Consider the following 72,089-nt stretch of genomic DNA (forward strand, 5'->3'; position numbering starts at 1 on the left):
CCGGGGTCTCCTGCATTACAGGCAGATTCTTTACCAGCTGAGCTACCAGGTAAGATTTTTAATACATATGAACAAACAACCCTAAATGATATAATATTAATTGCATCAAGCTTTTAGGACCAAATGAGGGATTAGAAGACATTCCATGATCAATTGCTAGCTTCACTGGAGCAGAATGGTTACCAGCTTAAGCAATGAATTCAGCTGCAACTGGCTTTGTCATTTATTAACTCAGTGACTTTGGACAAGTTAGTGAACCCCTATAAACTTCACTTTTCTCCTCTATAGAATGAAAATAAGTGTATCTTCCTTAAATGCTTGTCACAATTAAAGAAAATGATGTGCATAAAGCATTACTGTGGGTAGCTCTTACTTACTATTAAGTAAGTAAGTAAGTAAGTGTTAGTCGCTCAGTCGTGCCCAGCTCTTTGTGACCCCATGGACTGCAGCCCACCAAGCTCCTCTGTCCATGAGATTTTCCAGGCAAAGATACTGGAGTGGGTTGCCATTTCCTTCTGCAGGGGATCTTCCCAACTCAGGGATCAAACCCGGGTCTTCTGCTAGGTACCATTAGTTTTACTCACAGATATATTTGGCGGTACAAAGTTTTATCTCTAAGCTCCATTTCCCTGAGGCTAACTATACAGATTCATTGAGATTTTCTTGGACTTTGAGGCTAGGAACCTTCAATTTACATACTACTTTGCTTACAATGACCTCAGCTAAATTGGGAAATTATAACATATCAGTGAGGCTCACCCTTAGTAACCGCAATAAAATAACAGTAATGAATATATCACACACTGCTGAAGCCTGGCTTGGAGAATTTTGAGCCTTACTTTACTAACTTGTGAGATGAGTGCAATTGTGCGGTAGTTTGAGCATTCTTTGGCATTGCCTTTCTTTGGGATTGGAATGAAAATTGATCGTTTCCAGTCCTGTGCCCACTGCTGAGTTTTCCAAATTTGCTGGCATATTGAGTGCAGCACTTTCACAGCATCATCTTCCAGGATTTGAAATAGCTCAACTGGAATTCCATCACTTCCACTAGCTTTGTTTGTAGTGATGCTTTCTAAGGCCCACTTGACTTCACATTCCAGGATGTCTGGCTCTAGGTCAGTGATCACACCATCATGATTTTCTGGGTTGTGAAGATCTTTTTTGTACAGTTCTTCTGTGTATTCTTGCCACCTCTTCTTTATATCTACTGCTTCTGTTAGGTCCATACCATTTCTGTCCTTTATTGAGCCCATCTTTGCATGAAATGTTCCCTTGGGATCTCTAATTTTCTTGAAGAGATCTCTAGTCTTTCCCATTCTGTTGTTTTCCTCTATTTCTTTGCATTGATCATTGAGGAAGTCTTTCTTATCTCTCCTCGCTATTCTTTGGAACTCTGCATTCAGATGCTTATATCTTTCCTTTTCTCCTTTGCTTTTTGCTTCTCTTCTTTTCACAGCTATTTGTAAGGCCTCCCCAGACAGCCATTTTGCCTTTTTGCATTTCTTTTCCATGGGGATGGTCTTGATCCCTGTCTCCTGTACAATGTCACGGGCCTCCGTCCATAGTTCATCAGGCTATGAACTACTCTATCTATCAGATCTAGTCCCTTAAATCTATTTCTCACTTCCACTGTATAATCATAAGGGATTTGATTTAGGTCATATCTGAATGGTCTAGTGGTTTTCCCTACTTTCTTCAATTTAAGTCTGAATTTAGCAATAAGGGGTTCATGATTTGAGCCACAGTCAGCTCCCGGTATTGTTTTTGCTGCCGCATAGAGCTTCTTCATCTTTGGCTGCAAAGAATATAATCAATCTGATTTCAGTGATGACCATCTGGTGATGTCCATGTGTAGAGTCTTCTCTTGTGTTGTTGGAAGAGAGTGTTTGCTATGACTAGTGCGTTCTCTTGGCAAAACTCTATTAGTCTTTGCCCTGCTTCATTCCGTACTCCAAGGCCAAACTTGCCTGTTACACCAGGTGTTTCTTGACTTCCTACTTTTGCATTCCAGTCCCCTATATCCGTGAACGTTCAGATGTTCAAGCTAGTTTTAGAAAAGGCAGAGGAACCAGATATCGAATTGCCAACATCTGCTGGATCATGGAAAAAGCAAGAGAGTTCCAGAAAAACATCTCTTTCTGCTTTATTGACTATGCCAAAGCCTTTGACTGTGTGGATCACAATAAACTGTGGACAATTCTGAAAGAGATGGGAATACTAGACCACCTGACCTGCCTCTTGAGAAACCTATATGCAGGGCAGGAAGCAACAGTTAGAACTGAACATGAAACAACAGACTGGTTCCAAATAGGAAAAGGAGTACGTCAAGGCTGTATATTGTCACCCTGCTTATTTAACTTATATGCAGAGTACATCACTAGAAACGCTGGGCTGGAAGAAGCACAAGCTGGAATCAAGATTGCCAGGAGAAAAAAAAAAAGATTGCCAGGAGAAATATCAATCACCTCAGATATGCAGATGACACCACCCTTATGGCAGAAAGTGAAGAGGAACTAAAAAGCCTCTTGATGAAAGTGAAAGAGGAGAGTGAAAAAGTTGGCTTAAAGCTCAACATTCAGAAAATGAAGATCATGGCATCTGGTCCCACCACTTCGTGGGAAATAGATGAGGAAGCAATGGAAACAGTGTCAGACTTTATATTTTTTGGGCTCCAAAATCACTGCAGATGGTGATTGCAGCCATGAAATTAAAAGACGCTTACTCCTTGGAAGGAAAGTTAAGACCAACCTAGATAGCATATTCAAAAGCAGAGACATTACTTTGCCAACAAAGGTCCGTCTAGTCAAGGCTATGGTTTTTCCAGTGGTCACGTATGGATGTGAGAGTTGGATTATAAAGAAAGCTGAGCACAGAATTGATGCTTTTGAACTGTGGTGTTGGAGAAGACTCCTGAGAGTCCCTTGGACTGCAAGGAGATCCAACCAGTCCATTCTAAAGGAGATCAGTACTGGATGTTCATTGGAAGGACTGATGCTGAAGCTGAAACTCCAATACTTTGGCCACCTCATGTGAAGAGTTGACTCACTGGAAAAGACCCTGATGCTGGGAGGGATTGGGGGCAGGAGGAGAAGGGGACAACAGAGGATGAGATGGCTGGATGGCATCACTGCCTTGATGGACATGAGTCTGAGTGAACTCCGGGAGTTGGCGATGGACAAGGAGGCCTGGCGTGTGCTGTGATTCATGGGGTTGCAAAGAGTCAGACATGACTGAGCGACTGAACTGAGCTGAACTGAACTGAATGAGTACATCTATCATTCAAAGAATAGTTTTTTTTTTTTTAATGATTTTACTTGTATCAAAGTAATACATGTAAAGGTATTATTGCTTTAACATTTTATATATTCTTGAAAAGCTTCATGTTCTCAAAATCTCAAACTAAAAATAACAGGACCCATGGGGACAGTTAGATTTGGGACCATCCATTTGACCGCTATTGAACTTTGTAATCAGAGTATCAACAAGTAAAACAACAAAACAATAAAAATTCTAATCAAACTACAAGCATTGTTAAATCTTTAGGGAAGTTTCCCTCTACCATCACAGTGAACCAATTCATTGCAGCCTTACAACTTGGCCTGCAGCTTCCTCCTTTGAGATGCAGTACATTTGCCTTTGATAGAGAATGTTTGCATCCCAATTAGAAATGCTATCTGGGATGCAGCCATTTTTCTTAACCCACTGTTTTTTAACTGGAGGGAAAATCCTTTCAGCTTCTTCATCTGTACTTGCTGCTTCCCAGATAGTGAAAGGTACAGCACTATGTGCATTAAAGTAAAACACTTCTGTAACCTTTGACTTTTTATCTAAGGTCTTCATGTATTGCTAAGGCTTTCTTTCAGTGGTGACAAAACTTGTACTGAATTGCCTTGATTGTGCTTGATTAACATGCTGGGAGAAATCCAGTATGAACCAAAATGAATTCTGAATTATATCAACATCATTTTCCTATTTGTCATTTGGGTATGAGGCAATCATGTAAAAAGAAAACAAATGTTACGGTAGAACAAACTACAGAAAAAGCAATCAATACTGTGCAGTAATGGATTAACCTTGTCTGGAGAGAGATGTAGGAGATGCAGGAGATGGAGTCACTATCCCTGGGGTCCGGAAGATCCTTTGGAGTAGGAAACAGCAACCCGCTCCAGTATTCTTGCCTGAAAAAAAAATTCCATGGACAGAGAAGCCTGGTGGGCTACAATCCACGGGGTGGCAAAGAGTCAGATACCACTGAATGATTGAGCAGGCACGCAGAGGGATGTGGTCTTTGCTGTCAGCAGCAGGGAGGTACCACTGAAGCCTTTGGACTGTTCTGTCTGATAAGAGTATCATTGTTTATGGGGACCTTGCGGCATGTCAGATTGTTGCTACTACCAGTGTGCCTTGGGCTTTCCTAGTGGCTCAGACAGTAAAGAATCTGCCTGTAATGCAGGAGACCTGGATTGGATCCCTGGGTCATAAAGATCCCCTGGAGAAGGAAATGGCTACCCACTCCGGTATTCTTGCTTGGAGAATTCCATGGACAGGGGAGCCTCAGGGGCTATAGTCCATGGGGTCACAAAGACTCAGACACAACTCAGCGGCTAACGTTTCACTTTACACTTTGGGGGTATAGGTATCAGTTTGACCTCTGGAAGGGCTGAAGACTAAGGTCAGTCATGTGATTAGTCAAGCATGTCTATATGACCAAGCCCTAATAAAAACTGCTTCCCTTGTAGCTTACTTGGTAAAGAATTTACCTGCAATGCAGGAGACCTGGGTTCTATTCCTGACTTTGGAAGATCCCCTGGAGAAGGAAATGGCAACCCACTCCAGTATTCTTGCATGGAGAATCCCATAGATAGAGGAGCCTGGCAGGCTACAGTCTATGGGGTTGCAAGAGTTGGACACCACCCAGGTTGACAATACTCCATGCTTATTGTCACACATCATTACCGACAGAAGTTTGTACTGTTTATGACCCCACTGGGGGAGGGAAAATGAATGCTCTGCATATGGAACACTCCTGGATCCTGTGCTCATTTGCTGATTTTAATTTGTATTCTTTTGCTGTAATAAACCATAATCGTGGATATAATGGCTTTTCTGAGTTCTGTGATGGCTTTCAGCAAATTATTGAACCTGGAGATGGTCTTGGTAACTTCTGAACTTGAATTTGGTGTCAGAAATGAGGGTAGTCTTGGAAACTATAAAACTTCACAAATACAATAAAGCTTATGACACAAAGTCAGTAGCTCTCTCTGATCTGTGCATTTCTATTTCTGAAACACACGTCCAAGATAATCACTTTCAATTCACTTAGCTTTCATTTTTAGCTCAATTTCTATTTAGCTTTAAAGCACTAAAAATTTCTTACCCACTTTAGATAGCATCTATACACTTCCTACTATAGTAAATTATGACTGACTTACTTTTACCCTATATACATATACTCGACTACCCACTCTCCTATCTTCCCATGATAGCTATATTTACCTTTTGTTAGAGTTTATATGATTATGACTAGGTAAATATTGTTCACAATATTTGTTGTACATTTTTACTTTTTTTTCTTGCACAACATTTGTTTTTCCAAAAATTAATATTATAATTGGTGTTTGGTTGGTTTCCTTAGTTTTACACATATCCAGCGCCAAGTCACCATCTCTTCACCCTAAACTCTGATAAAGCTGACATTTTTTTTAATAGTACAGTCAAACACATTTAGTTACTTTTTTTTTTTTTTCTTGGAGACATCCCTCTAGGACTCTTTAGTTCTTCAGTTCCAACAAGCTGCTGGTTGTCCTGTAGGCCTGCTGCACATCTATCTCTAAGAGCACAATCTTTGCAACACACTTGGAAATCTCTTAGCTTCCTCCCTGTGTTGGATCCTCCGTTTCCTTGATCCCAGATCTTCTTCCGTGATTTAGTTTTTTATTTTGGTTAAATACTTTCTCAGCTTTCTCAAGTTCCTTTATGAGAAATTGTACATGGGAAATAAAGCTATGAGATCTTGCATGATGAAAAATGTCCTCATCTTAACAGTTGATTGATAGTGTGGCTGAGCATAAATTTCAAGTCTGGGCATGATTTTATTCAGATTTATTCAGACATTTGAATATATTTGTTGTAGGAAGGGGGGACACCTACAGGGCCCCAAGAGCGGGCTCTTGTCTAACACTCAGAAAATAATTGTCCGAGGAGACACATGCTGACCAACCAAGATATTTTACTGGGAAAAGGCACCCGGGTGGAGAGCCGTAGGGTAAGGGAACCCAGGAGAACTGCTCTGCATGATGTTCTTCCTCTTTCTAATCATGTCTCCCTGTACGGCTATTAATCTCTCCCTAAATGAGGCATATACGCTTGCAAACCATACTGCTTCTCGACTCAACCTAACCAGCCCCTTCTGGATCTGCAGTAATGGCAGAAGTTGGGGGTATGTCCAACCTATCCCAGGGTATCAATGGCCCACCCTTCCAGCTGAGCTACATGCTGTTACCCAGCGCACCCCATCTGGTCGTGGTATGCCCTTTTGGGAAAAAGGGGAAAAAAACTTCATGCCTTGGTATCAGCAACAACTGTCTATAACTACCCCCTCAATAATATCTGCAATCCCACCTGAGCCCTTATTTTCTCTTTTGACTAACATTCCCCAAGTGACCTTCCCTATCTGTCTAAAAAGCGACTCCTTGCCAGGGGTGTCAGTGGGAAATCTAGGCAACTCACAATGTGCGGTGACCTTCACTGTTGAAACTGATGGGAAAAACCGGGACCTAGAAATTTCACTAGGGCATTACGATTTAGCCCAAAGTCTGGGAACTAGAGGTTCTGGCAGAACTGACACACTATACCTATCCCCAAACATGAGGCTCTCCTCGGATGCTATTAACCAGTCTTGAAAATACATGTTCTGTTCTGGACGACCAAAGAACCACATCCGTTCATCCTGGTTTCTAAATCGGGCAGGCAACTCTGACCACTGTTATTCCCTTGTAGGGGTACCCACCCCTGAAAACCTAACCCTATGGTGGGAGCCTAAACGAAATACTCTTTTCCTTGAGTACAAAACCCAGGATGCCTCACAGCACTTGAATCCCTTCCTAAATGCCCTCACTGCTGCCGGTTTTGCGGCAAGTGGAGTGACAGTCTCCTCCCAGCTGCTAAAGGACTGCCCCTGTTCCATTATGCCACGTTCCAGTTGCAAGGCAGATGGAAATCCTGTTCCTCTTTGGCAAACCTGTTTTGGTGCCCAGCTTAAACCCAGTCATGGTGTCTATTTCACATGTAGGGATAAAGCTTATTTATCCCTACCACCTTTTTGGTCAGGAACTTGCTCCCTAGGGTATGTTACACCCCATTTGGATCTGGCCTGGAGTAATATCTCTTTGCCTTTACTAGTATATACCAACCAGAGGATATGTCGTGCGGTAATACTTACCCCTCTTTTCCTGGCATTAGGACTGACCGCTGGTTTGACAGGAGCTGCCATGGGGAGAACTTCTTTACATAAATTTCAGCAGCTTTCTACCGACACTGCTGTATCCATAGAAAAGACGGTGAGGACCCTCCAATGCCTACAATCCCAGTTAGACTCCCTAGCTGCAATGGTCCTACAAAATCGTCGGGCCCTAGATTTACTGACTGCAGGACAGGGGGGCACTTGTCTCTATCTAAAGGAAGAATGCTGTTTTTATTACAACCAGACTGGGCAGGTCCAAGAAGATATCAAGGGGCTTTTGGAACAGGCCACAAAGATCCGGGATTTGAGTTCAACAAGTGTATGGAGTTCTCTTTCTTTCCCTTCTTGGCTCCTACCATTCATGGGTCCAGTGGTAACTATCTTATTAGGCCTCCTATTTGGCCCCTGTATACTCCAACTCCTTACAAAGTTTATTTCCAGCAGACTCCAGCAGTTCCAAGCCAAATTGATGTTACTACAAGGGTGGAAGCTGGTTTCAGATGTGGAACACCCCAACTTAGATGGGGTAGAGAGAGACTTCTGCTCTGCTAGGCAGGCCTACGCCCACGCACAGCAGGAAGAAGTTGCAGAAGAAAGAGACCTCTGCCCCAATTCCCAAGAAGTATCTTGAGTATGAAGTCTCTCAGTGGGGGAGTTGTTAGGGGAAGCACACTGATTGAAACCGCCCACCCTGGCCAGGCACCATAGTAACCATTTGCATGAGTTGTTTTATGACAGGAGATCCTGATAAGGAATATGGAACTAATAAGCCACCACCAACCGGAAGAGTTCAGGAAAGGTCTAAAGGAGACACCGCATGTCCGTCCACTTCCCAGAATCCCTCTCGATAGCCTCCATCTTGGCTGAGCAATGCGTGCACCACCAGGAAAGACTCTGAATTAGAATGATTGGCCAAAGACTACCCAGAAACTAATCTCATCACCATAAAACCCGACATTGTGAGCCACACGGCAGAGCAGTTCTCCTGGGTTTCCTTACCCTACTGCTCTCCACCTGGGTGCCCTTTCCCAATAAAATCTCTTGCTTGTCAGTACGTGTCTCCTCAGACAATTCTTTTCCAAGTGTTAGACAAGAGCCCGCTCTTGGGGCCCTATAGGGGTCCCCCCTTCTTACAACATATTGATCTCTAGCTTCAAGAATTGCTATTGAGAAATTTGATAGCATTCTCTTTCCTTATCATTTGAATTTGACCTGTTTTTCTCTCTTGAATTTTGAGAATCTTCTTTGTTTACAAAAGTCTCTGAAATTTAAAAATATACCTTGGGGTCCATATTTTTAAATTCATTTTGCTAGAAATTCATTGGGTTTTTCATTTTGGAAACTCACATGTTGCAGTTATGAGAAATTTTCTTAAAGTTCCTTGATAATTTTCTTCCTTTGTTCCTTTGCTTTTTCGGAGCTCTCATGATTTAGGTGTTGGAGTTTCTGAACTGTTTATTTCTTTAGAAGTTTTTGTAATTTTCTTTACATTTCCAAGCTCTTGGTAAATTTGTTTATTCTTGAAGACTTCCGCAACTTTATCTTTCAACCCTTCTACTGATTTTTAAATGTCTGTTGCTATGGTTTTAAGTTCTAAGAGATTCTTTTTCTATTTTCTTGGTTCATGAATCTTCTCTTAAAAATATTTTTTTTTCTTTTGCTTTGTCTTTGTTTCCTCCAAACTTTGTCCTTTCTTTGAATTTTATCTTTTATCCCAAAGTATTTTCTAAAGCATTTTGTGTTCATTCATATTTTCTTGCATAATAATGTACTGCGAATTATTGGAATGGGGCTTCCCAGGTGGTTCCCAGTGGTAAAGAATTCACCTGGCAATGCAGGAAATGCTGGAGATGTGAGTTTGATCCCTGGGTTGGGAAGATCCTCTGGAGGAGAATATGATAACCCACTCCAGTATTCTTGCCTAGAAAATCTCTTGGACAGAGGAGTCTGGTGAGCTACAGTCCATGGGGGTTGAAAAAGAGTCAGACATGACTGAACGACTGAGCTGCTGCTGCTGCTAAGTCGCTTCAGTCATGTCCGACTCTGTGCGATCCCATAGACAGCAGCCCACCAGGCTCCCCCGTCCCTGGGATTCTCCAGGCAAGAACACTGGAGTGGGTTGCCATTTCCTTCTCCAGTGCATGAAAGTGAAAAGTGAAAGTGAATTCGCTCAGTCGACTGAGCACCTCTATATTATTCATGGAAGTTGATTGGATGCACTGATGTGAAACCTGCAGGTATGGAGAGCCCACTGAACTATACAATTTTATAAAGTGGACATGAGCATCTGTGGGTTTTGGTATTCACTAAGGTCCTGGAACTAATCACTTGTGATGCTGAGGGATGGCTGTATTTTTGTTTGAATTCCTAAGTCTATTGGAATCTCTATCTCATATAATATTAGTTCTCAGTAATATATTCCTCATAAATCATAGTTGTAGAAACACAGACTGTTAGAAATGGAAAGAAACATAGTTCATTGAACCCAACTCTTCAAATGTTAAGATGTAAAGCATGGGTAAAGGCTTTGCTCAAATTCCCACATCATACCAGTAGTAGATTCTAGGACCAAAAATTGAGACTCCTTCTCAGGCCAAAGGTCTTTCCCCTATATTACTTTATGAATTTTAATTTTTCTCTATTACTAATGTTCTTGGAGGAACAGTTTTTATATTTTGCTTCTTTGTAAGAACTCATCTCAATCAGAGGCATAGCAACAAGTAAACCTTTGCCCTAAGAGGATAAAGAGATAATGAAACACTAATGAATTGGTAGATTTCAGTGCTGAAAAAGATTTGGAGTCTACATCTTAACTTAATAGGAAAGAACGCCAAAGCTAACTAGTGACATCTGCCAAGGCTATAGAGGGAGGGAATGCTAGGCATGTCAGATATGTGTTTTTCTCTCTATGCAATAATCAGTCTTCTTTACTTATATGAACCCCCTGGGAAAGATGTACATATATGGAGAATAATAGGAGAATATAGATACCTACCCAGTAACCAGAACAATGGAATCAACCCTAGCTCCCAATATGGTGACATAGGCTCCTGCCAGCTAGCCTCACTGTTAACTTCTTAGGTTATAGACATGGAGCTTTTGTTTTAGTAGCGAAGTTGTGTCCAATTCTTTTGAGACCCTATCTATGCTTGGAGTTGTGTGTGTTAAGTTGCTTCCATTGTGTCTCAACAAAACTGTCCCATTCCTGTGTCAGTCATAGTACTTAGCACTCAGTAGATGCTTTAAAATTCCTTGTGGAATAAAAATATGACCTTCAACACATGACCGTGAATCCCTAGATGAACAGCGTACAATTTCCTTTGACATAAAATTGAACATATTGTAAGCTGATGACTGTACTACATAAGTGTACATTATACATAGAATATACAAGTATACAGCATACAGTATGCAGAAGCATAATGTTTCTTACATTGTTCGAATCAACTCTCAAAGTTGCCCAGAGGACATGAAAGAAAAAGGGAGATTCAGAAAACTCTGCTCTAACATGGGATTTTTGAGTCAAATTGCGGGGAAAATCTGACTCCGCGTGGACTTCCATTCTGTAAATCACTTTCTTCCGTAGGCTCAGCTTGCATGATGTCAGGAGTTCCGGGAGTCAAGACAGCGTGGGGGCATGGATCCAATATTGACTCATACTTGGTGGAAGAAATCTACCCCAAAGTCTGGAAGAGATAATTCGATTGTGAGCACTAGGGATATGACTCTGACCGCAGAGGAAAAAGGGCAACCGAGGTGTAAGTTTTGTCTTACGACTACCTACTCAGTGAGGCCTGAGGATAGTATGACATACGATCGAAAATCTTGCTGACGCTTAATGCATAGCCATGGCCAGTTTTTAGAAAGAAGACTGCCTGAAGAGAAAAAAGAAAGTTTTCAGTCCCTTCATGTTAGTAATTTGGTCACACTTTGGCTCCTGGTGGGTTTGTAAAACTTGTAAAGGATCTCTTGTGTGGTGAATGATCCTTCAGTCACAGTATTGGCTGAAGCATCAAAGTGTGAAACCTCTAGTTTGCATGTGCAACAGAAGGTGTTTCACAGGCAGAAAAGAGAGAGAACCACCTTCTTTGGTAAAGTTGACAAGACAGGAAAAGATCAAAAAATATACCATTGTAGTGACAACATACTAACTAAACGAATCATATGCTGAAAAAAAAAAAAAAAAAAAAACCCCAAACCATGAAACTCTCACAGGATGAGATTCACTTCCATCCTGTGAGATGGGGGACCAGTCCTGGGATGCTGAACCAGTTACAGAATTTGTGGGAACCAGTGCAAAAGGAAAATGGGAGCCCCTTATTTAAAACTTATTAAGAATTTCAACAAGGTAACCACAGAGCAGTAAACCAAATGGGCTTCTCTAAGTGTGGGGTCTTGATAGACTGTGCAGGTTTTATGTACATGAAGTTGGGTCTGCTGGGATGTCTAACCAATAATTTCAAAACTTTTATTTGCAGTCTTACTATTTTTTAAGAATTTGAAGAGTGATTATTTTTGTAAAAATTTTTTATTGGGATATAGTTGATTTATGAAGAGTGACTATAATCTCACAAATTCTGCAGAAAATAATCCCAGAAATTAAAGCCTGATAGAATGTAATTATCTGAATTCACATGTCTAACACGATTATTGGCACATATAGTTGTTTTAATGGCTACTGACTGGGGACAGGTAGATTAAGGAAAAGGTTTTGGTTCTAAACTTAGCTCTGCATTGTCCAGTTGAAGGAATTTAAGCACAGCACTTCAGTTTTTTCCCCTTGGTCTTACTTTATAAATCTAAAAAATGATGGGCTAGGCAATAGATAATCTCTATAATTTCCTAATTCTGTGCTGTGCTTGGTCATGACATCAAGAGGTAATTAGAGCTTGAATTTTAGTTTTGTATTTACTAATCCTAAACATCCTAAAAATTAAACAAATTTTTAAATATGTCCCTAATGTATGTATACATTTGTCATTGTTTACTTGCTAAGTTGTGTCTGACTATGACTCCATGGACTGTAGCCCATCAGGCTTCTCTGCCCATAGGATTCTCCTGGTAAGAATACTGGACTGGGTTGCCATTCCCTCTTCCAGGGGATCTTCCTGACCCAGGGATCAAACCTGCGTCTGTTTTGTCTAACCTGCATTGGCAGGTGGATTCTTTACCACTAGTGCCACTTGGAAAGCTCCATATATGTATATGTACATATGTAATTTTGAATAGGAATTCACAATTTACAAACCCCAGATGATGAGTAACTCCCCAAAATGGACCTCACTATTATTAACTGCCTGTGCGTAACACCATAAATCAAGAGATGAGTAGAAGAAATTTTTACTTCTTTCCAGACCATTAGTAATTTTCCTTCCAATAACTTGGAGTTTGGTCACAGGTTTCCTGAATAGTATTGAGTGCATGCACTTGTCTCAAGTCTCCGAAAAGGGTTTCTTGTCACTGAGACACCCTGTAAACATATTATGTGGGCTGTTTTTTTTTTTTTTTTGCTTGAGAGGGGCTACAATAAAGCAACAGGGCAGCAATGTAATTTCCACTCTCCTCATTTACTTTACATGAGGCTTTGGTCCCACAAATACTCTTTGACTTTGTTTTTGGGAAGATAGTTCCTCAAAGGATTTTCTGGCCTTTGTCACAAAAAATAATACATGGAATTTTTCCAGTAAGCCGGAGTTGGCTAAAGAGACATAGCATCATGTTTCCAACATTAATCATGAACCCTCTTTAATTAAACACAAGCTTCCTACAGGTTAGTGCTGATAGCATTGGGGTTAGAACTTAAGGAAAATTGTGCATGTGTGTGCGTGGGAATGGAGAAGGCAATGGCACCCCACTCCAGTACTCTTGCCTGGAAAATCCCATGGATGGAGGAGCCTGGTCGGCTGCAGACCATGGGGTCGCGAAGAGTCGGACAGGACTGAGCAACTTCACTTTCACTTTTCCCTTTCATGCATTGGAGAAGGAAATGGCAACCCACTCCAGTGTTCTTGCCTGGAGAATCCCAGAGACGGGGGAGCCTAGTGGGCTGCTGTCTATGGGGTCGCACAGAGTCGGACACGACTGAAGCGACTTAGCAGCAGCAGCAGCAGTGTGTGGGAAGCCCTGAGGAAGATTATCTTGAGAGAAAAGTAGGCCCTGAATTAAGCATTCAAGCTCACTTTTATTCAGTGCTGTCTGTGGACAAATCTTCAAGCTACATGGCCTTTAGGAAAGAAAACGGGGCTGTAGAAGTGATGAAACAATATCTGATTTTAGGGAACTCGGTGCAGTATGGGAGAAGATACATAACTAACTCTAATATGAGATTGAAGGATCAAGACTCTAATAAAAATGTGAACCACTCTCCTAGGCCTATGTAGAGAATATGCAAGATTACTTTTAAGAAGGATAGTTTTGAGAGAACTCATGGAGATAATGATTTTTTAGGCTGGACTTGAATGGCTGGGTACCACTCTGAGAGGCACACATGTGGGAAATCAAGGAACAGCATGAGCAAAGGTTCAGGGTGTGCTTTTTTAGGAATGACTAGTCACCCCACATTCCTCAATTAGGAACAGTTCACTTCTACTGAGTGCTTACTATATGACAGGCAGAAGTCTTAGCACTTCATATCACCTGACAATTTTCAACTAAAGGCTGGAGGAGATATTAATATTAGGCTCATTTTAATGATAAGGAAATCTAGCTATAGAAGAGTTAAAAAGCTTACTCAAGATTAAATAGCTAGGTAGCCATGAAGCCAGAATTCAAGCCTGCATTCATAAATGCAATACTGCTGTGTATACACTGCAGGTTGAGACACAAGGTGGGCTGGAACCAAATAGCAGAGGGTCTTCTGTGGCATCCCTAAGTACTGTATTTCATAAATAAATTACTAAGGGAGGAGAAAATATTCTTTTTTTTGTGTATTTGAAATGAAAAGAAATAAAAAAGTTAAAAAAGAATCCATTATTAGTGATAATTTGGAACAATTGATCATCTAGTGCTTTGCTGTTCAATATGGTAGCCTCCGTCTGCATGTGGCTACTGAGCATTTGAATACGGCCAGTCTAAATTGAGATGTGCCATATGTATAAAATGAACTCCAGATTTCTAGAATTTAGTATGACAAAAAAGGATGTATAATATTTTATTAATATTTTTCTGAATTGATACATATTGATACATTTTGGATATATTGTCTCAAGTAAAATGTATTTTAAAATTATTTTTCTCTGTTTCTTTTTACCTTTAGTAATGGAGCTATTAGAGAATTGGCTTGCATTATATTTCTGTTGGGCATTGCTGGTCAAAGCAACATAGAGTTACGGTGGATATTATACTAACTGTCTTTGATAGAAGGACTTCCTACCACATTGGTTTTCTAACCACATTCTTTCCTTGCTTTCTGGCCATTTGCAAGAAAAATTTTAAGAGGCACCCCCTCTGTAAAGGTTTGAGAGCCCCTAGAATTTCCTTTTTAACTTGGTTCAAACCACAAAAGAATGATCAATGTAATCTCTGGATGAGGAGTCAACATTTTACGAGGGCAAAGGGAGGAGGTGTACAAAAATTTCCAATCCCTGGATGGTGTGAAGTGAAAGTGTTTTCAAAGGATCCCACAAGAATGGCATGGGTGGGCATAATGGGTCTGTCTCCTCGTCAAAAGACCCAAGGAGTTGAAAGGAAACTCTAACTACAACACCAAAATGCCACAAAACCATAGTTATTAATACCAACTAACTAGCATCTCTGTCTATCTGTCACCATCTCATCTTAAAAAACTTGTGAAAATACGTAATCTTGATGAGACTTCAATTAGGTATAAATACCAGCACCAAAAGGAGACACAGTACATTCTTCTGATCATCTGCAGATCAGCAATTAGAAAAGAAAGATCAGCTACCTCCTTGGGACCTGATCATAACACAGGAGCTACCGATTTCAACTACTCCGGCCTAACTCTCTCCTAAACAATGAAATATACAAGCTATTTCTTAGCTTTACTGCTCTGTGTGCTTTTGGGTTTTTCTGGTTCTTATGGCCAGGGCCAATTTTTTAGAGAAATAGAAAACTTAAAGGAGTATTTTGTAAGTATGATCTTTTAATGAGACTTTCTTGTGATTGAAATGACTTGATGTTTGATGTTGACTTGGAATTCTATCTATGATGGGCTCTCATCTCTAGTCTTCAGTCATTTTGAGAAGACTTGCTGTTATTGTGACTGTTAGCTAGATGTGTTTGTTTGTTTGTTTTGTTTTTTTTCTGACTAAACAATCTCTGCTCAGTTTGCTATAGAGATTTAGAAGGGATTCATGAATCTTCCAAAAGATGGGCATAATATGTGTATACATCATAGTGTTGATATTTTGTGATAAGAATCCATTCAACTATGATGTTAAGTAGCAAGCATACTGAAAAGACAGCTGAGTCTTAATTTTTGATTTCTCATGTTACTATAATGATGACAGTCAGAAGTCAAGATCAGCATTAAAAATGGTCATTTGACATAATTGATCAATTAAAGAAGATGAGGTCCTTAAATATTTGGCTTAAAAACAAAAACACTTATAGGTGTTTTTCTCTAAAAAGTCATTTTAAAATTTTACTATCCCATCTAGATTGTCTGTGAATTACTCTTGGACTCAGTCACTTGCTGAGATTTTTTTTGTAGGAGTTATAATCTAGTTTATATTTTAAAAAATTTTTTGTCTTGTTTTAGGAATTTCTTAAAAATTTATTTATGGTTAATTAAAATAGCTTGGGCATTTTAAATATTTTATCATATATCCAAATTTAGCTGTTATAATTATAGCTGGAGCTATCTTTTAAAGGCGATATAATACCTTATAGGAGGACAAAGGTAGAGGTTATGAACCGTATACCATAGGGGGGCAGTATTTTATAGTGAGATGATGTTGTTGTTGTTTTTTTTTTTTTTTAACTATACCTTTTTCTTACCATAGTAATTTGGGACAGTTGAAGTATCATCAGTCTTGAATGAGTTCATTGTGATGTTATATTAGTAAATAAGAAAGCAAAAATCACATGATAGTCTTTGGCTGTTATCCAACCGGGTAGCTTTTGTGAATATTTTTTGTTAAAACTAAACAGTGTTGAAAAGAAAATCAGTAAATAGTGCCAGCATCCAAGTTCAATAAAACTTGAGGTACATTTTTACAGCAATTTATGGACTAATTTTAAGCCAATTTTTTATTGTGTTGTTTTATTTTCCAGAATGCAAGTAACCCAGATGTAGCTAAGGGTGGGCCTCTCTTCTCAGAAATTTTGAAGAATTGGAAAGATGTAAGCTGAACATTTCCATTTGGCTGATTTTCCTGTTGCTTTTTTTCTGATGGATAAATTCACATCAACCTCTCTTTGTGCTCTTTTCTCCCAAGGAAAGTGACAAAAAAATTATTCAGAGCCAAATTGTCTCCTTCTACTTCAAACTCTTTGAAAACCTCAAAGATAACCAGGTCATTCAAAGGAGCATGGATATCATCAAGCAAGACATGTTTCAGAAGTTCTTGAATGGCAGCTCTGAGAAACTGGAGGACTTCAAAAAGCTGATTCAAATTCCGGTGAGATGATCTTAATGCTTTCTTTGGTATCATTGCAGAGGCTCTTACAAAGCACTTCATTCCCAGAAAATAGAAATTAGATACCAGGTGTAAAGCTCTGAAGTGAACTTGTGGTCAAAATGCCTCTTTGCTAGTTCTCTTTTGACTTGGGTGACTTTGCAGAGTCAGTTATTGGAGGCACTTAAGTCTGTGATTTTGGGAAAATACTGGCATTATGCCTATCGCACAAAGATGGGTGAATGGACAAATCAGTGAGGAGGAAGCAGAGAAGGAGTTGGGGTGATGGGGACAGAGTACTGAAAACCAGTTCTCCCATTGCCCCTTGTCTGTGTGTTGGAAATTCTCTTGCTTTGAATAGGTTGCATGTCTTAATGGAAAGAGCAGTGGGAGGGAGAGGGAAGAAGATGTGTGCTCCGCCCAGCTTAGCCACCAAAGAAATGTGTGACTTCAGATGAATCACAGGCCTGGCTGGGGCTGTTTCCTCATCTTAAAAGGAGCCTGTTGAGTTCACTGTAATTTCTACGGTCTCCTTTGCTCTAAAATTCTACAATGCCATGGAAAGAAAATGAGAATGAGATAGGAGAAAGGAATAGCCTTTGAGGAGACAAAGGCCCTCCCACTGTCGAACTCTGGTCAATCACCCAGATTGTATAGCCCAAGGAGAGGTGACTGCGTTTGTTTTTAGAAAGAAAATAGGTAGAATTGTCCTATCAATGAATTTTTAAAGTTTTTAGAAGCTGAAAGATCACTTTGAAGCATAAGGACAAGTCACATTTTCCAAAATTTCATCTAAGGGACAACGGTCTCCAGATTTTTTTGCGGGGGAGAGTTGGCTTTTGTATAAATAGGCTTGGGTGAGAAGAGGAGGGGTCCCATTATGACTTGTGCTTTCAGGATTTGTACCAGCTCTTGCTCTAACCTGGTCTGCCTCTCAACAATCTCATATAAGCTCCCAGGAACTGAAATAAGTGGTTGCTCTTCAAGATTTCTCTAGTCTCCCATATATTAGATGGTATGAGAGTGGCTTGGAAAAATTATATGTAATGTTTTCCATGTTCAGCAGATCTCCATTGGTTGCAGGCTAGAGAATGAAAAGGCACTGTTCCTGACCCAGTGCTGCCTCTGGTTGCTGTTCAGTCCTAGAGAAGTCCCTTAGTTTCTTGGTGATGCTTAGAAAACTGGAAAGTTATCACTTGTAAACACACAGCTGGTAGAAATTTTTCTACTCATTTGTAACTGGGCCTTGAAAACAATAGGTTGGTCCCATCCTTCTGGAAGCTCCAAGCCTCCTTCTTCACAATGTGCAATCTTGAGTGAGTGCTCAACCATTGTCGTCTTTTGCTCAAATGTGAACATATTTAAGGCATGTTTTGCCTTTTTGTCTTGTAACTTAGAATCTCCTAGTCATTCTCAGAAATGTGGCAAGGTGGCTGCAGTGTTTCAGCTTTAGAAAGAAATGTAGTGGCAGAGCAAAGATGAAAGCAAATGGTCCTCATTTTATGAAGCATGAATTCACCTATATTGTCCTACTGGGAAGAGTGAGAAAATAGTTCAATTTGCTGGAGTGGAAGGCAGGGTACCGGGAGATTGCTTTCATTTCTAACTTTATTATATAATACCAGTAATTGATTATTACCTTTAAATAAGATCTGTGTTTATTTTTAATCCCATCATGGAAACAATGAGACTGACCTAATTTGGAGGAAATTAAAAATAATGGTTTTCCTCCTTCTAGAACTTGGTGTTTATAAAGTACTGAACCTATACCAATGGTTTTCAAACTTGGGTGGTGCCTAAATCACCTGGTGATGTTGGTAACCACACAATGGCCCAGGCCTAGTCCGATTTCACCCATCTGGGTGTCAGAGTTCTTCATTAGGTCCTCAGGTTACTCTTTTACGCACCAAACATGAGAGCCATTGGCTATAGTAACTCATTTGATGCTTACAGTGAAGACTAAGTACTAAGTGATAGAAGTGACGGAGACCCTAGGGATCATCTAAACACTCTCCTCATACTTAGTGGAGAAAACAGAGATCTGGAGAGCCTCAGTGACTGGTTTAAAGTCAGATGTATTGCACACACAGAATTCACACCCACATTTTTCTGTCACTCTACTTCTGGGGTTTTTTCACTATATAATTTTCAGATGTCTGAAGTGGTAAATTTATGAATATGTGATGTGCTCCATCCTGTTACAGTACAACTATCAGTTGAATTGTTATAATTTTAGTTTTTATCACTGAAGAAACCAACATTACATATTAAGGTTCATTACTGCTAGTGAAAATAATTTGTTTTAAAGAATACTTTGATTTTCTTGGGCCTAGACAGCAGAATATCCTAATGACTCATAGGCCTGAAATTAATTTTGCTGTTTTCTTTCCCAATAGGTGGATGATCTGCAGATCCAGCGCAAAGCCATAAATGAACTCATCAAAGTGATGAATGACCTGTCGCCAAAATCTAACCTCAGAAAGCGGAAGAGAAGTCAGAATCTCTTTCGAGGCCGGAGAGCATCAATGTAATGGTCTTCCTGCCTGCAATATTTGAATTTTTAAATCTAAATCTATTTATTAATATTTAATATTTTACATTATTTATATGGGGGATATATATTTAGACATCAAAGTATTTATAATAGTAACTTTTATGTCATGAAAATGAGTATCTATTAATATATGTGTTATTTATAATTCCTGTATCCTGTGATTATTTCACTTGACCCTTTTTTTTCTGAGTAACTAGGCAAGTCTATGGGATTTCAAGGTTTTATCTCAGGGGCCAACTAGGCAGCTAACCTAAGCAAGAATCTGTGGGTTGTGCACTTATTTCACTTGATGATGTAATGAAGGCTGATAAATGAAATGATGCCATCTAGTCACTACTTATCTGAGACTAGATCTGGATTCTGAGCCACTACTTTGATGGCATGTCAGACAGCACTTGAATGTGTCAGGCTATATGACTTGTGCCCTGACAAAAACATAGCATCTCATCTCACCTTATACCTGGCGCTTCAGGATATCACTGACAATTGTGATTACACCCAAATGGAAAGTAATATGTTTGTTTAGTTTATCAATATTTAATATATATGAATAAAGTATAATTTCATAACTATGTATGTTGTGTCAGACTTTTTCTAAAATGGGGGCTGGGTTAAATGAAACACAGACTAATAAATTAATAGGAGGAGAGTCAATTTAACTGTGGAGATACAAGAGTTGGATTAAAATCTGCTCAAAGTGGTGTCTTTCTTCACTGACAATTTGCTGGTTTCCACTGTTCCCTTTGGTAGTTGTTTGAATGATATTTTCACAGCTGTGGAAAGTAGTCCAAACTGTTTAGCTTGGCACACAAATATTTACTTCTACTTTATCCCTCCTCAACTCCTCAGGGTATCCCTCATCTTGGTATCCCCTATTTCCTCCGGCCACTTTGGGTAAACACTGTTAGGTATGGAATAGTGAGTGGAAACTCCAGGGTGGGAAGCTTGGATTAGAATCTTAGTCCTGCCATTACAAGTGGTGTGACTTTTATACTCTCTAAGCTTCACTTTCCTCTCTGATAAAGAAGAATAATCATGCCTTTCTTATAACATGGTAGGCTTCCCAGATGGCTTAGTGGTAAAGAATCCGCCTGCCAATGCAGGAGACACAAGAGATGTGGGTTCAATCCCTGGATCGGGAAGATGCTTTGAAGGAGGATATGGCAACCTACTCCAGTGTTCTTCTCTGGCATATCCCATGGACAGAGAAGCCTGGTGGGCTACATAATATTGTAGTGAGACTTTACCCTTTCACTCAAGATATATTTACTAGAGCGCCTACTATGTGCCTGGTGCTGTTCTAAGTACTTGAGATTCATTTGTGAGCAAAACAAACAAGAATACCTGCCCTTTGGGAATTTCGAATTTAACAAAGGGGAGATAGATAGTAAACAAAATACGTAATATGTTAGTAAATTGCATGCTATGTTAGAAGATGATTGGTGCTACAGAAAAAACGTAAGAAAGAATAGGGGAACTGGGAAAACTATTGGACAGAGCAAATGGGCTAGGGATTAAACTGAGCAATTATACTTGGCTTCATTAAAGAGATAACATTTGAGGAAACACTTGTGAGAGCTAAGAGAGGATTTTTGGCAAAGGAAACATTCTTGCAAAGGCTCTAAAGTGGAAATTTGCCTTGACTGGTAAAAGAAGTACCAGTAGTCCAGTGTGGTTGGAGCAAAATGGGTCAAGAATAACTCTTAAGTTTTTAGTTGAGCAACTAAAAAAGTGAAGTTGTCATCAACTGAAATGGGGAAACTAGAGTGAGCAGGTTTGGGGTGGAAAATCAGAAATTCAATTTCGAACGTTAAGTTTAAGGAATCCATTAGATTTTAAAGTGGAAATGACGAGTAAACTATTGAATAGATCAGTCTGGAGTTGGGAGAGAACTCTGAACAGTTGATATAAATTTAGAAATTGAGGGTATTCAGTTCAGTTCAGTCGCTCAGTCGGGTCTGACTCTTTGTGACCCCATGGACTGCAGCATGCCAGGCCTCCCTGTCCATCACCAACTCCTGGAGTCCACCCAAACCCATGTCCATTGAGTCGGTGATGCCATCCAACCATCTCATCCTCTGTCGTTCCCTTCTCCTCCTGCCTGCAATCTTTCCCAGCATCAGGGTCTTTTCAAAAGAGTCAGCTCTTTGCATCAGGTGGCCAAAGTACTGGAGTTTCAGCTTCAACATCAGTCTTTCTAATGAACACCCAGGACTGATCTCCTTTAGGATGAACTGGTTGGATCTCCTTGCAGTCCAAGGGACTCTCAAGAGTCTTCTCCAACACCACGGTTCAAAAGCATCAATTCTTCAGTGCTCAGCTTTCTTTACAGTCCAACTCTCACATCCATACATCCACTGGAATAACCATAGTCTTGACTAGACGGACCTTTGTTGACAAAGTAATGTCTCTGCTTTTTAATATGCTGTCTAGATTGGTGATAACTTTCCTTCCAAGGAGTAAGCGTCTTTTAATTTCATGGCTGCAGTCACCATCTGCAGTGATTTTGGAGCCCAGAAAAATAAAGTCAGCCACTGTTTCCATTGTTTCCTCATCTATTTGCCATGAAGTGATGGGACTGGATGCCATGATCTTAGTTTTCTGAATGTTGAGCTAGCAGGTATTTAAAGACCTAATACCTGTTGAACTCATGAAGATCATGAGTTTACATAGTGAAGAGAAGGAAAGAAAAGTATTGAATCTCAAGGTACACAATTGGCTTTGGGGTGTATAGTGAGGGCAAGATTGTGAGTGTCAAGGGGAGAAAAGGTTAAGTATCTGGGGCTTCCTTCTGAACTATTCTATTTAATGCTCCATTTAATTCCAATTAATAATAATAAAGTTAAATGAAATAATTCATGTAAAAGTATCAGTTTAGTCCTTGACAATAATCAGAGATTATTATTTTGATTATTGGATAGTAGTTGAGTAACAGTGGTTGAGACTCAATCCCCATTCCCTGGGGTTCCTCTTCCAGTCTAAGGTTTATCAATAATTTCTAACAGTCAGTATTACCCATAAAACAATCGAATCATTGTACCAGCTACTAAAAAAGAATGTCTTTTCTTTTTGGTTTATGACCTTTTTATTTTTCACTATAATTTTATGTGTTAGACATTCTTAAACAGTTACACTGAATGGATAGTTGATTGAAATAATTGGGCAAGATTGAGGTTATTTTGGCCTGTCTAGAATTCAAGTGGCATCTGAATGCTTGTAGGGGAGGAAAATTATTTTTTTTTTTTCTCTACTCTTCTAAAGTCTTGATTGGGATCCCATAACAAAAGACAGATTAACAAAAGGAAAGCATACATGTTTATTTAAATTATATGTGACACAGGGATCTTCATAAGGAAATAAGGACCTGAAAAAAAAAAAACAAAACACAACAGTTAAACCAGAATGTTTTTGTGCTAGATTTGGTGAAGAATGGAAAATCATGGAAAGATATGGTAGGACAAAGGTGAGCTAAGTGTGGTAAGTGGTGCAACACTTAGCAAGATCTGCCGCTGTTCACATTCCCCTCTGATTTCCTTGTCTTTAAAGACGAGAATGCTCCCTTCCTCTGGTTATATGACCTACTTCAGGAGAAGGTCAGAAAGCCTTTTCTGCATATGCCCTTTCTCAGATTCCTTCAGCTTGAAATATTCAATATATCAAGGTGACATATTATGGGATATCATGTCCTGTACCGTGTCAGGCTCACAGAAGAAAATACAAAGGCAAGAGTTTCTTATCTTGCTCTCTTCACCTAAACTGAGAACCTGGCAACCCCACGACAGTGCTTCTTTCGGGCAGATGGTGATGAAGGATCAAAGGTGAAAGTGCCATCGTGATCAGAGCTGCAGATGCAAAGCCACATCAGAGAACCATTGACATCCTGGGCACAGCCACCCCCCAGGGATGTGTAATAGGCTGGTGTAAAATAATACTAATGAGTAACCAGTGAACATGTGCTAGGGTTAAGAACTCTTTTTCAGTAGAGCCCAAAGGGTAATAATGGTCTACTTCCTTCTTGAGTCAACTTGCTTATTTGGGGATTTTTGTTTATGGTCTCAAGCCTGTACACAAATAAACCTTCAAAAAAGTATCACAAAAAAGAACTCTTCTTTAGGATTCAATTAGACCTAGATTTTTATTAACTGTAAAACTTTAGGAATGTTATTGACTATTTTCAAGCCTCTTTGCTTTCATCTGTAAGATGGGAACTATAAAGTCATTGTGAGGATTACATTTTTTTTAATGTAAAATGTTGGAAGATAGAAAATGCTTTGTCAAGAGTAGCTATTATTATTAATGCTATTTTATTGAATAAATCAATGAATTACTGTTATTAACCCTTCCACCACAATGAGTTCTGTTTAGTTTTTCTTGATCTGAAAATTATTTTCCTTCTAGAAGAATAGAAAGAGCAAGCACAATTATGGATAGAAATTTGATCATTCTTATACCTAGAAAAATCAATGGCCATGTTGGGATTAAAAACTCTATTTTATTAAGATTATGTTTCTTCTTGGGCTTCCCTGGTGGCATAGTAGTAAAGAATCTGCCTGCCAATGCAGGAGATGTGGATTCAATCCCTGATCCAGGAAGATCCCTTGAAGAAGGAGATGGCAACTTACTCCAGTATTCTTGTCTGGGAAATCCCATGGATAGAGCAGCCTGGTGGGCTACAGTCCATGGGGTCTCAAAGAGTGGAACACGACTTAGCAAGTATTTTGGAAGACCTGACACTGTCACTCATCAGTTATGTGACCTTGACTAACTCAAAAGGTATTGTAAGGATCAAATGACACATTGTTTGTGATTTTCAATTGGAAATTTCTGTGTAAATGTGAGACGTGCTTATTATCACAGTGGCAGTTGAAAAATAGTACAAAAAATGCAAGCATGCAAGAATAGGAATAAAGCACTTGTTCTTTAACCATGATAAAAATAATATTAATGCTGAATGAAGAATAAAAAATAATCTCTGTATGTTCATGTAACTTTCACATACTGCTATGGGTACATCAAAACTTTTATTAGTACAGATAGAAAAAAAAGGATAGTCACAGTAGCAAAATTATGGGTAGAAATTTGACCATTCTTATGTCTAGAAGAAGCTTCTGTGCGCTGGAGTACATTTTTGATAGAATCCAACAGCAATTTATAAGTGTTTCTTGGCATCCATACTGCTTGGGGACACCCACCAGCAGATGCTCAAGCACACCATTATTATTTGCATGTCCTTAGCTTTATGAGGGTGAGTTTGCTGCTCTCTAGGAAGTACTGGTTATTAGCATATTCACTAGGTTGGGCTACCTCAGCATCCAAGCATATCACTTTATTTAGTCTTTCCAAATATGCTAATCCTCTTTGCTGCTCAGGTGTTCTGAGGACTTCACCTAGACAACTGGAAATCTTTCTGAAAATTAAGGCATCCATTGGTGAGCTAATAAGAGACCTAGTGCATATATGATCTATAATGTAGGCCTTCAGGTTCAGGGAAAATGAGTCAATATTGTGTATTACGGAAACTTAAAAAAATGCTAAACAAATATAAGAGAGCAGGTCGTGCTGCGTGGTTGTGTGGGTGGTCCTACCTTATTCAGATTGGTGAAGTAAAATTTATGCTTAGCTTTGAAGAGCAAGCAGCATAAAATATACAAAGACGTTTCAGCAGGCTAGACTTCAAACGTGGGGAAGTGAAGTAAGCTGATTCAAGGGAAAAGCAGTTTGTCTCTAAGGTAAAGGTGACTAGTCCAATTCACACCTCATGGGAAGGCAAGAAGAGGACCAATCAATTCAATGGAAAATTTCTAATTGTTGATAATTCATTGCCCAGTTCAGTTACAATGTTCAATCATTTAGACCCATAGGGGTGAACAGATTCATTTTGATCTCTCTTTTTCAAGCTTATGTAGTTTTGCAACACTTGCACTTGGCCATGGGGGTTAATTAATACATCTTGACACCGTGCTACTTTCAAAAACCTGGGAAATGGAAATATTTTTCCATTATAAGCCATTCAAAGACCACGGTTATTTCCTGGTTAAAGTAAATAGAACTCAGTATTTGTCCTAATAATATGCTCTCATGAAAACAACTTACCTTCAGGCCTATTGCTTAATTGAATGCTCAAATCCTACCATTCTTAAAGAAAAGAGATCCTACTAAGGCATAGCCTATTTACTCACATATAATTGCAGTAGAGAAAACAGAAATGTTTTAAATTGATGGGGAAAGATAAATGAATCTTCTGTGTCTCACAAGATTTTACTCTGTGATTTAAAAACAAGTGAGAAGTACAAAGAATGCTCCTGAAGCCTCACAAAGTATACTCAGTGGATCCCAATAGGGTAATGGCTCAAAATCACGTTAACACAATTGTGAGGGTCATATGAACTTTCAAGGAATTTTATCAGATTTTACCAAGACTATTTCTCTCCATTTAAAAATAATATGTCAGATACATCTCAATTTTTAAAATATTTTAAAAATAATTTGAGTAATTAATCTTTGAGCCTTTCTAGGAGCTTTCTGGTATTCCAAATGATTTCTCACTACCTTAGGTGGTGAATCATTTTTTTAAAAAAAAGCTTTTAATTTTATATTGGAGTTAGCTGATTTAACTATGCTATGATAGTTTAAAGTTGACAGCAAAGGGACTCCGCCATACATATACATGTATCCATTCTCCCCAAACTCCCTTCCCATCCAGGCTGCCACCTAAAACTGAGCAGAGTTCCCTGTGCTATACAAGAGGACCTTGTAGGTCATCCATTTTATTTATTTATTTTTTAAGACTTATTTATTTGGCTGTGGTGGGTCTTTGTTGCTGCACATGCTCTCCGCTCTCTAATTGCAGAGAGCAGTGTGGGCTTCTCCTTGTGGTTACTTCTCTTGTCGTGGAGCACAGGCTCTAGGTGGGCGAGTTTCAATAGTTGTTGTATGTGGGTTCAGTAACTGGCTTGTGGGCTCTAGAGCACTGGCTTTTGTGGCCCAAGGGCTTAGTTGCTCTGAGGCATGAGCGATCTTCCAGGACCAGGGATCAAATTGCTGGCCCTTACACTGCAAGGTGGATTCTTAACCACTGGACTACCAGGGAAGCCCGTCCATTTTAAATATAGTAGTGTGTACATGTTAATCCCAAACTCTCTAACTATCCCTTCCCCCTACTCTCCCTCCCATCCCCTGTAACTGTAAGTTCATTCTCTAAGTCTGTGGGTCTGTTTCTGCTTTGTAGATAGGTGCATCTGTATCACTTCTTTGTGGATTCCACACATAAGGGATGTTATACAACATTTCCCCTTCTCTGTCTGACTTACTTCACTTAGTATTGGCAATCTCTAGGTCCATCCATGTTGCTGCAAATGGCATTATTTCATTCTTTTTAATGGCTGAGTAATATTCCACTGTATATATTTACCACATCTTATCCATTCCTCTGTTGCTGGACATTTGGGTTGCTTCCATGTCTTAGCCATTGAAAACAGTGCTGCAGTGAACACTGAGGTGCATGTATCCTTTCGGACCATGATTTTCTCTGGGTATGTGCCCAGAAGTGAGATTGCTGGAGCACACGGCAGTTTTATTTTTAGCTTTCTAAAGAACCTCCACACTGTTCTCCATAATGGCTGTAGTTGGTGAATCATCTTTGATGTTTTAATGCAGGTCTCTGGGAGGGTCTTCATCCATCCCTCAGGGATTTGAGCAAACCAAAAGAACTGAAAGAAGAGTATTGTTTGGATGAGTCAAACAGAATGGTGAAGTTTCAGGATAAAGAGCTTCAAGCAATTAGGAGGGAAGGGAAAGGCTACCCACTCCAGTATTCTGGCCTAGAGAATTCCATGGACTATATAAGCCATGGGGTTGCAAAGAGTCAGACATGACTGACCGACTTTCACACACACACACACACACACACGCCTTTCAATTAGCTTCCAGAAGAGCTTGTCTGATGGCAATAAAAGAGTTATCTGTAAAGTCACTATATAAACTAAGAAAAGTACTGTATGTGAGTTACATGGGACACAGGGAAATTCTTCATTGCACAGAATTGTCTCATGCATTACAAGACTTCTAACGCCCTAGGTTACTCTACCTGTGAAATTCCAGAGGAATCTTTGGAATCATTGTGATAATCAGAGTTTCCCTTTACATTTCCAAAGTTACTTTAGTGGAGGGAGGTAGGTATCACTCATTTAGATCTAGGACCATTGACCTAATTGAATTCTAAAGAGTTTTTCAGATCTCTGCATGTATGAAGCCATACTTTGCATCCTTGCCTTTTCTCTTGTTTTGAATCAATAATATATGATTAATCCTCCAATGTGTTTGGCAAGATAATTACAGATATTTTCCATTTAGTTTTTTGTTGTTGTTGTTTATTGACAGTAGTATGCACCAATATACACTGAGGTACAGGGCACTGAAAACATCAGGGGAATAAGAATCATGAACATGAATAACAGATACTGTGTTAGCTGGGGGATGCCAGATATCTTGGGTGGTTAGCTCTTAGCTATTCTTGTTTTTATCACTAAGTTGAAGAACCATGACCAGAGTAGAAAATGCTGCATAATTGGAAAATGACATGCTGGAAACTTTGGCTCAGGAGTCAGGAAATCCCCATCATCAGTTTATTTAGGCTAACACACTGGGGTTGAATTGGACATAAATGAAGAGGCCATATCAGTCTGCAAGTGTACCCCTGTCTATATATTGGGTTGCCAGAAAGTTTGTGTGGGTATTTCTGTAACATGTTATAGGCCAATCCAATACAACAGGACAATATGACTTTGATTAATTTACAGAATAACAACAGTGAATGCTGTTTATCATAATGTATTTAAGCCCAAGAATTGTTTCCCTGAGTTCTTTTTCTATTTTAATTTCTGACTTAAGACTGCTACACGTGAATCAGAAAATCAGAAAACATCAACTCAGAGGAGGCAGCAACAAAGAAGAAACACCATGAATCACTGAAAAACCACAAACGCCCAAAATGTCCATATGACTCTCAGACAGTAGTCTTAACACCTTGGATTTGGCATTTTTTCAAGTACATCAACTTGTAAGATTTTTAGCCTATATACATATCAGAGAAAAACGAACTGTCTCATTGAATTCTGGTTTGACTTCTGTTTACATGTAGTTTTTTATCTTTTAAAGGTAAGTCTGTGGTTGCTGCTGCTGTGGGGCTGCTGTTTCAGCCCCATTGCCCAAGAGCTCAGACAGGGTGACTCAAAGAAAGCCAGTTCAGGTCTGAAATTTAGAGAAATATATGTTGACCAGTGACGACCATTTTCATGATGGGACGGTAACCCACAGTCCATCTTGAGGTGGGAAGAGGAGTAAAGAGGGGTTAGGAGAAGATTCCAAGGCTTAGTCAGGGAAAGGATTGTTTTAAAAATCTCGAGGTGAGGACAGATTGAGTTGGGAACGATGTTCTACTCTTATGAGATTTTTTTCCCTGCCAAATACCTTAAAGGTCACATAGCTATTAGTATAAGAATGTTTTTAACCACATAAGTTTCAGTAAAATCAAAATCAAATGCTACTAAGGAAATCAGTTAAAAAACTTTTTTTAACAGTAGGTTAGCAAATAAGGAAAATAGCAGCCTCTAGGGCTGAATGACTTGACGTTGTGAATGGCATAACACTGCCAGGGAAACCGCAGTCTGGGTTTTCTACCTTAAAATGTGAAAACATATTTATTTTCATCTTTTTCCTATCTCAAAGCTAGATGAGAATGTTGGTGTTAAAACCCTAGTCACCAAAACAGTGACACTCAAAACGGCAAAACATGGAGGGATTTGCTCCGGGCAAGCCAGGGACTTCAGGTGTGGCTGGAGAAGCAGTTTCCTGATTCTGCTGACAAGGAGGGTTAGATGTTTGCTTTCTGCTCCTCACTAGAGACAGTCAGTGGGAAAGAGGTAGTCTTTGATGAGATGACAGGAAATGGCTTCTCAGAAGTGAAATGAGAGGCCATGTCTAGATTTATTAGATGGGAGAGGTAAGGGGGGACAGGAAAGCAGGCTGGTGGAAGAATCCAAGAGTAGGCAAAGGAGAGCTATGCTATCTTGCTGTGCTGGATGGAGAGAATGGCATTGGCAGGGCGATCAGGTTGGCTGAAATGGAGTGCTCCCAGCTCTAGGGCAGACAGTAGTGAAGGAGGAGAAGAGGTGGGACTTTATGTAGAGCCTCTGTGACTCGGAGATGCTAGGAATGCATTCCTTACCCCCTCCTTCCTTACTGTTTCCAAAGAGTGAATATGATAACACAAGTCACTAAAACTCTGTAGCACAGTGGCTGCCACAAAATAAGCTGTCATAAATGAAAGTCATTATTTTCTCATTATCACTTTTCATTTTAGTGGAGGGTTTTATTTCCAGCCCATTGGTGGGCACAAAGTAGTTTCTTAACTAACACTGGTCGGTTGAATGATTGGTTGAAGTAGTCACAGAGGTAATAATGGTAGCAAACATTGACTCTGTGCTTACTATGTGTGGCTTCCCAGGTGGCACAGTGGTAAAGAATCCACCTGCCAATGCAGGAGACACAAGAGATGCAGGTTTGATCCCTGGGTTAGGAAGATCCCCTGGAGTAGAAAATGGCAACCCACTTCATTATTCTTGGTGGAAACTTCCATGAACAGAGAAGCCTGGTGGGCTACAGTCCATGGAGTTGCAAAGAGTCAGGCACAACTGAGCCCTTAACCCAGGTGGGAGCAGACAGGGGTCTGCAGGGCCAGGGCCAGAGGTAGGGCCAGCAGGCATTTACTCTGTGGGTGTGCCCTCCACACAGGCCTCCTCACCTACCCCTCACTCCTGGGGCTGCAGCTCCCAGGCACCACCTCTGAAGCCATGAGAAGAAGCAGCTTGGACAGAGGTTATGGCAACCACAGTAGCAGGAAAGAACTAAATGCAATTTGTGGAGAAGATTTAATAAGGTGAAAAATATAACCGTGGAAAGAGCAATGGAGAAGAGTCCCATGTCCATCACAGGCCTGTGGTTGTAACTAAAATCAGAAGAAGAAAAAAGAGCACTGAGAATAAGGGTCACAGCTGCATTAATAAAACAGACATTGGTCTAAAGTGCGATGCTAAACAGGAGAAGTGATCACGGGGAGCTTGAGCCCTTAGAGGTCTGCACACAGAGCCCAGGGGAAAGTTAAAGCTAGGTGAACATAGAGCTCTGGGTAAATCTGCGGGCTAGGAAACATGCATCCTAGCCCCATTCACTTTCTCTTTGCCAGCCTCCTTCCTTACACCCTGATTTGTTCTGGACCTCAAAGCCCTTTGTTCAGGATCCCTCAGCGTGATGGTTCACTTAGGGCTGCCCTTTGTCCACAAGGCCTCTTGCCTAGAGAGCACCCTCCTGGTTTCTCCCATCACAACTTCACTTGTCTGTGATGCCCTACCTGGCTTGCTCAGCTGGAAGAAATCTGATAGGCAATTTAGCCAGATTGAATACAGGCCTTTAAGTGACTTATCCTAGAGATATCGATATTTTTAAAGAATATCCCTGAGTGTCAATGTCAGTTTAATGAATCAAATACTAAGGGAGGTGCTTCATGTCCTGGAGCGGCAGCCAGAGCACTTTTGCACATCGCATTAATCACAGGGCACCAGTGACCAATCAGTCTGCTCTTCTCCAAAGCTGTGAGATCTTTATGGCAAGAATTTTAAATGAAAGGCCTGGCCTAATGTATTTCATTTAATGCTTTCTTGTGCTAGTCTCCATTTTATTTCTCAAATGGATTACCAGTTTTACAGACACAGAAACAATTTCTCATACATTTCTTGTGCCACATAATAGTGTGGGAAGATATTTCACAAACAAACACCCCAATGTGTATTCAAGTGGGAGTATAGTGAACACTGTAGAAAGATTCATTTTAGGAAAAAAAGGAAATCTTAAGAGGGACATAACCCAGAGCAATCCCACCACAAAGATGAAACACTTTGGGAACTTCTACAAATTTAGTTTCATCAAATCCAGTTACTAACACCATCCTCCCACAACTAGTTTTAGGCCCCTAAGAAAGTGAATTTGTTTTTCAACCATTCAATGAAAGTTTATTGAGCACCTATGTAAACAAGCTTCCCTCATAGCTCAGTTGGTAAAGAATCTGCCTGCAATGCAGGAGACCCTGGTTCGATCCCTGGGTTAGGAAGATCCTGCTGGAGAAGGGATAAACGGCTACCCACTCCGGTATTCTTGGGCTTCCCTTCTGACTCAGCTGGTAAAGAATTCACCTGCAATGCGGGAGACCTGGGTTCGATCCCTGGGTTGGGAAGAGCCCCTGGAGAAGGAAAAGACTACCCACTCCAGTATTCTGGCCTAGAGAATTCCATGGATTGTATAGTCCATGGGTTTGCAAAGAATCGGACACAATTGAGCAACTTTCACTCTCACTTTCACATGTAACCACTGTTATCTGCACTGATGATCTTGAGACTTCTAAGAGCTGATTCCTATCCTGGTAGAACTCCTAATTTAATGGGAAAGCAGTCAAGCAAGTGTATAATATAAGGCCTCCTACAAAATTCACTGATAGTTCAAAAGTTCAGTTCAGTTCAGTCACTCAGTCATGTCAGATTCTTTCTGACCCCATGGACTGCAGCACACCAGGCTTCCCTGTCCATCACCAACTCCCAAAGCTTGCTCAAACTCATGTCCATCGACTCAGTAATGCCATCCAACCATCTCATCCTCAGTTATCCCCTTCTCCTTTCCCAGCATCAGGGTCTTTTCCAATGAGTCAGTTCTTTGCATCTGGTGGTCAAAGTATTGGAGCTTCAGCTTCAGCATCAGTCCTTCCAATGAATATTCAGGACTGATTTCCTTTAGGAATGACTGATTTGATCTCTTTGCAGTCCAAGTGTTAATCTGTAACATTATTCTGGGAGAGCTGCATTTATTATCAGCCTCTTTTATTTATAGATCATTGTCATCCAGCTGTCTCAGCTTTTCTCCTAAGGAAATTTTCCCTCACTCTCAGAAGGGATAGTATCGATAAGACTCAGTATGACTGCTGTTTTCTTGTAAAAGATAACAAAGACCTGAGAGAATGACAGAGATGTCATAAAGTAGGATGATAAAAATAGTTATTCCAGTTTTCTTTCAGGAAATAAAGGACCTCAAGATTTCTCCCTTAACTAAATTCTTCCTTGTAAAACAGTTATACAGCACCAACCCCATCTTCATGTGGTTAATAACCTGAGTTCTTAGACTTTTTAATCAATAGAAATTGATGAGACCAGAGGAGAAGTTCAGGCAAGGAAGCAAAACCAAATGGCAGTTTCCCTTGTTAATGAGATCATCAGGGGCAAGTTGGTTCCTTAAATGGGGTGAGGATGGGGATGGATTGGTGAGTGGGCCAGAGGCGTGGCTTAGGTGGTCTGTCCACCCCCTTGGTGGTGCTGTGTGCAGAGTACTCTGCTTTTGCTCCTGGCTCCTCACAAGTGGCAGTTGAGTGTTGGCCTTTTGGTATCTTGTTGCTCATAATTTGCATGGAGTTATTTTAATCCTTTGTAGTTTCTTTGTATTCTATTGCTTGGGGAGATGTTTGTCCAGGTGCAAGGACTGCAGAAAAGTGTCCCAGGTCCCAGTCTGTTTCACTAATATAGTTCTTGGGGAAAAAAAGTTTTGATCTTAATCAGAGTATTATCTTTTTTTTTTTTCAGCACACACCTCAGTATCATTTTAAAGGACTTTATTGTTAAATTCAATTACTGCCACCATCACGCCACAAATGGATTTAGGCTTCTAAAAAAATGAACTAGGTTTTCATTTCATTTCATTTCTATTCAACAAAAATTTGATTAAGCATCTATATAACTAAGCATTGTGGTATATCAATACTCCTAAGAGGTGATCCCTGCCATGAAGTAATTTCTAATCTAATAAAAAGGTTAACAAAGCCATGTAACTGCAAGATTACAAAATGGTATGATGGTGATGCAAACAGGGTGCTACTGGAAGATATGGTGCCTGAGTTAATTAGGTGAGGCAAGGACTAAGAACCTAACAGTATAGGATGGAAGATTTTGTTTTCCTCCCTTCCTAGAATCTGACACATCCCAAAGCTGGGAAAATAAAAGGGCATTTTTATGGCAACTCAAGTTAATAACAGAGACAGACTCTTGTAGCATCATAATAAAATTTAAGAGAGAATGTCAAAGAGGAAGGCTCTGCTCTGTAGACTGAACATTTATGTCCCTCCAAAATTCTTACTTTGAAATCATAACTGGCAATGTGACGGCGTTTGGAGGCAGGGCGTTTGGGAGGTGATCAGGTCATAAGGGCTCTGCCCTCAGGATGAGTGCCTTTATGAAAGACACCTCAGAGAGATCCCCCACCCTTCCCACTGTGAGTTTGTAGCAAAAAGACGGTGTCTATGAACCAGAAAGGAAGCTCTCACTAGACACCAAATCTCTGGCACATTGATCTTGGACTTCTCGGGCTCCAGAAATGTGAGAAATAATTTTTTATTGCTTATATGCTACTTGGTCTATGGTATTTTGTTTTAGTAGCCCCAACTGATTAAGACAAAAGGTGATTTTGGGTAGTAGAAAAAGTCTGCTTATATTACTACAGCTCCTTCTATAACTGCCCTCACTTGTGCTCAGTTGTGTCCGACTCTTTTTGACTCCATGGACTGTAGCCCACCAGGCTGTTTTGTCCATGAAAATTTCCAGGCAAGAATACTGGAGTGGGTTGCCAGTTTCTACTCCAGGCGAGCTTCCCGACTCAGGGATCGATCCCACGTCTCTTGTGTCTCCTGCATTGGCAGACAGATTCTTTACCACTAGTGCCACCTGGAGGGAAATAAACAACAGGCAGGACCCAGATGGAAGAGAAGAGAGTGTTGGGAAAGGGAAGGGGCCATAGGAGGGGCTGCCACTTGAAGTGGCTTTAAAACTTGAGACTGAAGAATCCCTTCCTGTTAAGTTGGGGTAGATCTTATGTAAACTGGAAGCTCAGTGGAAAGTTTGCTTATTTTTTTGCAATTTATGTGAGTGCTTGATAACAAAGCATCATGTTTCCCTTCTGCTGGTACCAGAGTTATGCAGCCAGATAGAACAACATGTACAACAGTAAAAAGGAAGGAGAAATAACAGATATCTTTTTTAATTGACATAGAGTTGATTTACAATATTAGTTTCAGGTGTACAGTATAGTGATTTGACATTTTTATAAATTATATTCCATTTAAAGTTATTACAAAACAATGGCTATAGGTCCCTGGGCTATATGACATATCCTTTTTGCTTATTTATTTTATACATAGTAGTTTGGGTCTCTTAATCCCCTACTCCTATTTCTCCCCTCCTACTTCCCCACTGGTAACCACTAGTTTGTTCTCTAGATCTGTGAGTCTGTTTCTGTTTTCTTATAGTCATTTGTTTTATTTCTGACTTTCCACATGAGTGATTATATACAGCAATTGTCTTTTTCTGTCTGATTTATTTCACTAAACATAATATACTCTATATCCATTCAAGATGTCACAAAGGCAGAATTTCATTCTTTTTTATGGCTAAGTAATAAAAAGAAATAATGATATCTTTTTGGGTTTCTCAGTACGTCTCTGTACTAACTGCTGTAAGTCTCTGAGATCTCTTTCTTCTTTCTTATCCTGTGTCCCATCCTTCCCCTCTTCCTGGAGTCCCTTCTCTGTGCCCTATAGAACCTGAGGTGAATCATCAAAAACATCCCCTGTATCATCAGCCCCCTCTATAAACGTTCTCTTGCTTTCTAACTGAAACTAGGCTTTCTGTTGATGATACCTCTTCCGTGAAACTGACTAAAAAGGTGACTCTTCTCTCTCACAGCCCTTGTACTCTGAGCTGAAGGAGGAGGAGGTAGGCATCCTCTTTATTTCTCATTGCCTCATTTCTTACCTTTGTCTCTCCTGATGCTCTTGTCCTTCATCCCATCTCAGTCACTTACAGCTACACTCAGACCTTGTCACTGCCAACAGCTGGTAACTTCTGCTAATTTCAAGGTCAAACATTCAGTTTTCCCACCACTATCTCTTATGTGTAGATAACTTCAGACTTGTTTCTCTATTTAAGATGGCTGTTTTCTTGCTCTCTGTACATTCTCTACTCAACCTGTCCCTGCTTCACTCACATGACTCTCCAGTCCTCTTAATTACAGGACTTAATTAGTCCCTGCTAACTGATAAGCCCAACTGATGTCAATTCCCCCTATAAACAGTAGCCTCCTAGCAAAGACTGCTGTCCTGTCCTGCCCGCTGGCTGCTGCACATGGTGGGGTGTTGCTCCAGACCTCCTGTTCAATAAACCAGTGATGATGTCTCTGTTGCTCTCCAGGTTCTTTCTTCAGTCTCAAGTCAGGGCAGCTCCAACACTTGCAGGCCTTTGGGGTACAGCCCAACACCTAGTAACCACGATCCTAATTCAATTTCACTGGAGTACTTGGAAGATAGAGTAAATGCTGTCAGCTTTTGGATCTGACAGATCACCACATTTGCCTTCCAGAATGAGAGTTTATTCAATTCATGACAACGCTAATAAAGTGAGAAAAAGACATCAGAAGATGTGAGATTTTGACAAGTTTCTGATGGAAAGTAGGTAGAATCATAATGAGATAAATCAGATCAAAAAAGATGTAGCCCAGAACACAGGAAAGGCTACAGTGTGGGTGGTAGAGTGGTAGAAGTTTGCCCCCACCCCCCGCACTTGTGAAAAAACAGGAATGGGAGGTAGATCAGAAATCAGAGAATAACTGAAAGCTGTGAGGAGAACAAATCAACCTCTGCCTATCATGGAAATGCTGGATGGTTTGTCCCTTTGCTGAATCTGGATAATATTCTGTCAAATAACCTGTGTGAGAGACCTTGGGATGAGAGATGTATGGAAGATGACATTTAGTGTTTAGGAGCATTCGGCCTGCCTCTCAGTCTAGACACCTAAATTAAGGGCATTTAAAGGACACACCTGCCCTCACACAAAGCACTTAGAACTGGCAAATTTTACAGAAAAACCTTCTGAGTGTTGGCCCCTATAGAGGAACATATGCCAATTACTTATATTGATCTACCTGGTTCCCCAGTTGTAAATTTGAAAATATAGGAGGAATTCTAATTGTTTGGGGGAAATGAGGAATACAAATAAAGACCAAGTTGATGACACAGAAGAAATGATTCCAGGTGCCGCTTTACCCATTTTTAATTAGTACTCTTAGAATAGGAGAAGGTATTATAAAATTAAAAAAAATTTTGAAATTGTATTTACAAAGTTAAATGCTGAAATTAAAAATAAAATTAAAGAGATGCCAGAAGAAAAGGGCTGTAATATTTTGAACATGGGCTGGAAACAAGCTATGGACAAACTTCTGAAAAACTGATTTACTGTATTAGACTATAAATCTTATAAGCCTTGACAATGGTGGAGTTTTAGATAACAAGCTGAATAGCAGAGGGAAGCAATGTGAGTTGTCTTATTTTACAACTGGGAATCAAAGATGGATAAAGAAATATTTCTGTCATTTAAAAATATGAATACTGTATAACTAATGAAAGAAGTAGAAAAACTGTGGGCTGCCAGGCTGGCTTGAAAAAAAGAGTATAAATTAGTATTACCAAGAAAAATTTTGAGGAGGAGGGAACAAAGGTGGATAAACATCTTCATCTTTCACATCAAGGAATCTGTAATTCCTGTTGACGAATCAATGAGCATTTATGTAGAATAACTAATAAATAATTAAAAGTGATTTTCTTTGGGGAGTGAAACTAGGTAGAAATTAGGGGACCCAGGAAAAAGAGACTTTTACTCTCAGTATCTTTTGATACTGTTAGAACTTTTATTTTCATTTGAACGTATTTTAAAATACATTAGAAATCGATTGGACCAGAAAATAGTTACTGAGGAAAGAGGTGAGTCTAAGGGTAATACATTAAATTAGAAATTTTACAATATTCCTGTAAGTTAACAGTATGTTCTATGTGTGACAGATTCTAATGCTGATAGTTACACTGGGGAGTAAAGCCAGAGCTTCACATAAATTGCCTTGGTTCGTGCACAACCTAGTCCAATATGTCAGTGTTTTCCCCACCAGGTAACAAAAGTCGGGTTTACGGCACAGCAACGGCGCAGCAAGCTTCACAGGAGTACAGCGCTGTTCACGACGGGCGGAATGAGGGACGATTCACCTCGCTCCTCTCCTTCGCGCAGGTGTTGGCGGGGGCGCCATCTTGCAAAAGCAGGCTCAGTAGTCCAGTTCTCGCGGGTTTCGGGCAGTTTTCGATCGCCTCACGCGGAGCCGCCTCAACCTGCGCTTACAGGCCTTGTCAACAAATTTCATTATTTTAAAGGTAAGATATATGTTTACCTCATATTTCTTTCTTTATTACATATTAATGTTAAAAAATTGTGTTGCCTAATTTTTAATAGGATTGTTACTATTTCTCTTGGCTCTCTGGTTTCAAAGTTGAGTGGTTCTAAGTGATCTCTACCCCATCTTTCCTCCACCAGTACTGTTTTTTGGAGTGTGATTTGAGGTTTCTTTGATATCACTTATACCCAGTTGTAATAGACAAATTTGTATTTTTAAAAGCTTTTTGTTATAAAAACTCTCAGATATTTACGGAAGTAGACAGTATAGTGTTTTGAGCGCTTAAGAACTCATTATTCTACTTCAACAGTGATGAACTCCTAGCCAATCTTGTTTTATCTATACTCTCCCCTGTCTTCCCTCCCATAATATTTTGACACAAATCCCAGCAATGATATCATTTAATTGTAAGTATGTATCTTTAAAATGTAAGAAGTCTTTTCTGTAACATAACCACAATTCTATTATTATACCTAATAAGATTAGAATAATTTCTTCAAATAGCCTGTCAATTCTATTGTGTGTGTATGTATTTATTTGACATGAAATAAAATTATTATTGTCCTGTTAGAAAACAAAATATGTTTGAAGTGAAATTTTAAGTTATGACTCCTCTTTCATCCCTAAACTGAGCTTTATCTCTATTAAATGTAACTCAGAAAGACGTCTTCTTAATCTCTGAAGATATTCCACAAGAAATATTTTATCAGGATAGCAGCTTATGCACATGGATGGCTCAGAGGCTGTATAGTTGATAATAACTGTGGCTCCAGCTGCCAGCCTTCCCAGAAACCTTAGGGGAGAGCAGAGATCTCTCCATGAAACGAACCTCCACATGTCAGCTTGCTTCTCAGCAGCTTTGCCACCCTGAAACTTCTATGATACTTCCAGTTTTCCAAAAAGAATAACCACCCTCAAAGCAAAATATTTGAGTCCCCTGACAGATGAAAAGCATGCTTGCTGCTCTTACTTTTGAAAGACACATAGGTAGAGCTTAGTTTTCGATTGTTCCCATATCATCTCACTGGTCCCATCTTTTCTCTATTCAAAGAAAATAAAGACAAAACTCAAGCCAGATGTGATGTCCCAATATTTCCCCGTTTTCCTCCTTTGTAGTTCAACACTTGGTGTTTTCTTTGGGGGGTTGATTTTATTTTGACTCTAGTTAATAATAAACAACTAGATAAAGATATATTACATACATGTCTCTGTACATTATCACTTTTATATATGTATGGCATTTAATATCTATCATCTATTTATCAATCTTTCATCTAGTTGGAGGTGGTGATTGAGTCACAAAGTCGTGTCCAACTTTTGTGACCCACTGGACTGTAGGCCACCAGGTACCTCTGTCCATGGGATTTCCCAGGCAAGAATACTGGAGTGGGTTGCCATTTCCTTCTCCAATCATCTAGTTATTTATCAGCTAAGTTCTGGTTTTAAATTACAGATGCATCATTTACTAACCACGTAAATTTGGGAAAGCTATCTAATATCCTTCTCATTTGTTAAATGGGATGAGTTTGCTGGGAAAATTACATGAGTTAGCATATATAAATGGTGGTTAGAATATATTATTTGCTCAAGGAAAGTTAGTAATATTATTAATACTTTAAGTGCCAATAAATAATACTGTGCTTTAATAGCTACTTAGAGAAAAACTTTCAAAGTTGTCAGTATTGATTTCATGTTAAAACTACCTGTCATGCAGTACTTTTATGATTCACTTATTTTTACCTTCTATCAGTGGATGTTGCCTTGTGATAAATATTACTATGATGTTCTTTTCTAGTGATGCTTTATTTCTCATATTCCTTTTTTGTTATTTGTTACTTAAAATTCTTTTCTACCAGAGAGTTGCCCCTCTTTCCCATTTATTAATTTTGTTGTTCTTCAGTTGCCAAGTTGGGTCCAACTCTTTGTGGATCCATGGACTACATATAGCATGCCACACTCATCTGTCCTTCATTGTCTCCTGGAGTTTGCTGAAATTCATGTCCATTGAGTTGGTGATGCTGTCTAACCATCTCATCCTCTGCCACCCGCTTCTCTTTTTGCCTTCAATCTTTCCCAGCATCAGGGTCTTTTCCAGTGAGTTGCCTCTTCTCATCACGTGGCCAAAGTATTGGAGCTTCAACTTCAGCATCAGTCCTTCCATGAATATTCAGTGTTGATTTCCTTTAGGACTGACAGGTTTGATCTTCTTGCCACTCAAGAGACTCTCAAGAGTCTTTTCTAGCACCACAAATCGAAAGCATCATTTCTTTGGCACTCAGCCTTCTTGGTCCAACTCTCACGTACATGAGTACTGGAAAAAGCATGGAAGTAAGTGAAAGTTGCTCAGTCGTGTCAGACTCTTTGTGACCCCACGGACTATACAGTCCATGGAATTCTCCAGGCCAGAATACTAGAGTGGGTAGCCTTTTCCTTCTCCAGGGGATCTTCCCAACCCAGGGATCGAACCCAGGTCTCCCGCATTGCAGGCAGATTCTTTACCTGCTGAGCCACAAGGGAAGCCCTAGCTTTGACTATATGGACCTTCAATGGCAAAGTGATGTCTCTGCTTTTTAATACATTGTCTATTTCTCCTAGCTTTCCTTCCAAGGAGCAAGTGTCTTTACAACTCCCCCCCCCCCCAAAAAAAAATTGTGAATCTATACTGATGTTAATATATAACTAAGTTAAAAAATATATATTAATATCAGTTATAATCTAATAGTGTCATAATTTATTTTGTTCCTATTGCTGTTTTAATTTTGGCCATCGGGCGCTCTTTCAGGTTGTCTCCTACTGTTCTTTTTCAACATGGCTTTATTTATTAATTTAATTTAATTTATTACCACTTCCTTACTTTCTGGCACTGCAAGATGCTCCACTATCATTTATATTTTCTCTATAACAACAGTGGAATCAACTAGGGTTACATCCCTTCTCTTGAAGAATGATGTATAGAAACCAAGATCTCAGTACTAGGTGTGCTAATTGCTACTGAGGTATCAGTGTTTCTAGTTTCTCTTAATGAATAGAAGTAGGGAATATATGTAGGTACACTTACTCATGCATATATATACATGTATTTTTCTGTATCTATCTGAATGTATATTAAAAATAATACCATGAGTCATATTTTAGCCTTAACACTTTCCTTATTTCTAACTTTTTTTTTACAATGGTAAGAAATCTTGCTTTCATTATCTGTAATGTGTTTATGTTTATGTTCAAAGCTAATATACAGATAAAGTAGTTTTAGAATTGAAACCCCATACCCTGTGAGGAACAAACTTTTCAACAGTGTTTAAATTTTTTTTCCTTTGAATCTTATAATATCTGGTCAAAATGCTGTTTTCCAAAGTTAATTAGATAAGCTCCTTTTTACTCCACCCTCCTTCAGTGTTTTTCATTTGTAATACATACAGTCTACATTCCATATTTCCCCACATCCTGACTGATTCTGTTTAGTTTATGGAGGGCAAACTTAATATATTCTCAGGGGTGTACAGTTCTATGGGTTTTGCCAAATGTGTAGCATTGTATGTCCTCTACGTTTCCATTCTCTTTCACTTAGCCCCTGGATTTCCTGTGTTGCCCTTTTGTAATCAGATCCCCCACTCATTCTTTAATGCCTGGCAACCACTATCTGTTTCCCATCCCTATGGTTCCAGAGCATTATAAAAATGAAATTGTAACTAAGTATATAGCCTTTTCAGGCTTCCCTTGTGGCTCAGCTGATAAAGAATCTGCCTGCAATGCAGGAGACCTGGGTTTGATCCCTGTGTTGGGAAGATCTCCTGGAGAAGGGAATTATACTTCAAGAAAGAATAAATAAGGGAAGGCCAGTATTCTGGCCTAGAGAATTCCATGGACTGTATAGTCCATGGGGTCACAAAGAGTCTGACTCGACTAAGTGACTTTCACTCACTCACTCACTCATATAGCCTTTTCAGCCTGACTTTTTTCACTTAGCAAAATGCATTTGAGATTTGTCCATGTTGTTGTTGTTATGTGGAGTCAATAGTTTATTGCTTTTTGTTGCTAAATGCAATTCCATTGAATACATGTACCATAGCTTGTTTACCTATTCATCAGTAAAGGGTCTTTGGGTTGATTCCACCTTTGGGTGGTTATGAATAAAGCAGGTATACTTGCATACAGATTTTATAGGAAGATAGCATTCATTTTTCTTGGGAAATCCCTAAGAGTGGCTTGTTGGGTGATAAGAGTTTGAGTGAGTTTAATTTTATAAGAAATTGGCCAGATTATTTCCTGGAGTGGCTTTACTTTGCATTCTCAGCAGCAATGTACAAGAGTTCCAGAACGCACAATTTTAGTGTTTCCTGTGAACACCCAGTGGTCCTTATGGAGAAAGTGCCTCCTGCTCAGTTGCTTCAGTCGTGTCAGACTCTGTGCGACCCCAGAGACGGCAGCCCACCAGACTCCCCCATACCCAGGATTCTCCAGGCAAGAACGCTGGAGTGGGTTGCCTAGATGGTGCTTATTTCCCCAACTTTTGGGACCCCCAAAATCCGTTCCACTAGCTCTCACTTGCCCTTCACCAATTTATCAATTGTTCCACTTCAGTTCTTCTTCCATTTGAGAAAAAGTATATGTAGATGACTACAAGTATGAAAATGTGCATGGAGTAACAAACACCAAATTGAAGCTAGTGATTATCTCTGCTGGGAAGGAAGAAGTTCAAATGGAGATGAGAATTTAAAAAAGCCTTTATTATATTGATAATATTCTATTTCTTTTCTTTCTCAAATTCTTTTTTTTTTGCCTTTTTAAAAAAATTTTATTTTATTTTTAAACTTTACAATATTGTATTGGTTTTGCCAAATATTGAAATGAATCCGCCACAGGTATACATGTGTTCCCCATCCTGAATCCTCCTCCCTCCTCCCTGCCCATACCATCCCTCTGGGTCGTCCCAGTGCACCAGCCCCAAGCATCCAGTATCGTGCATCGAACTTGGACTGGCGACTCGTTCCATATATGATATTATACGTATTTCAATGCCATTCTCCCAAATCATCCCACCCTCTCCCTCTCCCACAGAGTCCAAAAGACTGTTCTATACATCAGTGTCTCTTTTTTATATTGAAGTATAGTTTACTTATAATATTGTGTTAGTTTCAGGTGTATAGAATAGCGGTTCAGTATTTTTGCAGATGATATTCCATTATAGGTTATTACAAAATAATAGGTATAATTCCTTGTGCTTTATAGTAAATGCTTGTTGCTTGTATATTTTATGTATAGTTGTTAGTATCTGTTAATCCTATGCCTGTAATTTTTCTCTTCTTCCCCACATTACCTCTTTGATAACAAGTTTGTTTTCTATATCTTTGAGTCTGTTTCTATTTCAATTTATTTGTATTATTTTTAAGATTCTACATATAAGTGATATCATACAGTATTTTCTTTCTCTGACTTATTTCACAAAACATAATATTCTCTAGGTCCATCCAGGATGCTGCAAATGACAGTATTTCATTTCTTTTTTATGGTGAGGAATATTCCATAGTATGTATAAATCGTATATCTTCTTAATCCACTTGTCTTTTGATGGATACTTGCTGCTGCTGGGGCTAAGTTGCTTCACTCTGTGTGACCCCATAGACGGCAGCCCACCAGGCTCCCCCGTCCCTGGGATTCTCCAGGCAAGAACACTGGAGTGGGTTGCCATTTCCTTCTCCAGTGCATGAAAGTGAAAAGTGAAAGGGAAGTTGCTCAGTCGTGGCCAACTCTTCGTGACCCTGTGGACTGCAGCCCACCAGGCCCCTCTGCCCATGGGATTTTCTTGGGTTGCCTCCATGTCTTAGTTATTATGCATAATATTGCTTTGAACTTTGGGATACATGTATCTTTTCAAATTAGTGTTTCATTTTTTTCTGGATACATATCCTCCAGTGGAATTTCTGGATTATATAGTAGTTCTGTTGTTAGCTTTTTAAGGAACTGGTAATATTTTATTTCTTGATCTGGGTTATTGTATTATCCTTAATACCCTTGGGCATGTTTAGAATCACAGAAAATTAAATAATAAATAATACAACAAAATAAAAGTATGCACTTTAAGAAGATACTAATTTAAAAACTAGATACATGGTATATATTTTCCTCCTCTATGTATGTCTGTTGTTTTAATTTAAATATTCATATATTATTTTTGTACTCAGAAAAACACACATGTTTTTAAAGAAGTACAAACATCAGACTTTGTAGACTTGGGCTTCCCAAGTGTCACACATTTTATGTCTTTGTTGAATGTGACAGGTCTTTTTAAAGCCTCCTTTCTTTACAAGATTGGGGGAAACCAATTACCATTACAATGCAGGTCTGAAATTGGGGCAGAATTTGGGGCTAGATTGATGTGGAAAATTTCCAGAATGTCACAAATCTTGAGTATGCTTGAATCATTTCCCATGAGAAAGTAACATGTTTTAGAATCAGATACACCACAAAGAAAAATCTGGTCTTCCTTTCTCACTGCATGAAGTCTCTTAATTTCTATTTCCTTACCTTTGAAGTGGGAATAGTAAAAACTCCCTTGTTAAGAGTGTTTTGAAGTTTATGGATATCTGTCATACGTCATACCCAACTCTATCCCTGGTTCATGGCACTCCGACCACACATGCCTTTTTTCATTTCTCCAACTGGCCCAGCTTATTTGTGCCTCAGGACCTTTGTGCAGTTTTAGTGACATGGAATGTTCTTCCTTCTCATCTTCCTATGGCTGCCTCCTTTTTATAATCCTCTTCTCAGTTTACATGGTGTTTCCTTAGTAATACTTTTCCTGACTACTCAGTCTAAAGTAGCTTCTAAGTCACTCTTTGTTATAGTCTGTATACCATTTACTGCTATCTGATATTCTTTTACTTATTTAGTTGTTTATCATCTGTTACCCAACCTACTCAAGCTTGGCCAGCTTACACTTAGAAGAACATGTAGCACGAAATAGTCAATGAATTTTTGTGGAAAGAAAGAATGAATAATGACCATTTTTCTTTTGTTATTGAGACAGTCTTAATATTGTTTGGTTCCTACAGGATGCCTTAAAATTCAAGGAATAGGAAGTTATTCCTTATTCTTTCCCTGTCTGCATTAGTCTTATTTTCTTTAACAATTGTTTTGATCAAAGTTTTTTTCTAGAGTAGTATATAGGAGTCGGACACGACTGAGCGACTTCACTTTCACTTTTCACTTTCATGCACTGGAGAAGGAAATGGCAACCCACTCCAGTGTTCTTGCCTGGAGAATCCTAGGGACGGGGGAGCCTGGTGGGCTGCTGTCTATGGGGTCGCACAGAGTTGGACACATCTGAAGTGACTTAGCATAGCATAGCATATAGAAAGTTGAACGTTTTCCTTAAAGAGACTTTGAATGATGTATTTTGAGGCAAGCAGCCTAAGAGATGATCTTTCTAGACCTCGGTGAATAAGAACCAGAGATGCCTCCTGTTGTCATGTAAATCATAGAACAGAACAAGGCAGACAGACAAAGAGGTGGCTGGAAAATAAAATAAGGAGCAAAAATTTTGTCAATCATTCAGTGTAGTAACTAAAGGACAGGGAGACTCTGAAGAGGCCTTGAGTTCTCTAATTTGAGCCCCTCGATGGATTGTGATACTCTGTTAGCAAGGTATTAGTATAGGAGCAGGAAGAGTGATACAAGAGCTGGAGAAGTGGGAAGACACAGGCAAGAGTATGTTAGGTATATTATGTTTGGTGCTCAGGCTCTGGATAAGACTGATAGATCTGGAGTTCAATATTTTTCAGATGGTAGTTGAAATCATGGAAGTAGTTGAGGTCACTAGCTAGTGTGTGTGTGGTAATAGAAGTGGGTTAAGGACCGAACCTGCAGTTACAGGTAACACTGAAGAACAGAAAGAGAAGAGGAGGCTGTAAAAGGGGTGGCCAAGCTGTCAGGAGAAACAAGAGAGCATCATTACATAAGCCAAAGGAAGAGGGTGAGGGTGTGGTTGGTGATGTCATTTGCAAAAAGAGGGCAGATCCTAAGACTGGAAACGAGTCCACTGATTTGACAATTTGTGATCATTGGTGACCTTTGGCAGTCACAGTTTCAGAGGTAATGGGAGGTGATGGTGATAGTACAGAACTTAGATAGCAGTGGGTGGATCAAGAAGTGAGAAAGAAGAGACAGACCTGGTTGTCTGTGCTCTTCAAGCTGGGGTAATCCAGTGCAGTAAGGTGGCCTTTCTAGGGAAGAGCTAGTTTTTGGCAAGCACATTATGTATATTGGTGGCTGATATTAAGTATGGTCACCTCTCTTTCTCTGTCTTTTCAACTTAGGCAAGATGTGCATAGTTATTTTTTAGAAATCTAATGCAGGTCTTTAGCATTCATTCCTTTCAAAAAGCACCTTTTTGAAAGCTTAAGTCAAATTTTCTGAACTTATTCTGCAACCTGATTTCATCACTATTCACTTTATAGTCCTGCCTAGGACCATACCCTTTGAGCTTCCCAGACCTTTTCCTTAGTAACCAGATATGGAGGTGCTCCTTTATGATAATGTTTGCATGTGGAAACCAAGAATTGAGTTTAGTATCATTGCAGGAAAAAACAAACAAACAAACAACTTTATTATCCAGCATGTAAACTCTTAACTGGAAATCCACTGATGAGAGATTTTTCAAGAATTTTATTTTGAAATAGCAAATGACTACAAGTCAAAAGACATGTACTATTCAGTGCCCTTGATTGACTTCAAGATTGCAGATTCTCAAAACAAAAATTGTCATTATGATGTACTTGTTCAATGGACGAATGTATTTTAGAGAAACTTTGATAAAGGCTAAAAACAGACAAATTTGAAAATAAGGGCCATTTCTTAGCTGAATTTTCCATTAATTGAGATTTTTACATTTTACTCTAGCATTGGAGTTTTCTTTCATTTTGTTTTGAACTTTTCAAAGTACCAGAAATTAGGATCCATGTGCAGTAGATGGACTACTTTCTATTTTCATTTTACTTGTGAGAAGATTGCTGTGCTGGGAGGTAAGTAACATGCCCAAGGAATATAAGTTAGATCTTCTGATTTTCCATCAAAAAATTTCCCATGGCTTTCCCAGCACTCTCGTCACATATCTTTGTTCACAGTTTTGTTGTGTCATGTTCAAGGTGAAAAATATAGGGAGGAGCAGACAGAAACAATTTTGTATATAGCTCAGCTAATTGTGTGAAGTTGGTGGTCATGAAGCTGTGGGACTTGGAACGCTGGTTACAGCGAGGCAGAATGTGGGCAGAAGATGCTTCCTCTAGGCAGCTCGGGCAAAGATTCGTGCACCACCCTTGCCTCTGCAGCTTATTTTTTAGCAGACACAGGGACCATGCAGCCATCAGCTCAGTTTCTGTACATGACAAATCCTGAATCCTGGGGAGGGACATACTTATGTAAACCTCCCCCAACCCCCAGTGCATCCTTGTCGTGCTGCCAGCAAATGTTTACTGGAGCAGCAGCCAGAGTCTGCTTGGGAACTTGCAACCTGTGTACATCAGATGAATGACCAAGATGCTTGGGTGTGTGCTGACTCATTTAAGAACGTCTGATTTAGAGAGCTGCAGGGGTGTGGGTGTTAGAGTACACTGTGGTTGCTTTTCCAGCATTCTGCCAAAAAAGCAATAAATGGAAGTGGCAAGTGATGAAGTCAAAACACAATTAAGGTACTGTTAAGAATCTAACTAGTTATTTCTTAAGTCTGTCTTTCAAGATACCCTGTTAGCATCTGATTTCAGCAATATTTTAGAGATGTTGAAATAGGGATAGTAATATTTGTTGAGCACTTACTGTATGCCAGGTGTTTTTCTAAGTCTTTACATGCATTAAATAAGTTGTTCCTACAACCACCGTCTGAGGCAGGTGCTATTATCATGTCCATTTTCCAATCAGGGCAGAAGTAACTATCCTGAGGATACTAGGGCATCCTTAGTAGAGCATGACATTCAAACCCAGGTCTGAATCAAGTCTACACCATTAACCATGAAATGCTATTAATACCAAGGAGTCAGTGCCATTTAAATAGAAGTAAATGGTTAGGGCTTAAAGTTCAGCAAATGCTGTTTCTATACCTCTTCCTGATTTTTTTGTACGTACAAAATAGAAGATGAAAGTTTGTCCATTTATTCTGAAATGTGCACTAAATTGTGATTAAATGGAGAGTATGAAGAAGAGACTACAGTCTTTTTACATATGATGGATAAATGAGTCCTTTCATTCTTTCAGGTGGTTGATCTCTGCTCAAGGACATTCTGAAGGCCACCGTTTGCTCTGGGAGGGAGAAGCAGGTCTGTGTGAGCTGCTGTGGGCTAATCTGAGCTTTGATCCTGGTGAGACCCAGGGACTTTAAAACAGAGCCTGTCAGAGAGCCCCGGGGCCTTGGAGAGAATAGTTAAGAATGAGAGACAATTGAGGGTAAGTCAGTTACTCCAGCGGCATAATTTAATATTTCAGACATGACTTTTAATCTTCTGTAAAGTATTTGTTGACCCTGTCTCAGAGTTACTGGAATCTGTTTTCAGTGGGCCTATTCTCATGCAGTCTGAAGGGTGAGGCTGTTAGGAGCAGAGGGCTTCAGCCCACAGGTCTGAGGCCTCATCAGTATGACCCCAAAATAGAGAGATCCTTTAAATGTTGAATCATAGTTTAACTGCCTGAATAATGAAAGTTTGAACTACCTCCCCTTCTTTGGCACAAGTGCTAGATAATCAGTGGCCCCCTGCCTAAACGTTCTCTACTACATTGAGTGGAGTCTTAAGACCTCCACCCCTAGTCAAGTCCTCTGATCTCCCCTGTGCAGTCACAAACTCTCTGCCCCTGGGGTGCTGTGGTCACACCTGTCACCTATTGGGGAACATCCTCTCACTCTCCTCTTGACCCCTGCTTTCCTGTTTGCTAGCCTGTCTGAACTGTGAGGTATGCCCTTCCATAAATTCTTATGACACAACTGATATTAGACACATAAGCACAATTTAAATCACCTCTTTTAGCTGTGGCTTTTCTTAGAGCTCTCGAAATTGCTTAGTTTCCAGTTGGCCTCCACCTACCAGAGACCAGCTTCTCTCCTTCACTCTACCCACAGGAAGGCCCCAAGTATCAGAAACACTGCAGGTTTCCCCTTGGTCCCTGGAGATAGGAAATAGACTTCCCACATTCTGTCTAAATCCACCAGCCCAGTCTCACTCTCTGAAATGGAATTAATATCTGTCCACAATAATGACTAGGAATATCCATTAGCTTAAGGAAGTCCTGTTTTGATTTGTCAGGGTGGAAATTGCAACCCACTCCAATGTTCTTGCCTGTAGAATCCCAGGGACGGGGCGGCCTGGTGGGCTGTTGTCTCTAGGGTCGCACGGAGTCGGACATGACTAAAGTGACTTAGCAGTAGCAGGACCTTCCCAGATCCCCTATATCATCAGAACACCTGAATCGGCCTCTGGACTCCTGCTAAATAAAGTTGTCAGTGGGACCCTGCCAGTGGGTCAAATGGCTCCATACACCGTCAGCATCCTTTCCTTCAGAACAAGGAGGAATCTTCAAGCCTATGCTTCCTCATGTAGGTCTCTTTCTCTCAACATCCTAGCTCCTGTAAAGAACTCAAACATCAACACAGCCTACCTTGTAAGGAGGCCTGAGGAGTTGTCGTTCAGTCATTTGTGGGTAACTGTTTGTGACTTCATGGACTGCAGCACGCCAGGCTTCCCTATCCTTCACTATCTCCCAGAGTTTGCTCAGGCTCATGTCCATTGAATTGGTGATGCCCTCCAACCATCTCATTTTCTGTCACCCCCTTCTTCTCCTGCCTTCAATCTTTCCCAGCCTCAGGGTCTTTTCCAATGAGTCAGCTCTTTGCATCAGGTGGCCAAAGTATTGGAGCTTCAGCATCAGTCAATCCAGGGAATATTCAGGATTGATTTCCTTTAGGATTGACTAGTTGGATCTCCTTGCTGTCCAAGGGATTCTCAAGAGTCTTCTCCAGCACCACAGTTCGAGAGCATCAGTTCTTCAGCACTTAGCCTTCTTTATGGTCCAGCTCTCACATCCATACATGAGTACCGGAAAAACTATAGCTTTGACTCTACAGATCTTTGTTGGCAAAATGATGTCTCTGCTTTTTAATATGCTGTCTAGGTTGGTCATAGCTTTTTTTCCAAGGAGCAAGGGTCTTTTAATTTCATGGCTACAGACACCATCTGCAGTGATAGAGCAGACAGAATGCTTTCTAGGGAAGGAAACATTTCATTCTGAAATATAATTCACAAGGATAAAAATTTGTCAAAGGACACTCCCAGTTGACATTACTATGTGGTCGACAGTGTCTCATTCTAAACAGTGGCCAGTGCACAGAGGTAGTAAATACAGAGTAAACAAAGCTCACATGGATCTTAGAGGTATTTCACTGCACTCTATTCTTCCCAAGAAAGGTGATGTGTGCTGTCACTTTAGTCATGTCTGACTGTTTGCGGCCCAGTGGACTGTAACCCATCAGGCTCCTCTGTCCCTCAGATTCTCCAGTTACGGATGCTGAAGTGGGTTGCCATGCTCTTCTCCACGGGATCTTCCCGAAAGGGAAGGTGGTTTCACTCCTAGTTTGCGTAACCATAGAGCCCCCCTCTAGTTTTTTGTTCTTTTTTCCTTTTCCCAGAATGAGAGGACTCTCTGCCACAAAGATAAGTTCAGATTACCAGTTTAGAAAACAGAGTAACTTGCTAATTTTAGAATGATTCTTCTTCCATTTATTTCAGACATCAGCATTTACCAACATTTTAATTATCTTAAAGTAGTTGAAGTAGGTAGAACACTAGATGTGAAATTGTGAAACCTGCATTTGAATCCTGGTTTGTGTTTTATTAGACTTGTGTTGCAGGCCAAGTTATAATCTCCCTGAGGTTGAGCTTGTCATCTTAAATTGGGAACAGTTGAAGCAAGGTCCGATGCTGTAAAGAGCAATATTGCATAGGAATTTGCAATGTTAGGTCCATGATTCAAGGCAAACTGGAAGTGGTCAAACAGGAGATGGCAAGAGTGAATGTCGACATTCTAGGAATCAGCAAACTAAAATGGACTAGAATGGGTGAATTTAACTCAGATGACCATTATATCTACTACTGTGAACAGGAATCCCTTAGAAGAAATGGAGTAGCCATCATGGTCAACAGAAGAGTCTGAAATGCAGTACTTGGATGCAATCTCAAAAATGACAGAATGATCTCTGTTCGTTTCCAAGGCAAACCATTCAGTATCACAGTAATCCAAGTCTATGCTCCGACCAGTAATGCTGAAGAAGCTGAACAGTTCTATGAAGATCTACAAGACCTTGTAGAACTAACACCCCAAAAATATGTCCTTTTCATAATAGGGGACTGGAATGCAAAAGTAAGAAATCAAGAAACACCTGGGGTAACAGGCAAATTTGGTCTTGGAATACGGAATGAAGCAAGGCAAAGGCTAATAGAGTTTTGCCAAGAGAATGCACTGGTCATAGCAAACACCCTCTTCCAACAACACAAGAGAATACTACACATGGACATCACCAGATGGTCAACACTGAAATCAGATTGATGATATTCTTTGCAGCCAAAGATGGAGAAGCTCTATACAGTCAGCAAAAACAAGACTGGGAGCTGACTGTGGCTTAGATCAAGAACTCCTTATTGCCAAATTCAGACTGAAATTGAAGAAAGTAGGGAAAACCACTAGACTATTCAGGTATGTCCTAAATCAAATCCCTTATGATTATACAGTGGAAGTGAGAAATAGATTTAAGGGCCTAGATCTGATAGATAGAGTGCCTGATGAACTATGGACGGAGGTTTGTGACATTGTACAGGAGACAGGGATCGAGACCATCCCCATGGAAAAGAACTGCAAAAAAGCAAAATGGCTGTCTGGGGAGGCCTTACAAATAGCTGTGAAAAGAAGAGAAGTGAAAAACAAAGGAGAAAAGGAAAGATATAAGCATCTGAATGCAGAGTTCCAAGAATAGCAAGGAGAGATAAGAAAGCCTTCCTCAGCGATCAATGCAAAGAAATAGAGGAAAACAACAGAATGGGAAAGACTAGAGATCTCTTCAAGAAAATTAGAGATACCAAGGGAACATTTCATGCAAAGATGGGATCCATAAAGGACAGAAATGGTAGGGACCTAACAGAAGCAGTAGATATTAAGAAGAGGTGGCAAGAATACACAGAAGAACTGTACAAAAAAGATCTTCACGACCCAGATAATCACGATGGTGTGATCACTCACCTAGAGCCAGACATCCTGGAATGTGAAGTCAAGTGAGCCTTAGGAAACATCACTACGAACAAAGCTAGTGGAGGTGATGGGATACCAGTTGAGCTATTTCAAATCCTGGAAGATGATGCTGTGAAAGTGCTGCAATCAATATGCCAGCAAATTTGGAAAACTCAGCAGTGGCCACAGGACTGGAAAAGGTCAGTTTTCATTCTAATCCCAAAGAAAGGCAATGCCAAAGAATGCTCAAACTACCACACAATTGCACTCATCTCATACGCTAGTAAAGTAATGCTCAAAATTCTCCAAGCCAGGCTTCAGCAATATGTGAACCATGAACTTCCAGATGTTCAAGCTGGTTTTAGAAAAGGCAGAAGAACCAGAGATCAAATTGCCAACATCCGCTGGATCATGGAAAAAGCAAGAGAGTTCCAGAAAAACATCTCTTTCTGCTTTATTGACTACTCCAAAGCCTTTGACTGTGTGGATCACAATAAACTGTGGAAAATTCTGAGAGATGGGAATACCAGACCACCTGACCTGCCTCTTGAGAAACCTATATGTAGATCAGGAAGCAACAGTTAGAACTGGATATGGAACAACAGACTGGTTCCCAATAGGAAAAGGAGTACGTCAAGGCTGTATATTGTCACCCTGCTTATTTAACTCTATGCAGAGTACATCATGAGATACACTGGGCTGGAAGAAGCACAGGCTATAACCTCAGATGTGCAGATGACACCACCCTTATGGCAGAAAGTGAAGAGGAACTAAAAAGCCTCTTGATGAAAGTGAAAGAGGAGAGTGAAAAAGTTGGCTTAAAGCTGCCCATTCAGAAAACGAAGATCATGGCATCTGGTCCCATCACTTCATGGGAAATAGATGGGGAAATAGTGGAAACAGTATCAGACTTTATTTTTTGGGGCTCCAAAATCACTGCAGATGGTGATTGCAGCCATGAAATTAAAAGACGCTTACTCCTTGGAAGAAAAGTTATGACCAACCTAGATAGCATGTTAAAAAGCAGAGACATTCATTTGCCAACAAAGGTCTGTCTAGTCAAGGCTATGGTTTTTCCAGTAGTCATGTATGGATGTGAGAGTTGGACTGTGAAGAAGGCTGAGTGCTGAAGAATTGATGCTTTTGAACTGTGGTGTTGGAGAAGACTCTTGAGAGTCCCTTGGCCTGCAAAGAGATAAACCAGTCCATTTTAAAGGAGATCAGTCCTAGGTGTTCATTGGAAGGACTGATGCTGAAGCTGAAACTCCAATACTTTGGCCACCTCATGCGAAGAGTTGACTCATTGGAAAAGATTCTGATGCTGGGAGTGATTGGGGGCAGGAGGAGAAGGGGACGACAGAGGATGAGATGGCTGGATGGCATCACCGACTCAATGGACGTGAGTCTGAGTGAACTCCAGGAGTTGGTAATGGACAGGGAGGCCTGGCGTGCTGCAATTCGCGGGGTCGCAAAGAGTCGGACATGACTGAGCGACTGAACTGAACTGAACTGAATGTTATTTGGGAAGAATAAAGAGCTATATATGCAAACTAGGGTTTTGTATTATTACTGTTGTTATTATTATTACCCAAGGTTTTACCCATTTCAGGGCTTCCCGCTGCATCTTATGTTGAGACAGATTGCTCTAGGAAAAATATAATGAAAGACTAAGTTTCTATCCTTTTTCTAGCCTATGAAGTATTCATCCCAAGGATATTAGCAAAAGATAGTTGATACTCCTTTTCCTCAAATAGATGCCATTTGTTGAGCAGTGACTATGGATCAGATACTAATCTTAGGTGTGCTGGGAAAAATTTGAAGATAATAGAAACCACTTCTGACCTCATAGGGTTATAGTCTGGCTGGGAAGATGGACGTTACCATATAATTACATAATTAAAGAAATACAATCAAGGCAAGTGCTCTGAAAGAAAAACCTGAGACCAGTGTTCCCAGCTTTGAGGCTAACCAGGCATCTGCTCCTGTCACTCTCATTTTAGTCTTGCCCATGCCTTTTGCAAGCCCTTGGAAGATACCCTCCATCTTTTTGTGTCAGATACTCTCAGGAATTTCCCCCAGTGCTGGCCAGCCCTATTGAGTCTGGTGTCTGTCTCTTTTTAAAGTGGCTTCTGGGTTCTTTGGGACTTGGGCAATCATGTGTTTCCCATTCTACTCTAAACAAGCTTTATCCTGGACCTTCCAACAGCATCTCTGAGTTCTTTATTGATTTTAAGGAACTGGCTTGAAGCCCTCTTCAGTTGCACTGGGCATGCCTACCAGCATAACCCTCTGTAGTGTCTTGGGATAGGGATCAGTTGCTTGACCTCCTTCTTTCAGAGTGAGCTGTTTGTTCTCTGAATTCAGTAGTAGAGAGCCAAGAGCTCACCCCTCAAACTCTAATATGACCCAAGGTTATGATATGTTCTATTGATTGGAGAAGGAAATGGCAATCCACTCTAGCACTCTTGCCTGGAAAATCCCATGGACGGAGGAGCCTGATTGGCTACAGTCCATGGGGTCGCAAAGAGTTGGACACGACTGAGTGACTTCACTTTCCTATTGACTGACATGTAGTAATGCATTCACGCCCATGAAGGATAGTGTGGTTTATTGGGAAGAGCACTGGACTGGTAATCAGCAGATTTGACCTTGTCATCAAGTAGCTTTTTCACCTGGAGCAAAACTTCACTTCTGTGGTTCTCTGGCGTGACACCTACAAAATGAGGATACAGTAGTCATTGTTTAATCAATGTTTATTAAATTTTATGAAGGAACTGGGCTAGATGTTTATATATACACACATATTTTTGCAATTGAAGTTATTTGGACCTTAGATTTTTATATTCTTAGAATATATGTTATATAATGACTGGAAGAACAAGATGGCATATGTGCCTCATGGTGCATATTATGGATTGAATGGTTGTGTGCCCCAGACTCATATATTGAATCCCTTACCCTTCATGTGATAATATTTGGGGATAGTGTTTTTTTAGGCTTTGACACTGATACTTGTTTTTCATTATTCTGCTTTCCACTTCTCCATATCATGATGGGGATTATAAAGACCATTTGTAAACAAAATTTCATAGCTCATTTAAAAATATCAGAGAAGAGAAAGTGTACTCTTTGATCTCTTGTGTTCTTTTCTTTTTCTTCGACCCCACAAGTTTCACTTTAGTAAGGGAGAAACAAAGAAGAAGCAAGAAAAACAAAGATGAAGACTGAGAAAACTTGTATATCCAACTGCATGAGCTTCTCAAATTAGGCCAGAGATAAAATAATGTGTTTTGAGTTTGTTGTTGTATAAAACAAAGTTTTCTCATTGTACACTGAATATTTTGGGGGGAAGGCTGTTAAAATAATGTATGCTATCGTTGTGGTTTTTTTCCTTTAGTAATTGACAGGTTATTCAGAGAGAATGATGAATGAAATGACAAATGTATAGATGCCAGTCATATTTAGTGTTTTATCTAATTTTCTTTTCCATACTTTTCATTTTATTTAGTTATGATTTGAGTTTATATATACTTCTTTTTGTAAGTCTTGATTTGTGGTATAAATATCAACCTCATATTAACAAAGACTAGTTTTTCTCAGTTTTATTTTGAGATGTCTGTAGCCTGGATTTTTATCTATAAAGGAAGAACGTGAAATTTTAAGAGAAGAATTCATTTTTGGATGTGTGAGTTAGTTAAAGGCTAGTGATAGAAGCCAGGCTGTTTCAGATAATCATGGATTCTGAGACTGTCCTTGATACTTTTATGGACATGATTATTATCTCACCAAGAACTGAATATTTAACTGTCAACATAATTCTGATCTCATATTGGGCGATCAACTACAGCTAAAATCTACTGCTTATTTTTTTGATCTGCTGTGGAGTTTGGACTCTCATTGGAGTTGGTATTCAGTCATTTAATAAATATTTATATGCTAGGTACATAAATATCATATGCCAGGTCCTGTGCCAGGTATCTGGTATGAATCAGAAAAATTCTCATATCCTCACAGCCTGTGTTCTGGTGAGGGAACCAGATAATAGACAAGTATGTGAATGTGTACTATATAATGGGAGGTAGTGATAAGAGCTGGCAAGAACAACCAGGCAAGATCAGTTATTAGAGAGGAGGCAAAGTCTGTCTGAGGAGATGACCTTTGAGTGAAGGTGAATGAACTAGGAGGGAATCATTTGAGTATTTGAGAGAGGAGTGTTCCAGATGAGAACAGCAAATGCTAAGTCTCTGAGTAACGGTGAGTCAAGGATGAGAACCAACTAGGAGGCCAGTGAATCTATAGGCAGTGAGGGGAACATGGACAAAAATTGGATTCTAGAAGTAGCTGGAGGCCAGATCTCATCCTCAAAGAAAAGAATCAGATTAGAAAAATAAAAATAAGAAACATTTATGAACTACAGCACAGTGCATCATCCAGGAAAAAATTAGGTGTCATAAACAAGAATGCTACTGGATATTCAAAAAGAGAAGAATCTCTGTGACCTAGGCATGTGAGGAAGTCTTCATGGGAGAAGATGGCCTTGAGCTGTTCTCATTCATTTACTCAGCTTGTATTTGTTGAGTGACAAATGGGTGCTGGACTTTGTGGAAGGTGGTAGAAATATGATTATCAAAACAGACCAAGTCCTGTGTCCATGAACTTACTACCTAGTTGGGGAGAGAGAGGTAAAGCACAGAATTACACAAGTGAATATACAATTACAAACTGAAGAACGCTCTGTAAGCACAGTGTAGCAGTCTTAGATTTAGAGAGTCTAAAAATCTAAATCACATACTGACATAGCCTGTGTGCGTGTGGTGGAGGGAGGGGGTAGGTCATCAGAGAAGGCGAACTCAGAAAATGATGAGATAACTGGGAGCTGGCCAGGTGAGAGTGTGTACGAACCGTCTGGATAGAGGATAGGCCGTGAAATAGACCAGTGTCAGGAGCTGCGTTAGGCATTACTGACAAGATGGAGGCACGGCCCCAACCCCCTCTCCTCATCTGGCAGGCATGGCCCCAGGATGAAGGAGTTAGGCCTTGTGATTCTAACTTGTTCTTTCCTTTCTTTGGTTGAGTTGGCTGGAAAGAATGTTAAGGTGCTTGAGAGAAGCATGAGAAAGCACAAAGCCTTCTACAGTTGTGCCCAGAAAATAATCTATAAAATAACCATTGACATTTGTTCAAGGATCTTTACAAAGAATGTCCCAGGATGAGTACGTAGGCTGCAGCTTAAGGCCATGGGAAAGATTGTTATCTGAGACCTATTTGTGAGGGAAATATTTATGGCAAAAGAAGATGGCTAAGTTTAGGGTTTAGGAATAAAGAATAGCTAGAAGCCTTTTTAGGAGATAGTGATCTTAAGATGCTAGGGGCAAACAGGATTAAGAAAGATAAAGAAATAACTGAGGAATGTAGCATGAGTTACAATGTAATCACAAGTTAAGTACAGTAAATCTGGGTGGGGAAAACTAAAAACATCAAACCTCTGACCTAATGCTTTTGTCAAAGTATAAAGGAGAACCTGAAGTTTGAAATAAACATGTAGTTCCATACTATGAGTCAGAGACTACATCATCGTCTGCCGATGTAGCTCTGTACTATGAGTCAGAGGCTACATCATCATCGTCCACCGACACCAACCCCTTCAGGCTGATTCCCTGGCTGCTGGAGCTGGACTCCGGCTTCCAGGTCTCTTCAGGCACCTGAAACAAAGCCAGTGTGGCATGGATTGAGCACAGTGAGCATGGATTGAGGAGACATAGGAAGAGATCAAAAGAGGAAGCAGGGGATAGTTGAGAGGGCATTGCAGGAGTCTAGGTAGGGCGATCCTGGCTTAGACTAGAGTGGTGACACTGAAGACCAATTGGAAGGGGAGGTATATTTGTGAAGTATTTTCATCAGGCAGATCTCAGGTGACATGCAGAATTTTCACGTGTCTCAGTTCAGTTCAGTTACTCAGTCGTGTCTGACACTTTGTCACCCCATGGACTGTAGCACGCCATGCCTCCCTGTCCATCACCAACTCCTGGAGTCCACCAAAACCCATGTCCATTTAGTCGGTGATGCCATCCAACCATCTCATCCTCTGTCGTCCCCTTCTCCTCCCACCCTTAATCTTTCCCAGCATCAGGGTCTTTTCCAATGAGTCAGCTCTTCTCATCAGGTGGCCAAAGTAGTGGAGTTTCAGCTTCAACATCAGGCCTTCCAATGAATATTCAGGGCTGATTTCTTTTAAGATGGACTGTTTGGATCTCCTTGCAGTCCAAGGGACTCTCAAGAGTCTTCTCCAACACCACAGTTCAAAAGCATCAATTCTTCGGAGCTCAACTTTCTTCACAGTCCAACTCTCACATCCATACAGGACTACTGGAAAAACCATAGCCTTGACTAGACGGACCTTTGTTGGCAAAGTAATGTCTCTGCTTTTGAATATGCTATCTAGACTGATCATAACTTTCTTCCAAGGAGTAAGTGTCTTTTAGTTTCATGGCTGCAGTCACCATCTGCAGTGATTTTGGAGCCCAGAAAAATAAAGTCTGACACTGTTTCTACTGTTTCCCCATCTATTTGCCATGAAGTGATAGGACTGGATGCCATGATCTTCGTTTTCTGAATGTTGAGCTTTAAGCCAACTTTTTCACTCTCCTCTTTCACTTTCATCAAGAGGGTTTTTAGTTCCTCTTCACTTTTTGCCATAAGGGTGGTGTCATCTGCATATCTGAGGTTATTGATATTTCTCCCGGCAATCTTGATTCCAGCTTGTGCTTCTTCCAGCCCAGCGTTTCTCATGATGTACTTTGCATATAATTTAAATTAAGCAGGGTGACAATATACAGCCTTGACGTACTCCTTTCCTCATTTGGAACCAGTCTGTTGTTTCATGTCCAGTTCTGACTGTCGCTTCCTGACCTGCATACAGATTTCTCAGCAGGCAGGTCAGGTGGTCTGGTATTCCCATCTCTTTCAGAATTTTCCACAATTTGTGGTGATATACACAGTCAAAGGCTTTGGCATAGTTAATAAAGCAGAAGTAGAAGTTTTTCTGGAACTCTCTTTTTCAGTGATCCAACAGATTTTGGCAATTTGATCTCTCGTTCCTCTGTCTTTTCTAAAACCAGCTTGAACATCTGGAAGTTCATGGTTCCCTTATTGTTGTGGCCTGGCTTGGAGAATTTGGAGCATTAACTTACTAACTTCGAGATGAGTGCACTTGTGTGGTAGTTTGAGCATTCTTTGGCATTGCCTTTCTTTGGGATTGGAATGAAAACTGACCTTTTCCAGTCCTGTGCCCACTGCTGTGTTTTCCAAAAAGCTGGCATATAAATGTAGCACTTTCACAACATCATCTTTTAGAATTTGGAATAGCTCAACTGGAATTCCATCATCTCCACTAGCTTTGTTCATAATGATGTTTCCTAAGGCCCACTTGACTTCACATTCCAGGATGTCTGGCTCTGGGTGAGTGACCACACCTTCATGATTATCTGGGCTGTGAAGATCTTTTTTGTATAGTTCTTGTGTGTATTCTTGCCACCTCTTCTTAATATCTTCTGCTTCTGTTAGGTCCCTACCATTTCTGTCCTTTATTGAGCCCATCTTTGCATGAAATGTTCCCTTGGTATCTCTCATTTTCTTGAAGAGATCTCTAGTCTTTCCCATTCTGTTGTTTTCCTCTATTTCTTTGCACTGATCGCTGAAGAAGGCTTTCTTATCTCTCCTTGCTATTCTTTGGAACTCTGCATTCAAATGGATATATCTTTCCTTTTCTCCTTTGCTTTTCGCTTCTCTTCTTTTCATAGCTATTTGTAAGGCCTCCTCAGACAGCCATTTTCCTTTTCTGCATGTCTTTTTCTTGGAGATGGTCTTGATCCCTGTCTCCTCTGCAGTGTCACGAACCTCCATCCATAGTTTATCAGGCACTCTATCAGATCTAGTCCCTTAAATCTGGGTCTCACTTCCACTGTGTAATCATAAGGGATTTGATTTAGGTCATACCTGAGTGGTCCAGTGGTTTTTCCTACTTTCTTCAATATAAGTCTGAATTTGGCAATAAGGAGTTCATGATCTGAGCCACAGTCAGCTCCTGGGCTTGTTTTTGCTGATTGTATAGAGCTTCTCCATCTTTGGCTGCAAAGTATATAATCAATCTGATTTCAGTATTGGCCTCCTGGTGATGTCCATGTGTAGAGTCTTCTCTTGTGTTGTTGGAAGAGGTTTTTTTCCTATGACAAGTGTAAAACTCTATTAACCTTTGCCCTGCTTCATTCCATATTCCAAGGCAAAATTTGCCTGTTACTCCAGGTGTTTCTTGACTTCCTACTTTTGCATTCCAGTCCCCTATAATGAAAAGGACATCTTTTTTGGGTGTTAGTTCTAGAAGATCTTGTAGGTCTTCATAGACCTGTTCAATTTCAGCTTCTTCAGCGTTACTGGTTGAGGCATAGACTTGGATTACCGTAATGTTGAATGGTTTGCCTTGGAAATGAACAGAGATCATTCCGTTGTTTTTGAGATTGCATCCAAGTACTGCATTTTGTACTCTTTTGTTAACTATGATGGCTACTCCTTTTCTTCTAAGGGATTCTTGCCTACAGTAGTAGATATAATGGTCATCTGAGTTAAATTCACCCATTCCAGTCCATTTTAGTTCACTGATTCCTAAAATGTCAATGTTCACTCTTGCCATCTCCTGTTTGACCACTTCCAATTTGTCTTAATTCTTGGACCTAGCATTCCAGGTTCCTATGCAGTGTTGCTCTTTATAGCATCAGCCCTTTCTTCCATTACCATTCACATCCACAATTGGGTGTTGTTTTTGCTTTGGTTCCGTCTCTTCATTCTTTCTGGAGTTATTTCTCCAATGATCTCCAGTAGCATATTGGGCACCTACAGACATGGGGAGTTCATCTTTCAGTGTCCTATCTTTTTGCCTTTTCATACTGTTCTTACGGTTCTCAGGGCAAGAATACTGGAGTGGTTTTCAATTTCCTTCTCCAGTAGACCACATTTTGTCAGAACTCTCCACCATGACCCATCTGTTCTAGGTGGCTCTAAATGGCATGGCTTATAGTTTCATTGAGTTAGACAAGGCTGTGGTCCATGTGATTAGATTGGTTAGTTTTCTGTGATTGTGGTTTTCAGTCTGTCTGCTCTCTGATGGAGAAGGATAAGAGCCTTATGGAAGCTTCCTGATAGAAGACACTGACTGAGGGCATTGTCTAGGCTGTGAAAAAATTAGAAATGCAAAGAAACATAAGCTCCAAGTGTATACATTTTAATATTATGACAGTAAAATGTACTTCAGCCAGAACACCAGGTATTGTCAGTGTGGATCTTGTATGTTAGTAATTATCTTTGATTCTTGGGAAATCTTTGGAAGTCTAATTTATGCAAATTGTGAGGTAATAATGTACTTATTTGTACAACAAATAGAATACTTACTCTATACTAGGAACAGTTGTAAGGGCTGGGTCCCAAAGGGCTGGTATTCTGGTAAAACTTGCATTCTGTGTATTCTTCTAAGAACTATATATTTTAACCAAAAGAAAATAAATGAGTGATATTTTTCTTAATACATCAGTTTGATGTAGGAAAGTGTAAAATAATTTCTGAATTTTTGTGAGAAGGCTTCCAAACTTCTGTTTAAAACATTTTAGAAAGTAAGCAAGTAACTTACTGAGAGAGCATTTTCCTTTAATTAACCATGAAATAATGCTATTCCTATATTGAGATTTTGTAGAAATCATTAAATAAACAGAATTTCCTAACAGAAGAGGTATGCTAAAGCCATAAAATTTGTTAAAACAAATAATATAGTTTCCAAATAGTTATAATATAAATTTTAAAAGGTTGACCTCAGTAATAATAAAAAACAAAAGTTAAATCAACCGTATGCATTCGTTCCTCTAACCCTAGCAAAGATTTTACCTTTTTTGAATCATATTAAGTGTTGAGTGGGAGTGGCTGCACTAGTGTGAACGGGCACAGCTTTTCTGGAAAGCAGTTTGAAAATATGCGTGATAGGCTTAAAATGTTAAATCTTTTTCTTAATTCTGTTTTAGACACATAACCAAATAATAATCAGTAATACAGGTAAAGATTTCTATACATGCAAATGGGCAAAGGTTCAAGATGGGTCACAGATATTAAGCTTAGGAGGTTGAAAAATTAACTTTGTGACCCAAGATGTAATTAGTTTTTTGACACTTCTGGAGATCTTACTTTGATCAACTGTGAATGGATTGAGTAGCCTCAGCAAAGAGCTACACCATCGTTGGAGATGGAATCTCCTTCTGTTTCCTAGTTGAGAGATTTTATGCTGGCTTAGTCCCAAAACACAACTGCAGAGTTTAGAACTTTCTTACTCTCCTGCCTTCAGAGCTGTACCAAGATTCCTCTAGTCATGGATTAGGTCAGAGTTTACATATCCCTACTAGAAGCTCTCTGCTGCCATCTCCAGTCCTCTCTTCTTTATCAGTCCTACCTTCCACCTCCATTTTAGATTTTAGAACACACACACAAACACAGGAGTGGGAGAGGCAGAAAAGAAGTAAAACGTCAGTAGATTTGGAATCAGTAATAATAATTGGTAATGCTTATATAGTTTTTTATGTAGATTAACTAATCTAATCCTTACAATAACAGTAAAATAATAATATCATGAGGTAGATACAATGATGTTCCTCATCTTACAGATGAGGGAACTGATATGAGGTGATTTAACCAAGGTCATACAACTAGTGTGGGGCAGAGCTGGGATTTTTGTGCAAGCAATCTGCATTCAGAATTCTGCTTTTAAGATCACTCTATGATCCTGCCTCTTTAATCAAATGACTGGAGTGCCTGTCCCGACCCTCTTACTTACCGACTAGTGATTAGGAAAGACCAAACATCTCAGAGCCTGAGTTCGATACTGTGAAATGAGTATATAATGATACCAACTGCACCAAAGTGTCATGATGATACAGTGAGGTGAGGTGAAGTTATGCCAAATGCTTATGGCATTATTGGGCTTTCCTGGTGACTTAGCTGGTAAAGAATCCACCTGCAATGCGGGAGACCTGGGTTCCATCCCTGGGTTGGGAAGATCCCCTGGAGAAGGGAATGGCTACCCTCACTAGTATTCTGGCCTGAAGAATTCCATGGAATTCTATAGTCCATGGATCGCAGAGTCGGACACAACTGAGTGACTTTCACTTTATGGCATTATTGTTACTCATAAGTATATTAGAATTCCTTGTAAGTTTGTACATTGGCTTTGCAATAATATGTAACTTCTATTTAAAAATGAATGGCAAAGACAAAACTGTGCCCTCCTGAAACATTGTTGAGACATTTTTTATGTTATAGCATTTGGTGGCTATGCAGCTCACCAGAAAGTTCTGATCACTGCTTCCTCAACAAGTTGTCCAGACATCTTTATCATTTGGACACTTGAATGACTCTAGACCAGGGCTCTGCCAGTTGTGGGGTCTACAGAGTGAGTTTAACAAAGACTGTTGGTAAGCCCCTTTTGCTGTGGTGAAGCAGCAGCTTAGATTGGGGACAGAGGAACCCACCACCATGCTCCAGTACAGAACACTGTGGGTCTCTGGGTGTGTAATTTCCAAGTCGGCTTGCCTGTATCTTTGATCCCATGAGCTGGTGTCTAAGGAGTGGCTGTCGTACAGAACTTTATGCCAACCACAAGAATGCGACTAGAAGCACATCTTGATCTACTATCTCATTTATGTGGTCATTGTGTATACATTTTGATCCTGCAGAGTAAGAGTTCTAAGAAAAAGAGAAAAATAGGTTTCTTTTATAACTCCAGAGTAGAAGTGGAAATGGAAACACTTTTTTCTTGGGTAACTCTTATCTGTACAGTATTTAACAAGTTTCTGTATTTATTCAGGCAAAATATACATCTATTGTTCCTTTAAATTCCCCTTCTTTTTAAAAGAGATATGAGCTGATTTTATTCTTAACTCTGTCTCTGATCTCCCACTTCTTGTGTTTTAAAGTTATACTGATCTGGGTACATCTGGACCCAGCTACACGTCTGATTCTACTGTTGGCTGTGAGATTTTGAACTAGTTACTTATCCTTATGATCTTAGATTTTCTTATCTGTAAATTAAAAATAATAGTATGTAGCTCTTAGGATAGGTAAGATGATTATGTGGGATAATGTGTGTAATGAATCTTGCAAGATGTCTAGGTAAGTTATAGGGGTAGAGAGCATAGCATATACAAACACGGGTAGGCATGAAAAACAAGAGGCTAGAACAAAGGTAAGGAGAAAAAAGTACAAGAAATAATCAAATGACATATGGATAAAAGAGAAACAGATTTTGTTGTTGAATAAAGCAGCAGGTTTAGAATTCAAAATAAGATTTTTGTCATTTCCCAAAAACTACATAATCAGAACAGAAACTGGACTATTGGCCATATGTAAGTTCCTTAGCAGATCAAAATCACAGGCTTTGTTTTATATGTTAACAGATCTCAGACATCTGTTACCTCCAGGAATTTTGCCTTGATGTCATTGTGGGAGGAGGACCTTTAAGAACGTCAGGTAGGAGAGTGGAGACCTTTACTACTTATCAGAATGAGAAGGTAGATATGATTGCCAGTTTTGAAGGACTGTTTGAATTGAGTATTGATAGTAAGCTTTTGGAAAATGTTGCAGTGTTTATTTAGTAAATATCTATTTTTGTTAGGGCTTCCCGGTGGTACTAGTGGTAAAGAACCCACCGGCCAGTGCAGGAGACAGTAGAGACGTGGATTTGTTCCCTGGGTGGGGAAGATCCCTTAGAGGAGGGTGGCAACCCACTCCAGTATTCTTGCCCGGAGAATCCCATGGACAGAGGAGTCTGGCGGGTACCGTCCATAGGGTTGCAAAAGTCGTACATGACTGAAGTGACTTGAGCGTGCAGCACATTTTTGTTAGGAACTAAATGTACAGTGTTATTACATTATTTTGAAGGGGCAGAACTTCCCATCAGAGGGGAATAGATAGGTAGGTATTTCTTTAAGGAAGTATTACAAGCAAAGGAGACAATATCCATTATCTATTCATGCTGGATACCTATCCTATCCTATTCATCTATGATAACATAGGTGAATGAAATATGAATCTTGACATAGGAAAATGTTTAAGTTAATAATTATTTTAACCAACCATTCCCAAATTTGGTGGCTTTAAACTATAGCAGCCATTTATCATTTCTCGTAATTCTGCCAGTGACCTGGTTATTCTTCTACTGGTCTTGGTTTATCTCTCTCATGTTATTGCAGTGAAATGATGTCTGTGGCTGGAGTCCTGTGGAGCCTCATTTGGGATGTTGATACGACTGGGCTCTTCTTTTTCATACATTCACAAAGCTTCTTCCTTCCTACATGGCCTATTTGGTGTCCTGCTATCAGGTAACTGATATCTGTATGCTGTGCTTAGTTGCTCAGTCATGTCTGACTCTTTGCAGCCTGCCAGGTTCCTCTGTCCATGGGGATTCTCAAGGCACGAATGGTGGAGTGGTTTGCCATGCCCTCCTCCAGGGAACTGATCACTCTACATGATGGCAAAAATCAGCATTCAAGAGAAAGAACATGGAATCTGCTAGTTCTCTTAGAAGCAAAGTTCTGAACTGACACAGCATCATTTCCACTGCATTCTCTTTGTTAATGTGAATCATAAACCAAGGTATGTTGGGAAATTAGCTCTCTAAACAGAAAAATCCCACTAGTTTGTAGTGCTACGAATGTGACATCACTGAACACAAAATGGGAAGAGATGTGTACAGTTCTCTCTCAAGAGCTGATATGAGCTGGCTCTGCATACCCCTGGCCAACCAAAAGTCATCATGGGAGAGGACTACCAGTCAAGACCACCAGAAGATGTGGTTCACTGAAGGCCATCTTTGGAGACCATCACAGGAGCAAACAGTTGAATGTAAAAGACAGTTTCATAAATATCTCATTATGTTATTAGTATTCAGCAAAATGTGGTAAAATATCATATTAAATGGGTATGATCAGAAAGCTATAGGAGTATAGAGAAAATGACTTATTCTGCCAAGGGATATCAATAAAGATTCACAGTACAGACAGTGATTAAGCTAAGTCTTTAAGAGTTAAGCAGGGGGAAAATAGGAAGAAGATATCCAGTTAAGGGGGACAGTATGTACAAGTCCAGGAATTGTTACAGTAAGATGATTTGAAGAATGTATAATGTTTCTTTTCTCAACTGATTGTAGTGGATTAATCTTGGCTAGTTGAGATTTCTGTCCATTGTTCACATAAATCAGACCATGTGGCTCAACTTCTGAAAAAGTATCTGGTCCTTATAAGTAGAAAGTCCCTAAAGGGCAGATATAGAAAAGGAGGCTAAAAATGTCTTCAGTGATAAGATTATGAAAATTCTTGAATGTAGTTTAAGAAGTCTAGAATTTATCCTATAGGTAATAAGGCTTCATCAGATAATTTCAATTAAAGAAGTGGCATGAATTTATATTTCCTGTAGTTGCTATAGGGCTTTGGTGGCTCAGATGGTAAAAAATCTGCAGGAGACCGGAGTTTGATCCCTGGGTCAAGAAGATCCCCAGAAGAAGGAAATGGCAGCCTACTCCAGCATTCTTGCCTGGAGAATTCCTTAGGAGCCTGGTGGGCTGTAGTCCATGCGGTCACAAAGAGTTGAACACGACAGAGCAACTAAGATGCATAGATCCTGTAAAAGATTATCATATGCTTAATGGCTTAAGACAAAAAAAAAAAACAAAAAAAACAACTTACAGTTTTGGAAGTCAGAGGTTAAAAATCTGCCTCACTGGGCTAAACCAAGGTGTCAGTAGGGCTGGGTTTCTTCTGGAGGCTCTAGGAAAGAACATTTCCTTGCCCTGTTCAGCTTCTAGAGGTTCCCTGCATTTCTTGGTTCATGACCATTTCTCCATATCACTCTATGCTCTTGCTTCTGTTATCACATCTTCTACTATATGCTTTGACCCTCTTACCTTCCTCTTTAAGGGATCTTTGTGACTATGTTGGACTCTTGCAAATACTACAGAATAATTTGCCCATCTCAGTATTCTTAACCCAATCACATCTTCAAAGTCCCTTTTTCCTTGTAAAGTAATATAGTCAACAGGTTTCAGGAACTAGATTGTGGACCTCTTTGGGGGAGCCATTTTTCAGCCTACCACACATGATCAAATTTGTGTTTGAGGAATATCACTTTGGCAGTTAAATGCAGAATTGATTTGAGAGGCATGATACAGAAGGTTAGGAAAATAATTATAGGCTGTTGTAATAGTCCAGGTTTAGCCTTGAAATAAGATGTGACAATAAGGAGAGAAAGGGGCATATGAATTTCAAAGTTATCTAAGAACTGTGATTAACATAGTTTTCATGACCAGGAAGAAGTAAGGAGTAAAGCAGTGGAAAGAATCAAAGTTGACTCCAATTTTTGTCTTCACTTAGGTGATTGTGACATAGTTAAACTATAGAGGATGCATGAAATTTCAGGGTAGGAGGACAGTTAGTTCCATTTGGGCCATGTTGTTACTCCAATACTTTTGCCACCTGATATGAAGAGCTGATTCATTGGAAAAGACCCTGATTCAGAGAAAGACTGAGGGCAGGAGGAGAAGGGGACGACAGAGGATGAGATGGTTGGGTGGCATCACCGACTCAATGGACATGGGTTTGAGTGGACTCCGGGAGTTGGTGATGGACAGGGAGGCCTGGCGTGCTGCGATTCACGGGGTCGCAAAGAGTCGGATACGACTGAACTGAACTGTTTAAGTAGCTTCTGGAACATGATGGTTGTGAGGGCAGAGGCCATTGGAAATTCAGACCTAGAAAAGCCCTAAGAAAGAAGATCATTCATGGAGAACACATGGAGTAGGAAAAGAAATTCCAGAATAGAAACCAGCACCTCCAGTATTTGAGAATAATTGCCAGCTAAGGAGGCAGATAGGAAGAAAGAGAGGTGTCCCTGAAGGGAAGAGGTGAGAGGATATCAAGGAAGGAGCTGGCAATGATAATCAAATATCTTAGAGAGTAAAGTGAAATAAGGCCTGAAGTCTGTTGGACTATGCAGGCAGGTAGAAGGTTTTTGTTGTATTTTATTTGGAGCAATTTTAGAGGGGCTGTGAATACTGGGGCAAGATGAAGGGTAGAGGGTCACTGGGTAATGAGACAGTAGAGAAGATAACTGCAGGAATTATTCCATGATGTTTGGCTATAAATAGAAGTCAAGAGACTGTATAGTCTGTGTATAGAGAAGCCTGTTTCCTCCAGTGATGGTAGTGGCTCTCCCATTTTGTAATTTAAGGGAAAATTGTTGGAGAGGAAGACAGTGAAAATAAAGGTTCAAGAAGATATAGAAAGATATCAAGTAGAGGATGAAATGGGTCAAGAACACATGTTTAAGTGTTACCTCATGGACAGAAGTGGAGGAGGAGATACATCCATGATAAATAAGCACATGTATGGATACATTAAAGGGCAATATGGCAAAGATGCAGAAGCTTAAGCTTGACACACTTCTTTTCTTCTCTGAGGGGGATGGCAGGAGCACCTCTCTAACCAAGGGATCCAAACTTGAGCTCACAAGCTCTGTCTGAGATAAGCATGCAAAGATTTGGATCCCAATCCCATGTATTCCCAGCTGGATGACTTCTAATGAGTTTCTTAATTTATCTCAGTCTCAGTTTCCATGTCTGCAAATTGTGGATGCTAAGATTATTTACCCTAACATAGACTCATTATAAGGTCGAAATAGATAGTCAATGTAACATGCTTAAACAAGTGTTAGACATTATAATTATTGGTACAAACTCGAATTGACTCTCTTCTATCTTTTCTTTTGCCTTCTATGATATTTTGAAGATGCTTATTTGGTTCATTTATTTAACATTTTAAGATTTCTTCCAACAAAAAACTTTTTAAAAATTTTAACATTTAACAATGTACCCTTTGAATATATCTGACCTTTAGCTACAACATAATTTATTTAAATAATTTCATCCAGCAGAACAATCCCTCAGAGATATCTGAGAGACTGTATCCTGGGCTTACGTCCTCAAATAAATGCCCCAAATAAAACGTAATGCTCAAAAAAGAATTTAATCCATAAATATCATTTTAGCTCAACACACAAGAATATTAGACTCCTGGGCATGCCATGACATTTTAAGATTAACAAAATCCTGTCTTAAATCCATATCTGGGAGAACATTTGATATAATCTTTATCCCTGGAGCAAGGAAGTTTTACAGATTAATTTGTATGAGATTTTCATCTTATTACTTCTAATTTTAGATAGGCCTAAGGCTATCTGTGGGAGAAGGCAATGGCACCCCACTCCAGTACTCTTGCCTGGAAAATCCCATGCACAGAGGAGCCTGGTAGGCTGTAGTCCATGGGGTCGCTAACAGTCAGATACAACTGAGCGACTTCACTTTCACTTTTCACTTTCATGCATTGGAGAAGGAAATGGCAACCCACTCCAGTGTTCTTGCCTGGAGAATCCCAGGGACGAGGGAGCCTGCTGGGCTGCCGTCTCTGGGGTCGCACAGAGTCGGACATGACTGAAGCGACTTAGCAGCAGCAGCAGCAAGGCTATCTGTGACTTTATGGGAGGGAGCTCAGAGTCTGAACTGAAATACCTCTAAAATCACTCTAACCGGCTGGCTAGAGTGAGATGCCTACTAGGTAGGTTTCCACCAATCCTACATCGAATTGAGTCTAGGCATCGAATATGGCTTAATTTATCTAGAAATAATTTTATCCCAGCAAGGCACTTTGAAAAAATGGCACATATTTATAGCCTTTCGTGCATGTGTGTATAAGAAAGGCAGAAAGAAGAAGAGAAAGGGAGAAAGAGAACAAGAAAGGAAGCAAGAAGAAATGGGGAAGATGCACAGAGAGGGAATAAGAAGAGACATTAATGAATTGTTTTCTAGCCTTATGTTTAAAGTATCTATGTTCTTCTTTTTCTCAGTCCAGAAAGTCCCAAGATAATATGGGAGCTCTTATGTTTTAATCATCAACTGAGTTTGAATACTGGGGGAGCAAAAGTTGCTGAGCGTTACCAAAAATATAACTCTCATGGAAGGGAGAAAGGACGTGTATCAGGAGACTAGGTAGAAAGTATGTTATGGACATAATATGCCTAAAGTTGCAAAGATAATGGTGTTGGAGCCAGGATTTGACCCCAGTCAGTCTCTGAATCCTGAGCAGTGCTCTTTAGTTATTCCACTATAGGACCTCCCATTCAGATGTTGTATTAGTAATACTAGGTCAAAAATAGATATGATAATGATAGAGTGACTTCTCTCACTGAAGTTGGCCATAGTGGAGTGACCACAATTTGATCCCACCATCAGTATGCACTGACAATGCATATGTGGAGTTATGGAGTTGAACTATTCTTCCCTAGAGCCAAATATGTTTAGAACTTTAAAGTTATTATAATAATGATAATCCCTTTTTGTGGTATACACTCTTTTAAAATGCTGTTGAATACTTTCCAGTGTTCATGATTATTAGATTCTTTTTCTTTTTTTTTTTTGCATAACAATCTTAAGTGACATTGTTTCTAGTTTTATTTTTTTGGTAGCATTTTTGTTAGATTTGGTTTCACTCGTTTGCTGATTTTACAGAAAATATTTGAAAAGTTTTTTTTTCCTTCTCTGTGCCCTGGAACAGTTTAATATTCTAATCACTTGTCATTTAAAATTATTATAGAATTTACCCATAAAGCTGTATGTTTACAGTGACTTTTAAAGGATACACTCTAGCAGTTCTTAATACTTAGCTACAGTAATTGGTTTACTGATTTTATATATCTTCTGGGGTCAATTTGGGAACTTTTTAGTTTTTTAGAAACCATCCAGTTCTTTGTTACTGAATTTATATGCATAAAGTTGACCAAGATATTATCTTACAATTCTAACCTGTGACAGTGGCTATTTCTCAATTTTATTTTCTCCCTCTATAATTGCTTAGGCAATGCATGGTTTCCATATTTTAATGTTTGTTCATTTTTCAAAGAACACGTTTTTAAATGCATTTATTTGTTCAAATATTTTCCTGTTTTCTGATTGATTAATTTTGGATTTTATTTTTGGTATTTGTTTCCTTCTGTTTACCTGATAATTATTTTGAGTTTCCTTTTAGATCTTTTTTTTTATTCTTGTTTAGTAGTTTTTTGTATTTTAGGCTATAAATTTTCTTCTGACTTATAGATACATTAAACTTTCATTTATTTCATTATTTTTAGGTATTCTGTAATGTTTGATTTAATTTTCATTAAATTTCCATTTGAATTCCTCATGAATTGAGAGATATTCTAAAATTTTTGAGTGACAAATATTTTTTTAAAAATTGTCATTAGTTTCTAATTTTACTGAATTGTGATGAAAGAATATGATCTAAACTATTTTTACTTTCGGTACTGAGGCTTTCTATCTAGCCTGTGTGGGTTGAATTATATCCTTTGATAAGATACGTTGACATTCTAACCCCCAGTATCTGGGAATATGACCTTATTTGGAAACAGGGTCTTTGATATAATGAAATTGAAATGAAGTCACGCTAGATTAAGGTGGGTCTGATCCAATGATTGGTCCTTTTAAAAAGAAGAGTGATTTGGACAGAGAGATACACAAAAAAACATCTGGTAATAGTAGAGGCCGAATTTGTGATGCACTCACAAGCCAATGAACCCTGCAGATTGCTGGCAACCACCACAAGCTAGAGAGAGGCAAGAAGGATCCTCCTCTGGATCAAGTGTTCAGTTCAGTTCAGTCACTCAGTCGTGTCCGATTCTTTGCGATCCCATGAACCGCAGCATGCCAGGCCTCCCTGTCCATCACCAACTCCTGGAGTCCACCTAAACCCAT

At 39.7% G+C, this 72,089-nt stretch overlaps 2 protein-coding genes and 1 long non-coding RNA gene across 3 annotated transcripts; all 3 read left to right on the forward strand.

Annotated features, from left to right (window-relative positions):
* The first annotated feature begins 6,908 nt into the window (after window positions 1-6,908).
* Window positions 6,909-8,093, forward strand: LOC147371875 (syncytin-2-like). Its single transcript, XM_086404320.1, has one exon. The coding sequence runs from the start codon at window positions 6,909-6,911 to the stop codon at window positions 8,091-8,093; it is 1,185 nt and encodes a 394-aa protein (XP_086260446.1).
* Window positions 8,094-15,312: 7,219 nt separating this feature from the next.
* Window positions 15,313-20,169, forward strand: IFNG (interferon gamma). The gene is made up of 4 exons (XM_086400096.1): window positions 15,313-15,552; window positions 16,700-16,768; window positions 16,864-17,046; window positions 19,440-20,169. The coding sequence occupies exons 1-4, from the start codon at window positions 15,439-15,441 to the stop codon at window positions 19,572-19,574; spliced, it is 501 nt and encodes a 166-aa protein (XP_086256222.1). The 5' UTR covers window positions 15,313-15,438; the 3' UTR covers window positions 19,575-20,169.
* A 17,489-nt stretch (window positions 20,170-37,658) lies between these two features.
* On the forward strand, window positions 37,659-51,888 carry LOC147371877 (uncharacterized). Its single transcript, XR_015163810.1, has 2 exons — window positions 37,659-37,931; window positions 48,197-51,888. It is a non-coding gene; the product is annotated as an uncharacterized LOC147371877 (long non-coding RNA).
* Window positions 51,889-72,089: the final 20,201 nt, after the last annotated feature.

Source organism: Bos grunniens, chromosome 5 (genome assembly GCF_055505025.1).
Source record: "Bos grunniens cultivar Pamir isolate PY7600 chromosome 5, Bosgru_T2T1.0, whole genome shotgun sequence".
Lineage (NCBI taxonomy): Eukaryota > Metazoa > Chordata > Mammalia > Artiodactyla > Bovidae > Bos > Bos grunniens.

What these genes read in the sequence shown, in the direction of transcription:
- LOC147371875 (XM_086404320.1), top strand. Translation starts at nt 6,909, where the DNA reads ATGTTCTGTTCTGGACGACCAAAGAACCACATCCGTTCATCCTGGTTT.
- IFNG (XM_086400096.1), top strand. Translation starts at nt 15,439, where the DNA reads ATGAAATATACAAGCTATTTCTTAGCTTTACTGCTCTGTGTGCTTTTG. An exon ending in TTTTGAAGAATTGGAAAGAT is followed by an intron (nt 16,769 to 16,863) that starts GTAAGCTGAACA and finishes TTTTCTCCCAAG; the next exon opens with GAAAGTGACAAAAAAATTAT. An exon ending in AAAAGCTGATTCAAATTCCG is followed by an intron (nt 17,047 to 19,439) that starts GTGAGATGATCT and finishes CTTTCCCAATAG; the next exon opens with GTGGATGATCTGCAGATCCA.